The sequence below is a fragment of the Zeugodacus cucurbitae genome, chromosome 5 (assembly GCF_028554725.1).
Source record: "Zeugodacus cucurbitae isolate PBARC_wt_2022May chromosome 5, idZeuCucr1.2, whole genome shotgun sequence".
Lineage (NCBI taxonomy): Eukaryota > Metazoa > Arthropoda > Insecta > Diptera > Tephritidae > Zeugodacus > Zeugodacus cucurbitae.
In genome coordinates this window covers 10078350-10150438 of record NC_071670.1, presented here as the reverse complement: position 1 = coordinate 10150438, position 72089 = coordinate 10078350, and the positions used below count along the sequence as shown (strand labels likewise).

At 35.9% G+C, this 72089-nt stretch overlaps 2 protein-coding genes and 1 pseudogene across 3 annotated transcripts; 1 reads left to right on the top strand and 2 right to left on the bottom strand.

Moving 5' to 3' along the window:
• Positions 1-22519: 22519 nt before the first annotated feature.
• Positions 22520-24234, bottom strand: LOC128921930 (uncharacterized). The gene is made up of 2 exons (XM_054230969.1): positions 23531-24234; positions 22520-23475 (listed from the first exon to the last, which is right to left on the bottom strand). Exons 1-2 carry the CDS (start codon positions 24009-24011, stop codon positions 22733-22735), a joined length of 1224 nt encoding a protein of 407 aa, XP_054086944.1. The 5' UTR covers positions 24012-24234; the 3' UTR covers positions 22520-22732.
• A 760-nt stretch (positions 24235-24994) lies between these two features.
• On the top strand, positions 24995-33738 carry LOC128921929 (T-complex protein 1 subunit zeta-like; annotated as a pseudogene).
• Positions 33739-42651: 8913 nt separating this feature from the next.
• LOC128922218 (uncharacterized) lies at positions 42652-50617 on the bottom strand. 2 transcript variants are annotated; one of them, XM_054232016.1, is made up of 3 exons: positions 50257-50617; positions 43071-44073; positions 42652-42997 (listed from the first exon to the last, which is right to left on the bottom strand). In XM_054232016.1, exon 2 carries the CDS (start codon positions 44067-44069, stop codon positions 43077-43079), a length of 993 nt encoding a protein of 330 aa, XP_054087991.1. In that variant the 5' UTR covers positions 44070-44073; positions 50257-50617; the 3' UTR covers positions 42652-42997; positions 43071-43076. The 2 variants fall into 2 exon arrangements, with proteins under 2 accessions (XP_054087991.1, XP_054087990.1); XM_054232015.1 differs by having other exon boundaries at positions 42652-44073.
• Between the last annotated feature and the right edge of the window lie 21472 nt (positions 50618-72089).

Genomic DNA, 72089 nt, shown 5'->3' with positions numbered 1-72089 from the left:
CAGCCAGTTTCACCTCCACCACTTTGCCGTTGTTGTCTGTCTGTCATTGTCAACGCTAATATCGGTATTGTGTTGACGGCTTTTTGGTTTAACTTATTGTTATAGCTGTTTCTGTTGCTCTGACTGCGCTGCGAGTAGCATCAATTTTGCTTTTTTTTTTTGCTATTTTTGTTTTTGTTGTCATTATTTCCTGGATTTGTTATATGTTGTTATGGTGTATAAAATATTGAGATTTGTTGGGCCATTTATTGTCCGCTCTACCACGAGGAGAGTTGCATAACAATACGCCAAGCGTCAGCGATTTGTGTGCATGATGGGTTTGGTTTTTGGGTGGAGCGCTCAACGTTTGGCCCCATTGAAAATTGCATGCCATAAATTTTTGGTAAGTGTTTGTGGTCGATTTTTAATTAGAATGCCCAAAAAACTTAATTACTTTTGTATGAGTTTCCGGTTTTCTACCTTTTTCCTTAATTTATATAAAAAGAGGTAGCTGCACTTATTTCTGGCAGCTCTTTGAAATGTAAAAGGAGAAAAGTGGGAAAGGGATAAACAGGTAGCAAAGAGTTGGTCAATCCAGAGAAGGCAAAGAGAAATAAAACTCTTAAGACCTGTGGTGAATACGTAAGTGAGGAAGATCTTTATAGACTTTCCTTTAAGAAAAACATCCATGAAAGCTTAACAGTCCTATAAAAGCTTTGTGTGTTTCTGTAGAAACCGGTAATCTCTCGATAACTCTGACCCAATATCTGTATTCTGAGGAATTTAATTCCAACTTTAAACGGGTCACATCCAACTAGTTTCCACTATTGGGGTAGTTTTGATCAGTTCTTGAAGTAAATACTAAAAAGATGTTTGAATTTCGGAGCGCTTAACTCTGTCTAATCAAGTCTGATCTCTGCAAAAGTGAGAAAATGGCTGAACATTTTTCGAATAATTTATGGTTGGTTCCTTTTATCGATGGTATGAACTTTGCTATGCACTTTACGTCTTGGAAACTGCAAAATTTACAACAATATTTATACATTTACGAGGTATTATACATCTGTGGGATACATATAAGAACCTGATATTAATTTAACACCCATGTATATCTTTTAATCAATACTTATCTATCAAGAAAAAGGTATCAAACTCCTCGTGGGAGTAACCGTTAGTCAAATGTACGATGTTTTTATGAAGAAGACGTCTTACGCTCTCAGGAAAGCCTACTGAAGAACTTAGATTTTACAGATATCATTGTATACTTGACACATACTCCAGACATTGTTTACAAAACATGGCTAAGGGAAAGAACAGCGAGTTTACATATTCTTTTCAACAATATTATGCAGACCACAAATTTCACAAATAACATTCAGACCAGAGAAAAAAACAAAAACAACAACATAAGTAAAGTTAACACGCGGAGTCAACGAAGTGGTTTCGCTATATAAGTCAGCGGCGCGATTGTTTATCGCGTGGGGTTTGGTTGGTTGCTAAGTGTATGGGCAACTGTGAGTGAGAATGTTTGTAGGGGTCTGATACTGGATGAGGTTATGTCACTTACAGTTATATGCAGGCGTACGCATGAGAATTGGGATTGACGACGATATATTAGTAAATATATATCGTCACCCTGATCACTTTGGTATATATAACCCTATATCTAACTCGTTTAGTTTTAGGACTTACAAACAACCGTTATGTGGACAAAACTATAATACTCTCTTAGCAACTTTTGTTGCAAAAGTATAAAAATCAAAATATAATAGTAATGAAACAAGGTTTTGCCAAAAAAAAAAAACAAAATATGGTTCATAGATGTATTGTTGGTTAAATAGAGGTTGCGAAAAAAACGGAAGCATGTTTTGTATTTATATTTTATGTAATGAAATTTATTTAACATGATTTATTTGCTATGCACGAAAGGGATTTCCCATTTCAGAATTAAAGCGTCGCGCAAATGACATGGCAAATTTTAATTTTTTAAAATTAAATATGATAATTCGTCAGAGGAAACAACTGTACCCTCATTTCCATTAAGATTTCATTTCATATAAAAGGTAACAACAAAAACCAAAATACAAATTTTGTGTGCCCAAAATTTCGCTCACTTCGCTGATTATGCCATTGCTATTTTATGTGGCGTTCTAAGTAATTACTGTAATACTGATAACTCCGGTTTGGCGACTGAAATTATGTTAACTAATGCGTAAGCTATGTTTTGTATTAGCAAGCACAACAAAGCCGCGAAAAAGCTCAATTTTTTGTCATTATGCTTGCCCATAATTCTTCAGACACATTATACACATATTTGTGGAGCGTTGCAACGCGTTATTATTTCCTCTGATTTTTGTTTGCTTTGTCTTATTGTCATGAAAGTGGAGAGAGAAAAAAAATGTTGGGTCTGAACTTCAATGTTTTTCGACGCTTTGTATCGTTTTGGGCGTTTGTGTTGTTTGTTTTGTTTTTGTTTACTTTGTATTTTTGCCTGTTGTGCGTTATGTCAAGGCTCACGCCTGTTAGGAATTCGAAATTATCTGTAAAATGCGTAATGGAAATGAATACTTAGGTACATTAGACAGCTATATAAGTACGCATTAAAAAGTTTGGAAATCCTCCCATCCTCTAGCTCCGGTGGATGCTGTTTACTTGGTGGGTAGATAAATTTCATATTGTTAATAGCGCATTAAAAATTGAAAATTTATTTTGTAATTTGTAGGAACAAAGCAGAAAAAATGGACAGCATTATGACAGTGAGTAGCGCAACCCCCGAAAGTATGCTAAGAATAATTACAGCGGAATCAAAATTGGATAACAATGCGGTTCATACTTAGATTTCAGAAAGCAAACTAGGAGATCTGTAAAGGGCCTTTCATCAAAAGAGAATGTAACATCGAATTGTCTGTAATGTCGAGTCAAATGATGATAGAGGTTAAGGTCATGTTATGAATCTTGTGTTCAAGGATTTGCATTTTTCATACTTTCCTTGAAGCTTACCTTACCGGCAGCCTTAACTTTTCAATTCAATTTAAAAGCTCGCACACTCCAAGTAGCTCAAAGTATTTGTTTGCACAAAATTTAAAAGGTTCATTATGCTTTTATTTACCAACGTAGAGTAAACCGGCGAGACTACACCTGACAGCGCAGCCACGAATTTCCGCACAATAAATTCCACAAGGAAGTTGGCAAATACTACCGAAATGAATGTTAAATAAAAGAAAGAGAGCTGAAATGTAATTGACCTTGAAAGTGAGTGGGCAGCGGTTTTTTGTTGTCTGAAAATGTGTGCGGGTGTTTGTATATACATTTCTAACAACTCTGTGACAGCTACATGCCGAAACGTACTGGTCAAGGTCGCAGCAAAAATTAAGATGCGTCAAAAGTGAGAAAAAAAATCTACCTTTTTGGCATCTTCAGGTGTAAAAGGAAAGTTGGTAAGGTGAAGTGGCGGTCGGAAAAAAATGCACACTTCCTTTTACATCATTTATTTTTATTTGCCACATTTTACAGTATTTCCTGCAGAGCGTTGTCTACAGTTTCAATGAAAGCGTTCCAACAAAATCAAAAATAAAACACTTTAACCTATACATACATACATATGTACATATACACAACCATTCACCTTCCGTCCGAAACTCAACACGCCATTGAGCTTTTCACTCGAACTAGCTGAGGCGCCACGCCAGCTTTCATTTGTATTGAGTTCTGTCTTGCAAAGCTTTTCGCTGAGTAAATAGTGTACGCCACGGGCAATAAAATCTGGCGGAAAGTGTAACTATTTTCCGTTATAAATACTCGTCGACTTTGCGAACACGTTTCGCGCTACTTTAAAGAAATCAAGAGAGAAAAGTTGTTTGTTAGAATAGCCAGTGGGCCGCGACGATCGCTGGAAAACTGTTGAACTTTCACACGGTGTGTATTGACGTGTAGCTGGAAAAAGTTTTAAAGTAGCAAAGCACAAGCTCTTTAGAGGCTTAATGGCAGCTCATGAAAGTAGGTTAGTATGAAAAAAAAAAACTTTTATTTTACTTGGAGTAAATAAGTTTGGCTCATGTTTTGCTTTTAAGTTGTGTTTAATGGGGAAAATATTTTAGAAATGTGTAAATATTTGATAGAAATAACTGAAATGATATAAAGCTAAGGTACAAAACGCCAATAGTCCCCGAGAAGGTAGCACGTAGTACATTAAGCTCTATATACAACACAAAGAAATCAAATGTCGACTAAATAATTCAATATCTGCACGAAGCGTTCAATTATAAATATTTTTTCTTCAAAAAACCGCGCTCAATACCAAAGTACTCCCATCAGATCTCAATACTTCTTTAGTAAAGCGGTATAACACCCTGGAGGTAAATTTTGTTTTGCATCCCAGATCATAGTCTTCTGTTAGTGGATTGTCTAATATCAGATTTAATTTCTCCTTCTGTCTGGCTGCTTATACCAAGCCTTTCAGAGTACACACAACGATTCCTTGGCAATTAAAAAAAGGGATTTGTCTTGAAGGATCCAAGCTCTTTGCCTTAAGACCTGCTCTTTACTGTACTACAATTAGATCCTTCCCCAGTATATCAAAACGTAGGTACATGAGACGGATCCCATACATGGAACTGTGAAGTGTTAGAAGCAGCAGCATTTAAGATTTCATATGAGTTCTCTATTAAATTGTTTGTCCTGATGAACAGCAAATAGGAGCTCTTTCTCACTATCTCTCTCTCGAAATATTCGAGAACTTCGGACCCTAAGAATTAACAAATCCTCATGTTTTCTTGTTTAAGTCAACTTTTTAAAGGGTCTACAAAACTATCAAATCCATTACCATATGACATCCCCATAAAGGCAAACCATAAAAGTACATCACGTTGTTATAGTCGGGTAACTAAAACTGCTTGTCACTGCTTTAATCGCACTTATTATTTGAGATCTCATAAAATTAAATACAAATCAATCATAAGCTTTACACGCGTGCGCTAATAACAATAAACGGCGAAGCAACAACAACAAAAACCATATAAGAGTAAAGCACAAAGCTGTAAATGTCAAAAAGCGTATGTTGTTAAGCGAGGCTTCATGTATATGAAATACATACACTTACATAAATGTACGTAGAAGTGCAAATAAACTACTGTTACGAGCATTATTATATGTCCACTTTGCCATACACTTCATCAGCATGCGTCACGAGGCGGCTTAATGGTTAACGCGATGACGGTGCAACGACGCCGAGTGTGTTAATATCAATATGTGTAAGTGCATGATACGGAGATAAAAAACACACAACTCATCACATTTATACAGTTATATGTGAGAACCTTTATATCGATATGCTCGTAGAGGCTCAGCTTCAGCTAAACACTTCATTTTTTATTTCATTGCCTTGAAGTGGCAAGCATCATGCGTATAAAATAATGAAAGGAATTCGATGAAAGACAACAGAAATAAGAACGTGCTATAAATTAAAGTAAAATAAGCCACGCATGTCAAAAGCCTGACATTGCTGTACAGTAGTAATCCGGCACTCCAGCATTAATGCCACTGAACCGTCGAAAAAAGCGTAAAAAATCCTTTGGCAGCCTGAAAGTGGCAATAGAACACCCCTATATTTGTGAGCTACACACTAAATATCATACAGAGACATAATTGTTTTCATGTCACTCAGATAGAAGCATGTATGCGGGCGTTGGTGTCATGTATACGCCATGCCATACAATGAAGGGCGCAAAAAGAAACATGTGAAAGCTACAACAAAAAGTAGAAAATGAAAGATTTATTCATTGGACTACAGCCGTCGCTCACAAAATATGTTACATATTATATTTAATTGGTGCTTATTTCACCAACTAATCCAGCTTAATTTATTACTTTAGCTGCAAAAGACCGAAGCCTACGGCGGATAGCACTGACTAACATGTGGTTATTCTCGAAAATACGCATTTGACATGTTCACTGACGAAGCTTCGTACGCTGTCTATCGTCTAGAGGACGTAGAAAATCTCAAAAGCAATTATAAAGAACCACCGCCCAAATCCATGTTTGATTTTAGGTTTGTGTTTAAGTTTAAATCAAGTCGAGGTCCACATCTAAGTGCATGTTCAGGTGCAAGTTTCCAAAGCATATTGAGCGTGTATAACTAAAAATTGTACTAGGTAATTGCTTTGTTTCGAATGTGGAACTTATGTGGACCGTCAGTCAAATACAGAAATATTTCTTAATTTGAGTATAAATCGACATTACAATTAATTTTCTTAAATTTATTGCCCGATTTTTGTAACAGGCATGTGGAACTTAAATTTTTGGTATAACACATTAGTTACTTTATGGAACGATCTCAGTACTATCGATACATTCAACACTAAATTCTAGTGTGGAACATATATGTATCGCATGTGGAACGTATGATCAAGGTAGAATGAATGTCCAACGTCAAGTCCGAGTTCAAGCAAAACTACAAGTTCAAGTTCAAATACAAGTACAAGTCCAAGTTCAAGTTCAAGTTCAAGTTCAAGTCCAAGTTCAAGTTCAAGTTCAAGTTCAAGTTCAAGTCCAAGTCCAAGTCCAAATCTAAGTCCAATTTCAAGTTCAAGTTCAAGGCCAAGTCTAAGTCCAAGTTCAAGTTCAACTTCAAGTTCAAGTTCAAGTTCAAGTTCAAGTTCAAGTTCAAGTTCAAGTTCAAGTTCAAGTTCAAGTTCAAGTCCAAGTCCAAGTCCAAGTCCAAGTCTACGTACACGTCCAAACACAAGTCAGAGCATACCTACATCGTACTAGTAACCAAAGACCCAAAATATCTGTGATGAAATACCATTTTAGAACCATTTTCAATATCGTGCTACATGGCGTATGAGTAGCATTGATTTACACATATTAAATTTTTTTTTCATATGCGAAAGCCAATAATATTGAGTAATATTAAAAGCTACAAATGTAAATAATATATGTATATCATACAAATACATATCAGTTCTCATCCCGCTGCAGATAGCTCTAATCACGAATGGTCATGCAGTGCGTATGAGTAACATCATACCAAATTTGCTTGGGCTTAGCAAATAAAACTCTGTTACGCTAAAATATCTTGAATTGTCAGACCGAACAAGCTATTGAAGTCTGATAAGAAATTTAACTCCATTACCTTTGAATAACGCAACTTAAAGACTGTGTGGTACATTGCGTATGAGTAACATTTTGACACTAATTGACATGTTTTCTAAAATGTCTAATGAGGCTTGTAAGCTTTTCATATGTCAACAAAAGTTTGGTATTTACTTCCCACTATGCCGTATGCCAATCAACACTTGATTTCAATTGTGTCAAATCATACAAACGAACTTGCAACAATGCAAACATATGTATAAAGGGTGATTTTTTAAGAGCTTGATAACTTTTTTAAAAAAAAAAACGCATAAAATTTGCAAAATCTCATCGGTTCTTTATTTGAAACGTTAGATTGGTTCATGACATTTACTTTTTGAAGATAATTTCATTTAAATGTTGACCGCGGCTGCGTCTTAGGTGGTCCATTCGGAAAGTCCAATTTTGGGCAACTTTTTCGAGCATTTCGGCCGGAATAGCCCGAATTTCTTCGGAAATGTTGTCTTCCAAAGCTGGAATAGTTGCTGGCTTATTTCTGTAGACTTTAGACTTGACGTAGCCCCACAAAAAATAGTCTAAAGGCGTTAAATCGCATGATCTTGGTGGCCAACTTACGGGTCCATTTCTTGAGATGAATTGTTCTCCGAAGTTTTCCCTCAAAATGGCCATAGAATCGCGAGCTGTGTGGCATGTAGCGCCATCTTGTTGAAACCACATGTCAACCAAGTTCAGTTCTTCCATTTTTGGCAACAAAAAGTTTGTTAGCATCGAACGATAGCGATCGCCATTCACCGTAACGTTGCGTCCAACAGCATCTTTGAAAAAATACGGTCCAATGATTCCACCAGCGTACAAACCACACCAAACAGTGCATTTTTCGGGATGCATGGGCAGTTCTTGAACGGCTTCTGGTTGCTCTTCACCCCAAATGCGGCAATTTTGCTTATTTACGTAGCCATTCAACCAGAAATGAGCCTCATCGCTCAACAAAATTTGTCGATAAAAAAGCGGATTTTCTGCCAACTTTTCTAGGGCCCATTCACTGAAAATTCGACGTTGTGGCAGATCGTTCGGCTTCAGTTCTTGCACGAGCTGTATTTTATACGGTTTTACACCAAGATCTTTGCGTAAAATCTTCCATGTGGTCGAATAACACAAACCCAATTGCTGCGAACGGCGACGAATCGACATTTCACGGTCTTCAGCCACACTCTCAGAAACAGACGCAATATTCTCTTCTGTACGCACTGTACGCATTCGTGTGGTTGGTTTAATGTCCAATAAAGTAAACTGAGTGCGAAACTTGGTCACAATCGCATTAATTGTTTGCTCACTTGGTCGATTATGTAGACCATAAATCGGACGTAAAGCGCGAAACACATTTCGAACCGAACACTGATTTTGGTAATAAAATTCAATGATTTGCAAGCGTTGCTCGTTAGTAAGTCTATTCATGATGAAATGTCAAAGCATACTGAGCATCTTTCTCTTTGACACCATGTCTGAAATCCCACGTGATCTGTCAAATACTAATGCATGAAAATCCTAACCTCAAAAAAATCACCCGTTAGTAACAAACGAAATTAGGGCAATGCGTGCTTAAACAATTAGTGTGTTTTGTAAGTACCTGCATTATACACAGGTCATTAAAAATGGGAAGTTGAACTCAAGAGGTGTAAGAGGTTACGAATTTTGTGTTTCGAGTGTGAGTTCAAATTTGAAATGTAAATTGAGGTGATCTTGATTATGTTCACACAGTTTACGCTTGAAGTTGCATATGTCTAGCTAAAGGAGTTTACTTTATTTTATTGCAATTGAATTTACAAGCAAACGAATAAGAATACATATATACCATAAATAAAATCAAGCAACACTTGCACTCGTCCTCAGTGAAAACTTGTTTGATAATTAAAAGCGTAGATTTGCTTGGCTCAAAGTCATCATACCCTCGTACTTTGCCCACTCCAGCAGACACAATACGCATGAAAACTAAGATCCACAGAAGTTGTCAAGACAGCTGGCAAACAATTTGCTTTCTTTGCTCAAAAATGAACAAAGAGTTTGTGAAATTTCACTGCAGTTGGCATGGCAAAAATACAGACATACACCCATATATGCATTCCAAGAAATTTCACACGCATCGAATAAAAACAAATAAAGAAAACGTGCTCTAATGTTAGTGAAAATGATGAGATTGGGCGATGACTTGCAGCTTGGTACAGTGTGCATTAAAAGTTAGGAATGTCTCTAAAGAATATGGGTTCACAAGCGTACAAACGCTTCACTTTACTTCAGCTGCTTAACAGCTTAAACTAGTATTCGTAGATGGTGAGTGTGTGGGTGGCATTGTGTGCATCATGCTTAACAAATTTGGACGTGTTAACGAAAATAACTGCTTTTGAATTAGTTCACTTATAGTATGTGCTGGCAGTGAAGATGAGTGTTTACTTCGTATGTTGGAGGTGATAGGTAAATAGGTATATTCCTATACCAACATATGTACATATTTATACTACATTGTTACACTTTAAACTTTGAAAGTGAAAGTGTTGTAATTAGATTTCGTAAAAGTTTCTGAAAGCTAGGGGTCATAAAAAATAATTCGATAAAATGCGAAAATGGCATAATGCAGAAAAACACGTGCAAACATACCAATGTTCCGTGTTGTCATTATGCGTGCATTAAAAAAATTAATGTTTTTGAGCATGAAATCTTTAACTCTGCATAAAAAATAGGGTAATGTATGTGAAACACGTGTGGATCGCAAGCTTGATTGAAGATTTTAGTGAAGCATACGCAATTTTTGTAATTATTTCATATATTTTAAGTGCTAAGTTTGGTACTAGATGACATCGGCGTCTTTGAACTTATCTCTATTGTCCAGTTTCTTACTCAATGATTTATGGTAGAGATAACCAGTTTGCCTGCAAACCTATCAAATTTAGTTCAATGAACCCTCCTCGGCCGAAAAGACCTTATCCGTGGTGCATTACATATTAAACTGTGGATTTCGGATAAATTTCGCATAAACATGAATACTCTTGATATTCATAGATCCATCAAGTTGCAGTTAGAGCCACAGTATTTACCAATTCTCCAGATGACTAAGAAAGATTATCACTACAATCGGGAGGATAAGGAATATGGGATGAGCAAACCAGATAGTTCCGGTGGCGGCGAATGGTTGGATATTGAACGCAACGATAGAAGATCGAAAGATTATTTGAATAAAGAAGGTAATGAAGGATGTAATGGATAGGTTAGGTTAGGATTGAAGGCAGATCTCTGCAAAAAAAAAAAAACAGAAGATCTCACTTAGACAGCCTGGCGCTGTCCATTGTGGTACCAAAGACATTTAAGACTCTCTGTGGATCAAAGACATTTAAGATTTAGAAAAACGCTTGGAATCTGTTACGATTTTCTTAAGACGGCCTTCCGAAGTGTTTCAACTTCAGTCTGGCAAAATCTGGGCAATGAAGAAGGAAATGCTTAGATGATTCCATCTCGCCTTCCTCCATACAGCTTTGGCAACTTGCATCTGCCACGGTCCCAAGTCTCACCGCATGGGTACCCATTGAACAATGCCCAGTAAGTACACCAATGATCGCGCTGAGATGGACCTTGCCCAGAGAAAGCAGTTGAAAGTAATGGGTAAGTGTCAGAGAAAAAATATTCTGATAATGCAGCAGTTTTTCAAGACCGTTTTGAAATTATGGTTCCAAATATAGTTTGATCCGTGGAAGGAAGAACCATTCCTGGTTCTTACAACTTGGTTTATATTAGGAGGTAATAGCCCTGTCTTTTGTTTAAGTCATTATCTGAACCCTTTATATATATGCAACACTGGTAGTTGTTGCATAGTAAAGTTAAACGAATTATCCACCCACTCCATACACCCTTCGCATTGACCTAAATATTCACTATATGCCACCCAGTAGAACTGACGGTCGCTGGCTAATTGACTCCGTGGCGTCTAATACTTGTAATTGGCCGAGGAAGTTGAGCAAAGTAACCGTCGCACAACGCAATTGCTTCATATATGTATGCATGTCTAAGCCTTTCAATGCTCGTTACATTTTTATGGCAAATTGAAATCGAGATTTCATGACAATTTAATTAAAGACAAATGGTAAAGTAAAGCCATAATCCGTGTATGAGTGGCGGTTGCTTTATACCGGCTGTATAAACGGATGTATGCAATCGACTGTAGACAATTGTTGATAGGGTTTTTTGCGGATGCATTTTATGGGTATGTGATGATAGGGTTGCTTCATGGGGTTATGAGATATCGAAGGTGTAGATTTTTTTTTTATAATAATCTGGTTTAAAGGTACAGAGCGGTTTGAAGGTATAGTGCTTTCCAAAACTTCAAAGCCCTGCTTGAAAGTCAAATAAAGATTAATTCATATGTTATGTTAGTACTCTATATCATTAATAAAGGCTTTTAAAGGATATCTGTGTATACGTTCTCTTAAGTCCACGCGTGAAAGTTCAGATGATAGCAGAAAGCTGACAATCGCACAGATATTGATGTCAGTTTAGTTCGATGAAGAAGAAACTGTCTGTTTAATAAGGAAGATTCAAAGATTACCATCAATGAATATAGACCAAAGGGTCAAATCCTCTACAAACAAGGCCGGATTATGAGTTCAAGCTAAATCCGAAATACTAAACACTGCTTCGTCAAAGAGCTAATATTAGCGAATGTAAGCCACTTCTGTACAACTTCTTTGCATATGAAGGAAAAAAAAACGGTGATTTTTCAGGAAGAGTAGGCGTGGTGGTAATGAGATGTTTTGGGATATTATACTTGATTTACTCCTAACATAGACATTGGTGCCTCTAAGAATTTGGAAATAATTAAGAAACGTTAGCATACATTTGTGGGTTAAAAAATTGATTCTTCTTGCTTTGAGTGCTCATGTGATTCATAATATATTGCCCAAAACGAGCATCCTGATGCAAAATTTGATGAGGGTCTATGTCATCCATTAAATTAAAGTTTAAAGTAATGCCTATAACTATGCCTTATATTATAATATATAAAAGTAGGTTATTCACCTAAAAGTATGCAATGAATAAATATAATACTTCGAAAATTGAAATATATGTGCATATTTACGGACCATATGGACTAACGAGAAGTAATACAATGTAATTAGTTAAAAAGCTAGAGACAACGATGAAAAAATCCTAAAAATACACAGTAAAAATTACGTTCTACGTCAATTATTCATAGTATACTTTACGTGCCTCATGCCTTACATAGAAAATGAGATGACATGCATGTGAATTAATTAAAGAAGATATTATAATATTGTATATAGACATACATAGAAGCGGTGACTAGGCAAGAATAAGTGATTTTTCGACATTTTTCAATTCAGTTAGCATACCTTTCGACTGTGAAGCAAATATGCAACATGCTGCGTAAATATGTAAATATGTATGAAAATATATTTTAATAAATATCTAAAAATTTACCGATACCGGATACCGACGTGGAAAAATTGAAACGTGCTACCGACGCAACCACCATCATCGCACACACAAACCCACGCACCAAGTTATACACCACTGAAATGCTAATGTAATGATCTTAAGTAAAAGTCACGATTTGTAAGGTGAGCGTAACAATGGCGCAAGGACAACAGCAAGGAAGCACCAACGGAAACGGAAGTGTTGTCTTTTGTATTTTTTCTTTTTTATTTGGAGTTTTCTCCCCCTTGCTGTGCCGCTGGCAGATAGTACGTGCATGTCATATGTAATTTTTCACGCAATTCGTACACCGTGCCGCATTTGCTCACACATATGTTCATACTAGTATAGTATAATACATTTCTCTGCATTTGACGTGTATGCAAAATTAAAGGGACATCCCTTCAATAAGCACATATATTATGAATTGTATTAAAAAAATTCCGAGAAAGAGGGGCTGAACTAAGAATAGGTATGTCTTTCAAAAGTTGATTGAAATAAATGGGGGGATGTAGGCTGTATAATTATTAAAATACGACTTGTCTCTTGTCATATTTAAAGTTAAAGCTTAATAGTCAAAGCCTAAACGAATACCAAATATTATATTTTCTCATGTAATCACAGTCTGTTTTACAACTCCATCAATTACTCTCTCCTTCTAATCTTTACACACAATAAGTTATCAACAAATAGTCAAATTGCTTGACATAAATTATGTACTTAGATAATTGCCATGAATTTCTCAAAAAAAGAAAACAAGTGTATCTAACTATATTATAAAACACTAAGCTCAGAAGCTTTTCGCCAGTGGATTTTATTATGAATTTGCTGCAATAACAAAATAAATCCGAATTGATTTGTTGAATAATTTATTTTGATGCTGAAAGCATGTGTTTCGTATTTAAAGTATATAAAAGGGATGAGCTGATGACATAAAGATAAGACAAGTTGACTAAAATTACAAGTGAGCAAATGTTGAATAAAGTATGAAAAGAACTACAACACTAAATCTCTTTCAATTAATATGAATCTTTGATTGTCTAAAAGAAGTGAACAGTAAGGAAATAAAAATAAATTGTAAGGAAATTTGAAAAATATACATATCTTTAAAAGTATAACTGTGTAAGCAATACCTAAAATGTACTTTAGATAAAAGAAAAACTTCGAAATTTATTATAAATGCATGAAATCATTTGACTTTAAATGTGGAATCTATTTATAGCCTTAATTGAGAAACCAGTTTTTGTCCTTCGCACTGTCAGCTACTCGATAATCGATCGGCTGTTTTGTTTTGGTTTTACTTAAAAAGTTTGTAAGTTTCATCAGCTGATTGCTATTTTATTATTTATTTCCAGCAGCGACATCTATAGGGATAGGATAGGATAGGATATGGCCTTGGTACACGTAACGAGGAGAGCGGCGAGACAGTGACTCAGCCGAGTGCTCGTTTCGTTTAAACAGTAAGGCGAGTAATGACCGAGTCAGAGGGCGAGTATAGTGGCGAGAGAGTCACTAGAATCACATTTTGTTTACTAGGCCGAGTGCTTCTTTTTTCTTCACTCTTTTGCCCCTTCTGAGCTAATCACTGACTCGCCCGTTGCATGTGAACACGCGTTCGGTCTTCACTCGCCACTCGGTCGATATTTATGTTGTTTATTTAGTTTCAATTGCATTTTGCATTGTGAAAGAATTGAAATGGCAAGTAAGTGGAATTATGATACAACTGTGAAATTTATTCACAATTATAAATTGCACCAATGCTTTTGGAAATTTTCATCTGCGGATTATAAAAACAAACACAAACGTGAGGCTGCGCTTCTTGCCATAGTCCAATAAATGAATATAACATATTTTATATTCATGCGAAAGCGCCCTGAATTCTTTAGGATCTTCTGATTCCAATTCTCTAAAGAGGGTATTTGTTGCACCAATAGCGGATCGCCTCAATATCCACGGTCTTGTCCATACTCTATTATTTTCTGCTTCCAATATATCCCACAACTCTTTTATGAGATGCGGTAGAACTTCATTAAAAACTCTTTTAAAATGTCTTTTTCTACCAAACAATGTAAATAAAACTTTGAAAAACTTCACTGTCTAACTAGATGAACAAAATACGTGTAAACCTCTACTCGCCAACGCAACTCTCTCGGCCGAGTATCATACTCGGCCAGAATACTGCCTCACCACTGTACTCGTTACGTGTAACAAGGCCAATAGGATAGGATAGGATAGGATGTGGCTTCACTAACCATTTCTCTTCTTTCTTGTATTAACTTATTTTGAAATTTAGACAAAGTTCTAAACAAAAATTTATTTCATTTGGAAATGGGAGATTAATAAGTTCTTATTTCAAATCTTTTTCTTCTTTCTTTCATTCTTGTATAAAATATGTGTTTATACTTTTATATATTATGGCTCAACAAAACACCCCATCAAATCCGATTTAGTAACATCTCCTAAAATTAGACAATAAATCAGCGCTGCATCATTAGACAATTAGTAGGTAATAAAAATAAACTTATTTTCACAAACATTTTCGGTTACTAACGACAGAAAGTGAGCATATTTTAACTGCGTTGACATTATTAAGTCCGCCTTAAAGTATGTAACGACATCAAAGCAATTATGCGTGCCTTTATGGGGTGTATTTTACGACCTGGCACACAAAGCCTGCATTTTATATACACACAGATAGAGAGAATAAATGATTAAAAAGAGGTTATATACAAAAAAGGAAAGAGCATATGCTGATATCCACCTAAAACAATGTATTTCAAAAATTTAGGGTATACTAATGTGCATTTTATTTATGATTTCTAAAAAACTCGTATATTTTATTTATTATTGTAATTTTTTAAGAAGCTTCTTTCACTTTTATTTTTATCCACTCACTTTCTCCTATTTTCGTTTTTACATCCACTTACTGCGCAAGCAATTAATGTTGCTTGACTCACTTTACTCCACTTCACTGTGGCCCTTTCAGCCTGCCATATACACACAATTTAACCTTTTAGTAATAAGATACACGTATTATGCGCCTAAAAGTATGCACACAAGTAAATTAATGACACAATTTAAGACGTTAATGCAAAGATTTACCAAAGACTGAACAAAGCAAACGTAAAAGCATTGTAGGCAAGTTGTGCTGAGCCGCTCTACCTGCTGATTTAGCGCGCTTACATTAAGCAGTTGAGATAGCCCCAACACAAAAAACGTGCCGTGACGTTTTTTCTTTCTACTCAAAATCCTAATTTTTTTACTTCTCTCCACACTGTCGTCTTTCTCAGACACTTAACTGCGAAAGTGGGTGTTCATATTCTTTCACTTTTATGATTTTTTCACATTTCTTTCCGTTTTCAATTCTAAGGTTTTGTAACGGCAACCACTATGGTTGCTTCTTAAACCAGTCAACGAAGCATGCGCTGATTGATGTGTGGCTCCTGATGTGAATATGAATGTATTAGAGCGCTTAGGTGGGTATGTAGTATTGCCATGTGAGCTCAATCCACATTCAGTTAATATAGAAATGTTTGCTCGTGTGTTGTACATCGAGTGGTTGACTCTTGGGTACAAGTACCTATCTCAAAGGTTGGCAGGATCAAAAGCATGCCGAGCCACTTTAAAATATTCAACAGTATACCCCGTAAGAAACCACTAGGAAGGTCTAAGCTTTTTAATTGGCTTTAAACTAAGCGAATTTTCGGTAAAGGATACTCAAAATGTTTTCGTTTATATATCTGAATTTCGGATACCAAAATCTATAGTTTGAAGCATGCCGAATAACTTTTTTATTCAATGGTGATTATGAAGAGTTGTTCGACTCTCTTCGGGACAATATCTTGGTAATCTACCGCTGAGACAAATTTTTTAAGATTTAATTCGCTTTCATAAAAACCGACTTCTGTCTGTGGTGAGGTATATCAGGTTGTACACCAGAAGTTCATAAAAGAACAAAATTTAAGTTATTTGTATCAAGTTATGCGAATGTAGATTCTTAGATAAGAATCGTTTATTCTAAAGATCGTACTCTATATCTCTCTCTCATATTCTACCCCTCTTTCTCTCTTATTCTCTTAAGAGACAAGATCACCATCCTAATCAATCATTGAAACATTTGTACCGATATACAAAACCTAACTATAGATCGAGCTTTAGGATCTTAGGATTTCTTACCGTCTTAACCGTTGACAAGCATCTACAACAGAACTGTAGTAATTTCCAGCAAATATGTCTCTGCCTACAACGAGCTCTTAACGTCAACCCAGCCACATGTGAATAAGCAGTGAGCGCTCAGTTAACTTACAGTCTACAGATGGGCTAGCAAAGCAATATGTTGCCGACAAGAGGAAGCAAACATGCGTACAAAACTAAAAAGGTAAGTATATAATAAAATTTAAAATAACGCTGTCACTCAGCGGCTGCTTGTTGCACAAACCGCCTGAGTTGCTGCCATTGTGGCAAGTGCTGTAAGTCGTTTCCGACAAGCTATTCTTTTTCTATTAAGCGGAAGGAAAGCATCTAAACGTGGCGGGTCTCATGACAGGTGTCTAGCTGAGATGGGCGGCTTGATGTCAATGTCAAACTTTGACTTTTTATTCAAAGCGCCTGTATGTAGGCTACATTTTTTGAATTGCGCTGAGGCAAAGCTTGGATTTATGAAATTTGTTTGTGAGTGTGTATGAGCTTCGAGCGCGCTCTCAACGACCTAACATTCAATGGTTTTTTAAACATGTCAGACCACTTCCATGCCAACCTGCATGCTTTTTTCTTTTCAAGCTCTTCCTTTCTTTGCACACACATACTCCTTATCTGTTAGCAATCACATAAATTTTCAAACAGCTTAAGAGTTCATAAACTTTAAAAGCCTTCGCAGTTGACGCAGTCCATAAGTGTTGGTGTGTAGGTGGCGCTGCTGTGTCACTGTCGACAATATTGCTTTCCTTGTCACTTGTAAATATTAACCAAGTATGCGGTTGTGTGCCTTTTGCTTTAGTTCTCGCATATAAATACTCTCATTCCGAAAAGTTCCGACGCAATTTAAATATTGTTAAGTGTCTTCGCACATAATTTAGCATTCGTACAAGGAATTAATGAGATAATGACTACTGAAGAGAAGAAGATAGAAGAAGTTGCTTGGTGAAGTGCTGTTTAGTGAGGAATCCGTTTTTGTTGAGTGTTTAGAAAATTTATGACTCATATTCTTTCGATATGAATGAACAAGAGCACCAACGGATAGTGTCAAAGTACTCATCGTCGAGGAACTTGATGGTGTGAACTGAGAGTCGAGGTGGGCTACTATGAGATCACTACTTACTAAAACGTTACATTTGAAAACGACACCCAACTGTTTGGCCGAAAACGATCGATATATTTGGAGAATTTGATTGATTCTGCAAACTCTAAAAGCTCTAAATTTACATATTATTGCTTAGAAGTCTATAAAGAATATAATATAGAGTTGAAGAAAATACAAGTTTAAAGCTTTTAATGAGTGGTTACTAACTCCGACTTGTACATTTTGAATATTTAAAAAATATTTTGAAGTGTGAGCTTTTGGTGAACTGTCTAAATTATTATTTCAATTATAGAATACTAAATTTTGCTTTGCATATTTGAGAAGAAACTTTATTGCTTGCTTTCCAAAGTCAGTAAAAGCTTAGTAAACATAGCATAGAAAGAAGTATGGAAGTATAAATTGAAATATCAAGCACCTGTTAGCCAGTTGCCATTAATTTATGCGCTACTCTTAAGCTACAAGCTGCTTACGACTTGTTTATTTAGTTGTTAACCTACAATTTGAACACAGCAGCTTACGTATATATGTATATTTGGTCAGACTTACAAAAGGGTCAAGAATCTAGATGAGGGAAATATTTAAATATAGTTTAAACACTCCTTATTTCTTTAACATACATACTTCTACTCATGTAGTGTTTTAAAACATTCAAAAGTTTGCAAAGGTTCATAGAATGATACTAAAGCTAACTATACCTTAACAGCAAATGTTTATATTTACCCGTGGGCTATGGCATTATACATTGTAAATTGTTTGCTTTACTACTTTTTCTCAAGCGGTTGGCACGAACTTCGTACTCCACATACAACTCTGCGTTGATTGTATACATTCAAAATTCCATCAAGCAGACAAGTGGGGATCGAAAATTCAAATTTTTGTTATGTGCACGCCCACGCGCAATGTGCGAGTCAAGAAGCTAACCATACATGTCCATGATAGTAGTAGTTCGGAAGAGGATACAAATGGTGGTGGTGGCGTTGTTAGTGGTGATGTTGTGGACGGCGCCATTAGCGCTGCGAACGCATCTGCGCCATTGACAACAGCACGCACACCAAATAGCAATTCTTTCACGGCCGATGTGTCACCACCGACGGATAGTTTTCATCTGCGCACTTTCAGTTCCATATGTAGTTTGATGGCGTTGAGCGCAAACTTTCCAATTCATTCTTTGCCAATCGCCAGTCATCCCGAACCGAGAGTAATCAGCCCGATTATGATATCATAACAACGGCGTCGACTGTCACCTCGGTGAATAATATTACATTATTCCAGTATCGTGTTTTATTAATTTTTAGCTTTAATGAAAGGCTGTACTCATACCTTAATGAGTAAGGCATTTTGTGGAATAAACTCATAGTACAATTAACATGACGCTACAAATTTCTTGAAATTCATTTTTTTCCATCGAAAGGTGTTATAATTACAATAAACCTAAGTGCATAGGTATGTATGTATGTATGTACATACCGGATTCTTCGTATAACAGTTGCCGACTACTTTTTTATAATTTTAATACTAAGTAAATAAAACAAGTTTTTGCGGTTAGCGTGTGGAGTGTTTGCATGCTAATTCTATTGCATTAATTGTATCAATTCGTTTAACTTGATAAGTGCATTATACAACAAATTAGCAGATAACTATTAGGTCTACAACTTTGCTTCCGCCGTTTTTTTGTTAGTTTAAGATTTTTTTTTTTGTTATTCAAAATATTGGCCGTCGCTAGCTACTCAAAAGTAAACCTTCTTTCTGGCAGCATGCGTATTCCGTGCAAATGTCGAGAATTCGGCTCAAAAAGTGACATTTTCAGTTGAGAATCAGTTTGGGATGCAAACAGATCTCTACAAATATTTTGTTGGGTTAATGTTAACACAAATGTCCAAGATCGATATAAAACGATTTAATCGATTTAATCAACCAGTGCTTGACCCTAGAGACATCTATGGATTCATAATATTTTTTAACACGGAAGTATTTTTTTTATTATAAACACTTTTTAGTTAACATTTAAAATGGCTTTAAACCTTATGGCTTATGAAGGCAAAAACTATCTGATTTTTAGCTGCATTTCTAAAAAGACTGATTTGTTATAATATTACAAATTGTTCTGAGCGGCCAAACTGCGCAAACGCTCTTGCTGCTGTTTGGTTTAAAAATTCCCTAATTTAAATTGCAAAAGGCGCGAGTTTCGAGCTTGCATATCTGTTTCAACATTGAGAATCATATGATATATGGGGCAATCTCTGGAAAAAAAGCCACTTGAAAAAAAAGTTCTTTATTTTCTTTGGCAATGATATATCGTATAGTACATGTAAAACCTAAAATAAAACATATGGTTTTAGGTCTGTGTAACGCGGGGTTGCCATATTATAAGGGGCCAAAGTTTTTTGTAAAACAATTTTCGAACCGCCATAACTTTAAAACTAATAAACAGATTTTAAAACACCATGTGAATTTCTCAAACTTTAAAACTGTGTATCGTTTAAAATTAATATTTCATAGCAAAAAAAGATTTTTTTTTTTAATTTTTAACAATTTATGCCCCCTTTGATTTTTTTCGAAAATATCTTAAAATGTTCCTTATTTCATCACCTTTTTACCCCCCAAAGGGAATTTTGGGACAGCAATATTTGTATGAGCTACAAATAAAAAACCAACTCAGAACGTGATAAAAAATCATTGATTTACTATTATTATCAGAATTTAGCGTAACCCAGGATTAACGACGTGGACGTAGCAGACATTTAATCCCTTTTTGTTTTTTTTTATTTTTTAATATTTTTTTAAATTTTTTTGTATTTTTCAAATTTTTAATTTTTAATTTTTTGCTTTTGTTTTTTATTTAAAACTAGCAGACCCAGCCACACGTTTTTGCGGCTAAGGTAAACATTAAATTAGTAAATTTTTCAATACAGAGAAAAGATTCTTACGCATAGAGACGAAAAAGTTATATCCGGTAAATTTGAAAATTCTTAATATATATTATTGTAGATCTATATTAATCGTAAATCATAAAATTTGTTATAATTTGAATTGTAATCGTATGTTGAAGTATGTAACAAATGAGCATATTTCAAAGTTGGCTCAAATTTGGCTTCGATGACTATACTGATTACCCTCTTCACAGCCAGTCTTGTTATATTGAAAAGTCGAGAAATATTGAAGTCAACGCACACTTCTTTTAATTGCAAGTGAGTGGGGATAGTCCAGGCAATTTTAAATAGTCTGTGGGACATACTGGTTTGTAGCTGTGTCAACTCTCCTGGAAGGAAATTCTAAATTGTAGCATTAAGATCACCGAGCTCTTTGTTTTTTACCACAAATAGTCATTTATGGTTATCATATTGTGGTTTCATGTCAGAAAAAAGTCGATGAATAAGCTTCTCCTTCGAATCAATGAAGTGACAGAAATCTGTTTGAAATGATATTAATCCATCGAGGTGTCAATTGGGACGCTACCATTTCCAACTGCTTCCACAATCGCAATTTGATATTGTTTCGAAATCACTCGTATATTAGTTGTTAATTGGCGATTCTTTATGTGTCGCCACAAATTGGATTTAGGCATGCGATTAGTTCGTCAGCAACAGTTGATCCAGGAATAATTGGAAGGGTCTGGCGTAAATCACCTGCCAACAGAATCATGTCTCTAACAAAAACGTTTTAGTTGTCGCGTAAATCCTTTAAAGTCCTGTGCAGTGCTTCCAGCGACTTCTTGAATATCTGGAAAATCTTCGCAGACTGGTTTATCATTGATTTGCAATTAATGAGTAATTTCTAGGCCGAATATGCAATTTAACCTTGATGATTTTCTACTGGATGCCGAATATATAGGTCAGATTGTGTGTTATCTTAAGAAAAATATAGCAATAAATTGCAAGAGTATAAAATGTTCGATTGCACCCGAACTTAGCCATTCTTTATTAGTTACAAATTGTTTTGGGATATCGGCACAACCTTATACATTTGAGAAATGAAAAAAATATTTTAACAAAGCAACAATGACAACCTTCAAAATATTATTATTTTTTGTTTTCTTTTATTTTGTATTTTTGTTGTCAATTCAAATATAATTCTCTTATTATTATCTTCCTCGCAATTTTTCCATATTTTCATACTTTCTAAACCTTTCTTGGGCTTGCTAGAATTTTTCAAGACTAAAATTAGCCAGATCGGTGTGACCGTTCTCAACTTTTTGCGAGACTAACGAACAGCAATTCATTTTTATGTTTGTAGAGTAGTTTGTATGGGAGATTAGAAAAGCGTGGATTTTAGACTTTTTAAGGAAATTTTTAATTTTTCTCTCCGTAAGAACCATCCTTGTACTTTAAGAAGCATTGCAAAAAAGAATTAGCGAAATCGCTTCAGCTGTTCTCGAGTTATGCGCTTAGCAACACATTTTGCGATTCATTTTTATATTATAGATATCACGTACTTGAATCTAATCTACGTAATAATTTAAAAAAAAAAATCGAAAACAAAAAAAAAAACAAACAAAAAAAATTAAAAATTTGAAAAATACAAAAAAATTTAAAGAAATATTAAAAAATAATGGAAAACAAAAAGGGATTAAATATAAGATATATCATTGCCAAAGAAAATAAAGAACTTTTTTTTTCAAGTGGCTTTTTTTCCAGAGAATGACCCATATGTAAACGCGTAATGATGAAAAAAATCATTGTAAAATATGCTGAGATTCTACAGATTCGAAGCATTATGCAAAAGTAAGAGAATATATGTTACAAAAAGAGGTATGTGAATTCCATAACATTTATTCCAATTTGTTGTTGTCACAATTTACTAAGATTATCGATTTTTTTTTACTATTTTTAGCTGCTTACTTTACGGTCTTTTCACGTTTTATGCTTTTTCATGCCATTTATGGTTTCACGCACTTAATGCATTCCCAAAAAAAGCAACAAATAATGGCAACAACACCGTTGCTATCGAATTGAGCCATGCCACTGCTCCACTTTTTTTTGCTGAAGTATTGTCCGACAACAAAGGTATTTGCGTTGGAATTGCTTGCAATTGTTGTGAAGCTGCAGTGACTGGGCCAATTGGTGCCAATGGTGCACTGCCCTTTCCAGCTGGTGGCATAACCGGCGCTGTACCGTTCATTTCAGCACCAGCTGCAGATGCTGGTGGTGGTGGTTGCGGTGCTAGATAGCCGGCAGTTTTCTCGACTTCAACCATCTTGGTGTTATCGTTTGGATCGGTTTCATTTATGCGCACTGGCTGTTCGGGAGCGGGTTGTGGAGCGGCAGCAGCAGCATCTTCTGCGGGTGCAGCACCTGGTGCTGGTGTTGGTTGTGCTGCGATATTTTTACCCACGGGTGCAAGCGGTACATTGGATACCGCGGGGCCAGCTGGTGCAACGGCGGGTAATTGGCCAGGCATGGGTTTTGTGACGTTTTCGCCAACGACACCTGTTGTGATGACGGTGCCACGGTTAGCATTTGTTGTAGTCACTGAACCGGGTGGACCATTATTTATAATGATGATTTTGCCATCGTTGCTGCCAGATGGTTTAGCGGCGGCAGGTTGTGCTGATACGACACGCGTATGTATTGGCCTAAGCACGCGTTCAAGGATTGCTTCACCAATTGCGCCAGTAACCGAACCAGTATCTAATATTTAACTATTTAGAATTCAGGTTTTTTTTTTAATATTTAATAAACCTACCAAATCCTGATTTTGTCGAAGTTTGTTGTGGCGGTTGCGGATTGGGTACAGAACCTTGAGGAAGTGCAGCACTAGGTGGTACTACAGCCGAAGGAGAGTAACCACCTGGCATATGTGCAGGCGATGAATACACGTTGGTTGCGGGAGCTGGAGGTCCTTGCGATTTCGGCACATTCCATCCTATGTGTTGAGTATTGGTTGCGCAACCTCCTGGAGCCAAATCTGGGCGATTTGGTTGCGAATTATACCCTGGGCATCTCAATTTGGGTACATCTGTGTGCGAGTTACCTGCACTGCTGCCACTTTTTGTCGGATAGCTCGGTTTGGTCACATTTCCTGCACTACTAGGTGTGCGTCCACTACCAGATTTTCGATTGTTGTTCAAAGCGCTCTTTGTTTCGCTGCCGCCGAAATTTTGTGTAAGTAATAAAATTGCAAATATAGTGACCAATGCGCAAATCATTTTCACCCCCCTCGCCATTTTTGCACTGCAGTTGTTTTCCACAGTGATTTTTTTTTTTAACAGGTTGATTTTAGGCAAGTCAAGTTGCTTGCGTATCTTTTGCTTTGTTCCGTCGTTCGCTTCACTACAAAACAAATCAATTATACTTGCTAATGACAAAATACACCGAGCTATTTCCAGAATGAGCTTCCTAGCGTACAACTAAAAAATGTCTGTTTGATGTTGAATCGTTTCGTTTCGTTTGAACTGAATTACTGAAATACAACGAACAACAACAGCTAGTTCCAGTTATTGCAAAACTGGGGGAACGTGACTCAATGTTGCCACTATGCTAGTGTTGCGCTGAAATCCCTCAACTTAGCGAGTGACCGCACCGCAAAACTGACAGCTATCATTGCGAACACTGAACTAGTGATGAGCGATATTTCACTACCAGTGATTTTTTCACTGTGATTGAAAAATCTCATATAGCAACTGCGATCAATTTTTGTCAATATCAGTGACTTACAATCGCAATTGCAGTTCAGTAATCTGAGTTCGATCACAGTAGCTATAGAGAAGTTCTGTGCTTTTGTTCGATCACTGTACCAATATCAGTTCGAAGTTTGCAACCACTGTTCAGTGATTACAGTAGCAATTTTAGTTGCGCTTTCGATACTTTTGGGTACGGTGATTACAAAAGCAGTTAAATTTTGGATATTGTTAAAACTAATAAAAATGTATATGTAAAAAAATAATTAGAAAAAAGTGGAGTACAAATTTTCATAAATCCGTTTTTTTATTGCGATCGCAATAGCAATATAAAATCACAAATTAAAAATAGCAATATCGCTCATCACTACACTGAACATACTGCTTTGCACATCTGCCAGTAGATTTCCCTGCTGAAGATTTCAAGAAATTTGTTGCTTGTCGTTCACAACGTGTGTCACAAATAATTGAATTTATCAAGCATTAAATTGTTAAAATTAAATACAATTATTTAAAATCTTTTAATAAGCATGGCTTCGATCAGTTTATTGAACCCAAAGGCTGAATTTGCACGTGTTACTCAAGCTTTGGCCATTAATATCTCAGCTGCAAAAGGCTTACAAGATGTAATGCGTACTAACTTGGATCCGAAAAGAACCATGAAAATGTAAGTCGAAAATACTTTTTTTAACTTAATAAACTGCGTTTACTATCGAATCGAATCACTCGCAACCAGATCGATCATGTTGTGATAGATGGACGACATGTCTCCAGTGTTTTTGATGTGCGTACGCTTCGTGGTCCCAACATCGACTCGGACCACTATCTTGTAGCAGCTAAGATACGCACCCGCCTCTGTGTAGAAAAGCGCACACGTCAACAAACACAAGGAAGGTTCGACATCGAGAAGCTGCAATCACAACCGACAGCCGAACGATTTTCTACTCGACTTGCACTCCTGCTCTCTAAGAGCACTCATCAGCATCTTGGTATAAGGGAGCTGTGGGACGGCATATCAAACTCCTTACGTACAGCTGCAACCGAAACCATTGGCTTTCGGAAAAGCCAAAAAAACAGCTGGTATGATGAGGATTGTCGTCTCGCAGTGGAGAGAAAACAGACTGCCTACCTCGCAATGTTGCGATCGACCGCAACACGAGCGGGATGGGAAAGATACCGAGAGCTGAAGAGGGAAGCGAGACGCATTTGCAGAAAAAGAAAGAAAGAGGCAGAAATGCGTGAGTATGAAGAGCTTGACAAGCTGGCCGACAGGGGTAATGCTCGAAAATTTTACGAAAAGATCCGGCGACTAACTGAAGGTTTCAAGACCGGAGCACACTCCTGTAGGACCCCCAGCGGTGATCTAGTGGTTGATGACCAGAGTATACTGAGTTTGTGGAGGGAACACTTCTCCAGCCTGCTGAATGGCAGTGAAAGTACAACACCAGGAGATGGCGAACCCGATTCCCCAATCGACGACGATGGAACAGATGTTCCATTGCCCGACCGTGAAGAAATTAGAATAGCAATTACCCGCTTGAAGAACAACAAGGCGGCAGGGGCCGATGGATTGCCGGCCGAGCTATTCAAATACGGCGGCGAAGAGCTGATAAGGTGCATGCATCAGCTTCTTTGCGAAATATGGTCGGAAGAAAGCATGCCCGACGATTGGAATCTCAGTGTACTCTGCCCAATCCACAAAAAGGGAGACCCAACAATCTGCACCAACTATCGTGGGATAAGCCTCCTTAACATCGCTTATAAGGTTCTATCGAGCGTACTGTGTGAAAGACTAAAGCCCACCGTCAACAAATTGATTGGACCTTATCAGTGTGGCTTTAGACCTGGAAAATCAACAACTGACCAGATATTCACCATGCGCCAAATCTTTGAGAAGACCCGTGAAAAAAGGATCGATACACACCATCTATTTGTCGACTTTAAAGCTGCTTTCGACAGCACGAAAAGGAGCTGCCTTTATGCCGCGATGTCTGAATTTGGTATCCCCGCAAAACTAATACGGCTGTGTAAGTTGACGTTGAGCACCAAAAGCTCCGTCAGGATCGGGAAGGACCTCTCCGAGCCGTTCGATACCAAACGAGGTTTCAGACAAGGTGACTCGCTATCGTGCGACTTCTTTAACTTGATGCTGGAGAAAATTATAAGAGCTGCAGAGCTAAATAGAGAAGGTACAATCTTCTACAAGAGTGTGCAGCTACTGGCGTACGCCGATGATATCGATATCATTGGAAACAACACCCGCGCCGTTAGTTCTGCTTTTTCCCGCCTGGATAAGGAAGCGAAGCGAATGGGTCTGGTGGTGAACGAGGACAAGACGAAATATCTCCTGTCATCAAACAAACAGTCAGCGCATTCGCGTCTTGGCTCCCACGTCACTGTTGACAGTCATAACTTTGAAGTTGTAGATAATTTCGTATACCTAGGAACCAACATTAACACCGATAATAATGTCAGCCTTGAAATTCAACGCAGAATCACTCTTGCCAACAGGTGCTACTATGGACTGAGTAGGCAATTGAAAAGTAAAGTCCTCTCTCGACGAACAAAAACTAAACTCTACAAGTCCCTCATCATTGTTCCAAGTTTCATTAAGATATCTCAATGTTTACTCAAGTTACAGCTTACACTGACGGACAGACGAACAGACGGACACACAGACATCCGGATTTGAACTTAACTCGTCACCCTGATCACTTTGGTATATATAACCCTATATCTAACTCGTTTAGTTTTATGACTTACAAACAACCGTTATGTGGACAAAACTGTAATACTCTCTTTAGCAACTTTTGTTGCGAGAATATAAAAACAGAATTATCGCATGGATGTACATCGAATTTGTTACAAAGCTTATGCTAGAGAAAAATGTGTTTATATTTTCAGCATCTTTACAGTATAACGCTCAAGTGTTATGTCTGTGAAAATAATTAACTACATTATTTTTTATAATATCTATTATACAGTAATATTGAAGCTATAATATTTTATTTAGCCTGCGAATTTGAGTAACTTCATCAAATTTGTTATAAAGCATGCGCCAGAAAAAAAGTTTTATAAATTTTTAAAATGCGTTAGTACTCAAAAATAGTCTTCCATGCTTAAAATTTATAAAAAAATAATTAGCTTAGGATGATTCCACTGGTGATGGCACTACATCAACTGTCTTTGCTTATTGGCGAGCTGTTGAAGCAAGCCGATATTTACCTTAGCGAGGGAATGCATCCACGTATTGTAACAGAAGGCTTCGAAAAAGCACGTGGCAAAGCTTTAGAAGTAGTGGACGTTGTTAAAATTCCCATTGAAATCAACAAGAAATATTTAATCGGTATTGCTAATACCAGCTTGCGCACCAAAGTGCACCCAGCGCTAGCTGATATTCTAACTGAAGTGTGTGTAGATGCTGTTTTGGCTATACGTAAGGACGATAAACCAGTTGATTTGCACCTGGTTGAGCTGATGGAAATGCACCATAGACTGCAAACGACACCAGTCTTATTCGTGGTATTGTCTTGGATCACGGCACGCGTCAGCCGGATATACCAAAACGTTTGGGAAATGCTTATGTGCTCACTTGCAACGTTTCATTGGAATATGAAAAGTCGGAAATCAACTCAGGATTCTTCTATAAGACCGCCGATGAGCGTGAGAAGTTTGCACTTGCTGAACGTGAATTCATTGATCAGAATTCATTGTACAGAAAATCATTGCGTTGAAGCGTAAACTTTGCGATGGCACTGAGAAAACTTTGTTGTTATCAATCAGAAAGGTATTGATCCCATGTCCGAACACGTACTTGGTGAGAACAAATACACTTTTGTTGAGGAATGCAAAAATCCGTAATCAGTTACCACTTTGATTAAGGGACCCAATAAGCATACTATTCGCGATGGTTTACGTGCGATTAACAATGCGCGTGTGGATAAGTATGTTATACCAGGTGCTGGCGCTTTCGAAGTACGCGCATACAACGCGCTCAATAAATACAAGGACACCGTTAAGGGAAAAGTACGTTTAGGAATACAAGCATTCGCCGAGGCTTTATTGGTCATTCCAAAGAATCTCGCTATTAATATCGGTTACGATGCACAAGATACTATTGTTAAATTGACAGAGGAGGATCGACTAAATCCAGAACCAATTGGCTTGAATTTGTCAACTGGCGAACCAGTGAAACCTGTGGATATGCATGTGTATGATAACTAAAGGGTGATTTTTTAAGAGCTTGATAACTTTTTAAAAAAAAAAACGCATAAAATCTCATCGGTTCTTTATTTGAAACGTTAGATTGGTTCATGACATTTACTTTTTGAAGATAATTTCATTTAAATGTTGACCGCGGCTGCGTCTTAGGTGGTCCATTCGGAAAGTCCAATTTTGGGCAACTTTTTCGAGCATTTCGGCCGGAATAGCCCGAATTTCTTCGGAAATGTTGTCTTCCAAAGCTGGAATAGTTGCTGGCTTATTTCTGTAGACTTTAGACTTGACGTAGCCCCACAAAAAATAGTCTAAAGGCGTTAAATCGCATGATCTTGGTGGCCAACTTACGGGTCCATTTCTTGAGATGAATTGTTCTCCGAAGTTTTCCCTCAAAATGGCCATAGAATCGCGAGCTGTGTGGCATGTAGCGCCATCTTGTTGAAACCACATGTCAACCAAGTTCAGTTCTTCCATTTTTGGCAACAAAAAGTTTGTTAGCATCGAACGATAGCGATCGCCATTCACCGTAACGTTGCGTCCAACAGCATTTTTGAAAAAATACGGTCCAATGATTCCACCAGCGTACAAACCACACCAAACAGTGCATTTTTCGGGATGCATGGGCAGTTCTTGAACGGCTTCTGGTTGCTCTTCACCCCAAATGCGGCAATTTTGCTTATTTACGTAGCCATTCAACCAGAAATGAGCCTCATCGCTGAACAAAATTTGTCGATAAAAAAGCGGATTTCACATTTCGAACCGAACACTGATTTTGGTAATAAAATTCAATGATTTGCAAGCGTTGCTCGTTAGTAAGTCTATTCATGATGAAATGCAGAGATAAAGAGATGTTCAACTCTCATTTTATTGGAAGTGAGAGCATATTGACAAACGTCAAAACCTACCAATCTTTGACATTTGACTGGAATCAGTAGGTTTTGACGTTTCGCAATTGGGAAACTGGAACGGCCAGATTAAAATGTTGCTAAAAAAATTTGAAAACAGAGATATTTTCAATTTTTTCCATCCATTTGTAACTGCCACAAATAAGAAGAATAAGAATAGAAATAGAAAGAATAGCACGCAGCTTTAGTACATGTAAGTATATTTCAATATTTGTAAAATAAATAGGTATTTATTTAATAATTTTTATCTAGATTTTTCAGACAAAATGCCGAAAGCAAAAGAAAGCTGGAAAAAGTGTGTTGTTGGCTGCGGCGAGGGAGGAAGGGTGTTTAAATTTCCCAGCGTGGGAGCGGACCTCGAACGGTAAGTAATTAAAAAAACGTGCAAAAAATAGTGCAAAAAGTGTCATAAACCAATAAAGCAAATATAAATATAAAGTGTAAAGTAATTGCGGTGCGATAAATTTGAGACAAAAAAGTGTTAAAATTGCTTTTTTTTCAATAATGTGTTGGATAGTTTTCGATATATCGAATTTTTATTATTAAGTTTTTTTGAAATAACGACTGCGCGCGCTTATGATTTGAATATAGTGGATGTACCATCAATAGTCCAATTTAAATTGTCGTTCGGTATATATATTAAACGTGTGTAAATGTCTATAAAAACTGTTAAAAAAACTTTCGATATTTTTCGATATATCGAAATTTTAAAATTTTGTAAATTATAGAAAATATCTACAAACAATTTTTGTGTAAGGAAAATGATGTGTTTTGACTCTTTTTGCATTATTATTATTATTATAAATATTATTTCTTACGATAATTATATTTTTCCTTTTAATAGGCGTAAATGTTGGCTCAAGCGTTTAGGTGTTTTTGAAGAAGTTGGCGAAAAAACGCCTAAACACATTTTCGCGTGTGAACGTCATTTTTCCGAAAAAATGCGTCACGAACGAAAATTGCGTCCGAGGGCCGTTCCCGACGTAAATTTAGTAGAGCCTACATTTAATGCCTCTAATTCTCTATTAGAAAAACCCATAGAGTTGGGTACGGAAGATTTCGCTCCTATTGAAGAAGCTGTCTCAAATGCAACCGGTGCATCGAAGCAGCTTCTTCCACTTTTTGAAACGGGAAATCGCGATATAGTTCTAGAGCCTCTTCCATTCCTTGAGGAGGAACATTTAAATAGTTTTGAAAAGGCCGCGCAAACAGGTCGGGGTCTGACAGCAGGGACAGATAGAAAGAAGAAATTGAGGGAAGAGAATAGGATTTTACAAATAAAATTAGATGAAAAAGAACAGGAGAATAGGAGTTTAAAGGCTCAGTTGGTCCAAATGGCCACTGAATTAGAAAGATGTAGGGAAATAATAAGAAATAGTTCATTTAGGGAACAGTCAGACCCTCTTGAGTTAGTTTGTAGCAATGTTCCTCCTCAGTTAGGAGCTTGTATTAGGAGTAGTTTTTTTAATAGTAAACGTAAAAATCACGGTCAGCGGTATGATAATTTTTTTAAAACCATAGCTTTGGGTGTATTTTTCTTGTCGCCAGTTGCTTATCGATACCTAAAGCACCAGCTTAGTTTTCCTTCAGAAAACACTTTGCATAATTTTGTTACAGGTTGGCCTCGTTTCCCAGGTTGCACCCAAAGCAGCATAAAATCGTTAGAAATTAGGTGTAGGGGATTTTCTTTTGAACAAAAGTTCGTATCCGTTTCTTGTGATGAAATGTCACTGAAATGTCATTTGCAGTATGATAGGAAATTTGATAGGGTGATAGGTCTCGAAGATTATGGCGATGAAAATCGTACATCTAGATTAGCCACAACTGCAATGACCATAATGGTGCAAGGTATAGGTGGCGAACCTTGGTCCCACCCATTAGCGTATTTCTTTGTAAGAGGTTCTTGCAAAGGAGATGTCCTCAAAAAATATATTCTTGAAGCCATTACACAACTTCAAAATATAGGACTAGTTCCTTGCCATTTTGTTTGCGACCAGGGTACTAATTTTCAAAATTTTGCTAATTTGTTAGGTGTTTCAGCGTCACGGCCTTTTTTTAATGTTAATGGCAAGGAAATATGTTTTTTTTACGATAGCCCCCATTTGATAAAATGCAGCCGGAACTGCTTACAAAATAATAAAAATAAAGTTTTCTTTAAAAATCGTCGCGTTAGTTGGTCCGATATAATCCATTTTTACAAAATGGACTCTAAGTCGAGTTATCGGTGCGCGCATAAATTAACCGATGCTCATATTTACCCCAATACCTTCCAAAAAATGAAGGTTAAATTCGCGTCTCAAGTGTTAAGTAATACGGTCGCTTCTGGTATGTTATCCCTTTACAGCTCCGGAGCCTTAAGCTCAAATAGTGTAAGCTTTATTAATACCGCGGAATTCGTTTCTTTTTTTAATAAGTTATTCGACATTTTTAATAGCAGTTTTGTTGAGGCTATTGTACCCACTAAAAAAGTTTTTGAAGGTTCCGAAGAGCAAAAACAGTTTTTAGATGAGGCAGAACAGGTTTTAAAAACAATCCGGGTCGTAGATGAGTTAGGAAACAACACAACAAATAATTTCAATTTTATAAAGGGGTGGATAATTAACATAAATAGTTTAAGACGCTTGTGGCGATTGCTGCCACATTCAGGATTTCCCTACCTAAAGACAAGACGACTATGCCAGGACAGTTTAGAACATTTTTTTGGTCAGATTAGAAGTAGAGGAGGTACTAGAGTAACACCTTTCATGTTCTCTATTTAGAAAGTCGTGGGGCCTACGTTACGTAAATATCGTAACCAAAGGAAACTGTGAGCTGCCTTTAGAACCCGAAGCTACTGTAATTTCAGAACATAGCAACAATGTTCTTCTTAATGTGTGCAATGATTCCTTTTTGAACGACCTTTCTTGGCAGGATTTTCAAGGCTTACCACGGCCCGAACACTCCATTGTTAGATCCATCACTTTAGATACTAGTTTAGAAATCAATTTTTTAAAAGAAAACGCATTTAGTTACTTCTGCGGCTATCTATATTTGAAAATTTTCAAAATGCACACATGCCTCCTGCCCTTGCCTTATTTAGGAGATGAAATTCCTTCTGATGAATTCATCTTCCTGCACCAAAATCAAATCGATAAATGCAACTTAGTTAAGCCGCCTAATGAATTTGTTGCATTTATTAATAACATAGAAACTAAATTTGTTGAGGAATTCGACAGAAATTGTCACAAGATAGGTGTAGGAGAAATTCTTTTTTCTAAATTAAAAGATGTTAGGCCCTTCTTGTGTTGTGAAGACTGTGACCCAAATGTAGTAATTGCTCTTTTTATTAGAATTAGGATTTATTTTATAACTAAATTTTTAAATAGAGATCTTTCAGTCCCCAATTTTAAGAATAAAATTTTATGTGTTTCTAATTTGTAGTTTTCTTCTTTTTTAGGGGTTACAATAGCCAAAATGTAAACAATGTTTTTTTTTTAATACACAGAGGCTCTAAAGTCAGGACTTAATTTTTAGATTAGGTGAGAATTAGGGTATTAAATGTAGGCATTTGTATATATGTATATATTTATTTTATTATAAAAATTGTTATTGCATGCTGTGATATTGTTTTTGTCAATTTAATTTGTTATTTATGAATTTATTGTTATTGCATGCTATTGTTTTTTTGTGAATTTTATTTTTTTATTTATGAATTAATTGTTATTCTTTTGTTTTTTCGTTGATTTATGTAAATAAAATATTTTTATGGGTGATATAGGCCTACTGGGGAACCGAGCACCCAAAAATAACTTCGGTAACGCGCCCTTTTGCGTACCTCATAGGTGGTGTGGAAAATGCAAATTGGGTGTTTAATTTAGAATGCCCAAAAAGTTCTCTTTTTTCAGATCTGGCAACATTGCGAAATGTTATAAAAAACGCAAATTTTGAGGCGCTCTCACACTGGAATAAGTTGGACATCCCTTTATCCCTGATGAAATGTCAAAGCATACTGAGCATCTTTCTCTTTGACACCATGTCTGAAATCCCACGTGATCTGTCAAATACTAATGCATGAAAATCCTAACCTCAAAAAAATCACCCGTTACTTAGTAAAGAAACAAATATCGAATTCCTGCTCGGTGATTGAATACGAGTGTGTTATAAGGGAGTGAGTGGTTTGGGTATTAAGTATTTTCCAGTTCTAAGCATGTCAGCAAAGGATTATAGGTGTGTTATGCAATTCTATATATATGTGAATATAGCGTATAGAAGCAATGTGAGCTCAACATACTGTCATATAAACAAGTGAGAGCAGCACATAAATCAACCAGAATCAGTTTTACAAACACCACAATACCTTTATATTTGTATGAATAGAACTGTGAGACTCACACACACATGCAAACACACACACGTATACAGAAATATAAATATAGGCTAGAAGGCTTTCTAAGCGCTAAAATACATCTTAAAGCGTTGATTTCACACTCACGTCGACTATTAAAATAAGAAAAAAACTTAAGAAAAGTAAACTGTTTTACAGCTTACAACTACCGCTGCCGTCGGTGTTACTGTTACTGCGCACGTAAACTTTATAAGGTATTAAAGGATAAGCGTAGGGATACAACTTGTTTTCTCTGTTGAGCGCTTATGTAGGTATTTTTGCTGCGAGCAATTTTATGACTTACGTATTTAACGTTGATGACGTAAAACATATGCAGACAGAACGCTACATTCCTTTAAAATGTTATGTGAAAAATTATATGTGTTTGTGTGTGTGTGCCGTTTCTAAGGATTAAAGTGAAATTACAAATTTGCGCGTCCAAATAGAAAAAGCAGCGAAATAAAAGTGAAATTGCTGGGGTAAAATGGAGTAAAGTGTTGGGACGATGCTGAGTGGAAACACATTCCATATCAAAAATTAAAAATAAATATAGAGCGATTACTTTAAAGCAGAAAAAATATTTTTTATAGTTACCACCTAACTGAAAATTGAAAACATTTATAATTTTTTAACAAAAAACTCATGGAACCACATCAAATTAAGAGTTGTATGTGTTCAATTATAAGACAAATAAAATAAAAAAACAAGTAAGTAAGGGCTAAGTTCGCGTGTAACCGAACATTTTATACTCTCGCAATTTATTTATTTAATTTTATTAATATAACCCACAATCAACCCTAATATTAGGTATATGCGAGCTAGGTGAGGTTATGACCCGATTTCACTGATTTTTGGCATGAAGACATATTATTGAAAGAAAAAGATTCCCTTTGCATTTCTTCAAAATATCTGAGAGACTCACCTATATTTTCTTACTATTACAAAAATTAAAAAAAAATATTTCACATAATGGTGGCACTTATTATATTATATATCATTACATTTAAAAATGTATTTGAGGAATTCAATAGATTTATTAGAAAACTATTTTTGAAATAGGCTTGCCACATTATTTAAATTTAAAAAATTTTAAAGAAATATTCAAGCAAGTATACAGATTATACTACCATATACTCATATAAATGCATCTTCAATTTACTATCCTTTACCTTAACACATACACGTAGCTATACGCAACAGAGCTTAAAGCATGTAGTAATTCTCAACCAGACACACTCACGCAATTTCTTTCACTCGTTTTTTTCTGTCTATATAAATATTTATGTCGGCACCATTTCTCGGCTTGTTTTGGTGTACGCCCTAGTAATTTGCAGACATTAATTCAAAAAATACACAAGCCCACCGTGCTTGTGCGCCTACATGTCTGCGTAAATGTGTTTGAAAAATGAAATATACACTACTTGATTCAGATTTAAAAGCTGTTCATATCGAATACTACTTTTTAAATATTTTTCGTGGCGGGAAACCGTATTTTGTCGGAGGATTTGAGTAGGTTTTTTGTGCAAACTATGGATTTTTTGCTTCACTTTATGTGTTTAGTCCCAGTGGATTTTTTATATTACATATATTTTAGCGTATTATATTTGGTATCACTACCAACATAGGCTTCATAGAATCATCCTTGATTTGGGGCTTAGTAAACTGTTTCGTGGAAGGCTAATGGTAACATAATTGCTTCGAAGCAGTACTTATAATTCTATCGAATTTCATAAGCTGGGTGAGAAGTATGAAAGAACAAAATGTACATTGCCATAAGCTCAAAAAGATTGAAAATATATTTGATATATTTCTTAGCTTAGCATATACAGTACACTTATATACACAGTATTCTTAGCATAGCTTTGTACAGCTTTGTACAAATACTTGGAAATTAGTTTTTCGAAACTAGTATAATCAAAAAAGGATATCAGATAAATATAATTAGCGTTTGTATGACTTGTAGAAGCTTTATATGAAGCCTCAACGAAACAACTATATTTTTTACCTAAGTTGATTTTTTTGTGAAACTATAATAGGCTAATTGACTATGGGAGAGAACTCGCTTTTTTACCGTTATGATATTAATTAGAATTTAAATAGAAATACATTCCACGTCAATATTTGTAATTATTTGAAACTTCAAAAGGCAACAAGAATTTAGTAGAAGATATTTGGATCTTAGTTTTTTTCAGAACAGATACCTTTCGAAACTGTTGAAGCTTTTCGGAACAAGTTGAAAATGATATCGAAATGAAAAGGGAATAAATAAAGACGAGTATATTGCTAAGGCTCTTTTCTTTTCGTCTTTCTTATACAACCGAGAGAAGGAAGCAAGAACTTCGTATCAAGTAAAACTGGTTCTAAAATACCGAACAGCTTGAATTTTAGTTCGATAAAATTGGAGTTATTGGGATTTTCATCTTCATTCGAGTTCGGTTGGGGTCTTTCGAGAAGATAACAGACTCTTCTTATTAATCTTAAAACTAGAAAAATGTAACTAATGGTAACTACCATTTCTTTTTCAGCCAAAACTGTTAAGCCTTATATACTAGTTAAGCCATTAGTAGGTACTACGCTAATTGCGGATACGCGTTAAGTAGCAGCTTTTCTGTTGCTGGGTTGTTTTTTATTGTTTTTTGGAGACATTCACATTTACCACATGCCATAGTCAATGCTCATGACCTGTCAGCTGTAAATAATGCAAAACATTAAAGGTTAAAAGCTGTGCGTGACCTTGGTGTTTATGCGTTGGAACGTCGACCAGTCGCTTTCAATGACAAACAGACAAAGCAAGTGAACCAAATGAATTTCGACATAAGGATGTGACTTTACTTTGTATTAAACGAACGCCTACGGTAAGTTTTATATATATGTGGTCATTTCGGTTGTAACGGTCATGACCATTACCGCTATTTCCATGTCAGTTAGTCTGTGACTTCTGTCTTAACGCCTAAAAATATGCAAGTTAATGTACCTTATAAATCATCCATTTTAGATCTCAGCGCCGGGGAGTGGATGGTAGATGTGGGCGAGGCGTATATGAAGCGTCTGCAAGCTGTGTCTATATTGCTGGAGATGTTGTTGTTGTAATGTGTTTTGTAGCCATTACCACAAAAAAAAATATTTTCATTGTCACTTTATCGCAATTGCTGTCATTCGCTTCCTTCTGTCCTTCTGCATTTTATACGTTATTTTCTTCACAGTAATTCGTTATTCACTATAACCGCTGTGTTTTTGGCTATTTTTCTTTTTCGCACTTTTTTATTCAAGATATTTCTACTGCTTAGACGCGCACTTTGTCACTTTTCGTTTTAGATTTTTTTCTTGTTGTTGCTTATATACATAGTTACCGCTAGAATGGAGTGGAGTGGATTTGTGGGAGTTGTCAGGACACTAAGGGATGGCCCAGGGTCCTGCAAAAAGGTTACTTACAATATTTAGTTTGCTTTGTGTGGATTATAACAATTTGTTTTTGTTTTACTTTGCACTTGAAATTTTATAAATGATCAGGGTACACCCACGTACTCCCCTCAAAGATATTTATTTTTTTTTAGTTTTTTCTGTTATCCAAAATCTGTGTTATATTTATATTTGGGTTATGGCTGCTTTAATGCCATTTAGTCATGCAAACACTGGTCGGTGTGTAAATCTGTGTGTGCCAGTAACAACTTTGTCAACTTTATTTAGGGCGCACAGCTGTTTGTAAATTGCCGTTATGACATTAACCTCACTTTTTCTGTACTGATATTTTGTTAAGCATTTTAATTTTGTTTTTCTTTTTTGTTTGTGTGATTTACCTTATTTTAGTAGCTGCCGCAAAGAGTCATCAGCATTTGGGTATCTGTAAAAATATGAAAGAGGTAAGAAGGTTAGTTATGAGTATGGTCGCAGGTAAATTAATTAAATATAATAACGAAATTATTTTCATACATTATTAAATAAAAAAGGAGTTGCCAGATTAACATAATCTATTAAAGTAGCTGATAAGAAAATTTTTACTCTGAAGTTTTCTGGTTGTGTACTTAAGACCTGAAAAAGCTATCAGAAAATATCTATTTAACTTACTGGTGCCAAAAAAAGTCAACTATAGTTTTAAATACTAGAATAATCTATATTTATATTTAATAATTAATTTTAAAGATGAGCAGAAGACGTAATATTTTTATAAATAGTATTAAGAATATTTAATATTTTCAAATTTTTACTGTTTTTAATGATATTTCTGGAAATTATTATTTTTTTTTAATTTTTTAAATTTTTATTATTTAATAATTTGGTTGGATACTGTATTTTATTGATTTGTTATTAATTTCATTTCTTCCAAGTTTCCTCACTTTTACTATCCAAAATACTTTTATTCTCCCTCCCCTACCTCTTAGCTGTTCAATTTATACTAATACTCTCTCTTTCTCGCTCTCTCTTTCTCTCTCTTCCCCTCCATTTCATTGTCAATTGTCATTTCAAGCACGTTTTCCTATTTTCTTGCCGTTCCATTGACTAATTAATTATTTGTTTGTGTTTCTGCTACAGTTCCTGTTGTTATTGTTGTTGTTATTTTAAGAGTACGCTCTGCTGTTGCTTTAGTTTCTGTTGTTGTGTAAACAATATACTCCATGTCATAGTGTTTGTAATTAATTTGCTTTGTTGTTCGAACGTTTGTGGCCACAAAGCTGGCATATTCGGCAAGGAATGTACGTAAGTGTGTGTGAGTCTCTGTATGTCTGTACACTTGTATCGGTAGACGCGTACGTGAGAATGAAACATTCGCTTTTCACTGGCGGTGAAGAGATTAATGCGCTTAATTTAAACAGGCGAATTAATCATGAAAAATTAATTATGAAAAATTTAATTTAACTTCTGAGCTTTTTTTGTTTGGTTTCGAAGTATGCCGGGACAAATATATTTTGTTGAAAAATTAATATTGTGAGATTGATGAGATTTTTTTAATATTAATATATAATAAAGTATCATTTAAAAACGACACATCATTTTAGTTATAAATCCAGTAAATATAAATATAACTATTTCCAACGGTATTTTACATTCTCAAAAAATATTTAAAAATAGTTTAAAAAAAAATACTAATTTAAAATATGTAAAAACTTTACTCATTTTGATATTTGCAAATGTTTAAGCTCATTCTCTTTAGTTTGGAGGGCATATTTATTTGTTATAGAAAATATTACTGTATGCAAATATGGAAATATAGGTTAAAAAAATTATAACAAAAATTAAAAATAAGTGAAAAATGTAAAGCTGACCAGGAAGTAATTTTTATTAATTTTTAATTTTTTTTGCTCTGTTTCTCAACTTTAAAGATATTCCTATTAAGAATTTTATATAAACTCTTTTAAAAAGTAAGAAATATACTTTGGTTATGGATTATTTATTCATTTATTTTTTTCAATAAAACTCTTCAGTATATCATTATTATTTTAACTTTATATTGAATATTCAAAAATGGTTAGAAAGCTTTGAAAATTTTTTAAAAATGGTATATTCATTAAAGTAATGAAAATTTTTATTGCTTAAGGGGGGTAAGGTTTGTTTCGTCGAAAAAATAACTTTTTTCATAAATTTTTTTAGAAAAAATTATTGCTGTAGGTTTATTTGACTTATTATTATATGAAAGTACAACATTTAAAGGATACATAAAAAAAAATTTATCGAAAAATAGCGAGGAATAATAGGATTTATCGTCGATCTCTGCGGGCACCTCGAAAAGAAGTTTTTGTGCGGTGACCAGCCTACAGCATCTCTGTATCATCGGAAACCAAAAAATCAAAATGCTTTCTTTAGTTTATCACTTTATCTTTCAATTGACGTCGAGTTTTTTTTTTATTTTTTAAATTTTTGCTACCAATTTTAAGCCAAATGACGATTTTAGACGAAAAAATCGACCTATGTGTTATTGTAATATTGTTAATAATTAAATTTTTTGGAAAAACTCCACGTCATTCGAGAGCTATATATATGTAGAATATTTGTTCAAAATTTCAAAACGATCGATGCAGTAGTTTTTTCTGTAGGCTGGTCACCGACTTTAAAAATGACATATTTGGGAAAATCGATTCAAAGTCTTGTACACTCAGCGCAGGTTTGTAGCTGGAAGGCGTGCAAACCTAAGTTACCTAACTTCGTTAGTTTTTCTCCGATTGATCTAAACCTTTAACACAATATTCTTGAGATGTTGATGGTTCGGAAAAAAACAATAAAAACAAAAATGAAAAAAAAGTTGTCAAACCTTAAATATGTTTATTTAAATAAAAACTATATTGTAAATTACAGAATATTTTCGAAATAAATAAAAAAATACGTTTCTATATTTATAAATAAGGACTTAAATCTTATACAGATCACTAAAGTCATTTATTGAAAAAAATAATGATTTCTTGTTATAAGACTTATTCTTAAACCTATATTTTCGAAATAAATCGTAGAAAAATCTTTTAGGAAAACAAAAGTCTTATAGCGTTTTCCTTTCTCGATGAAAATGCTGCCTCTTTATATTTCAACATTATACCTCTTTAAATATGTTCCATTTTTTATATGATAAAATAACAAAAAAATATCTTCCTATTCTTCCTATTATGCTGGTCAACGCTCATCCACAATTTGAAAATCCAAGTAAATGATAATGCTAATGATGATCTTGAGGAAAGAAAACGCTATTACCTTTAGTTTATACCCATCTTTTATCTAAAATATAATTAGCGGCAATAAGCACCTTTTTCTTTACTATTATATTTAGCATACATTTAGGAGCATAAGAAGACCGAAGGTATTTTAATGGTTTAATTTCTATTATATTTAATAATTAATATATGAAATATTTTGTACAATAAATGAGTATTTCTCCAAAAAAAAAAATTATACAAATTATTATCTATGAGATTTCTTGCTTTTTTATAAAAATTAAAGATTTTTGGTTATTGAAAAGCTAAACTAACCCATATTTAACACTTTAACTCCATTTGATTCTTAGTTTTGTATTTTTGTGGATTATAATTATAATTAAACTTGTTATTTATTATTATAAAACAATTTCCATATTTTTATATCACTTTTTTATTACATGAAAACTAGATATTTTGCACTAGTTTACACTTTAGTAAATATTTCCAATTGCTTGACAAAAGGATTTCTCAAAATTTTACTTCTTGGACTTCTTTATTTTAATTATCTATAAACACAAAAGCATTTACTACATTTAAAATTCACAAATAATCTTCTTTAGCTTTCCAAACAACACCAATTTGCTTGCCAAGAAGCCGTCTTCTTTTGGGCCGCAGGTGAGCAAAACAAAAAAAAATGATTTTGACAAACAAACAACAAAAAATATTGCTATATATGTCAATACACGCACTGATAGCGCATCAGCACAGAATTCGCCCGTCAACGTCAATTTTGCACCGCCCGAAAGTGAACCGTCACTGACGTTCATTGCACGACTAACACGCTCGTCGGCTCTACTTGGCAGGCGGCCGCGCAACCCCAAAGCCATTCGCAGGTGTGACGGTGTGTGTTTGTGTGCATGCATTAATAATTAATTAAGCTCTAGTTTGGTGAAAAACGCACTCGTGCAAGTTGTCGCTCTTCGTCGCTCGTTGTGTGCTCACATTGTACGGATAAATGAACACCTGGTGAGTTGGAGAGAGCAGCACTGACTTTGTGAACGAAGTCGTGTGCTTGTGTGCGAGATTTGCTCTTGTCAGGTAGCAATGAATTTCTGATTGTGGTGAAATGTTGTAAAAAATGGATGCATTTTCCTAGAATTTTTGGTGAAATATTTGACAGATCCAAAGACACCTAATATTTAGAGCAAGTACAATTTATAGCAAGGAAAAATTAACATTGTGGTGAGGCCACGACACTTAAGAATTTATACTAATTTTCACCACAACTGTGTGTTGAAATGTTGTTTAAACTTTTTAAGCAAGAAGAAATATTTATGGTGACATTTCTATGGAATAATAATTTCTTTTGGGGAAAGTTCACTGTTTTCAATTTCCCCTTTAGATCCAGATGAATTCTGAACAGAAAATAAGTGTGGAGTGTGATGTTGTTTCAACCTTTCGTGGTAAAAAATTTAATTTTCAACATATAGTCTGTTCATCGACAACAGTATTGAGGGACGTCCCTTAAATGAATAAATTTTGGTGAAATGGCAATTACAAAATATATTAAGGTTCAAAATTTGAATTCAATTCAAACTTTAATAGTTTCAAAAGTTCTTGAAAATATAATTCAACTATTCGAAGTCTTATATGATAGTTGAATTACTGCAATTATAAATTTGAGAGAAACTTAGGGGAAACAACAAACCTCCGAAATGTGTATTGCTGTTACTTAACACGAGGGGTTTTATGCTAAGCTTAAGTTAGTTTCCCAACGAAGTATGTTAAAGAAACATACTATGTTAAGGAATTCAAATTTCAAATTACATTTAGTTGGTGTAGAGATTTATTCCCCTCATAACAGTTTTCTTCTGCTACTTGTTTCTTTCTTCCTCTTGCAGATTTCTCCTTTTCTCCTATTACCATTATGCAAGGTGTTGAGGTATTCAACTTCGAAATAGTCGGTTGCCAAATAAAAGAGATGATTTCGTTTTCAATATCAAAATTCACAATTTATATTATATGGGGTATATACAATATGTTTGGGTTAATTTATATAAGAGTGTGTGTGTATGTTTGTTATAAATGAGAGGGTGGGTTAGGTAAAATAGCACCGTATATAATACCTTAAGTGTTAATTACAATTGAAATTATATCTTATAATCTTGTATATGACCTGTGGTGGGTATTCCCGCGTTGGTTGGATGGTTACTTCCTGATCCTGATTATTGTGGTGATCGAGTGGTTGGTTGTCCGTCCGCTTATTTTGCACTTCCTTTGCTTGTTGTATTCTTATAAGAATGATTCTCATTAGATATGTTGGTGCGGTTGGTGTTTCTGCATTGTCCTCTAATTCGTCTTTCGACCAGTTTAGAGGACAATGCAGGGATGTGTTCATTTGGTATGAACATCCCGGCCGCCTTGAAGGGTCTGCGAAAAAAAGCTATTAATTGATTGTTTCAAGATTGAGTTGATGTAATATTGTAATTGGGTTTTTGTGTACTTAGTGTTACATCGCACAAGCACCGGTGAGGGTCCAACCGAGTGCAGTGTTTTGTGCGATCACAGTGCCGTTGTCGGGATTGAATAATCCGGGTTTCATAATTTTAGGATACGTATCTGCCCCGAGTTCCAATAAGATTTTGTCATCTTTAAAAAACATCGGGTCGGCTAGGACTAAGTGGTCGAACTTCTTCATGATTTCGCCACTTATGTCACGATTATAGGGTCGGGTCGGTAACTCGTTTGTTACAAGGCAGTTGATTTCCACCTGCCAGTCCGGATCAGTGAGTGATCCTATAACAACCTTGCACACACGGTGTGAGTCAAGATACGTTTTTGGTAGCCTCAACTTTTGTACCAGTTCTGATGCGATTATTGATAATTTACGGGTCGGGTTGATTATTGTTCGGATTTTGTTCCATTTTCCGTTGTGTTTCATTTTTATCATCGCCGTGGGTATGAGAGTCGGCTTGGCCAGTAATGTTGGAACATCATTGGGTCTTTTGTATCTCTTATCGATGTTTGTTGATTTGGTTGGTTCTTTGCAGAACAACCTGGGGTGACCGTGAAGACTCGAATGGTGTTTCCCATTGCATGTGTTGCATCGTTTTTCGCTTGTACATTTTTGGGTCTGATGTGATCTGGCCAAGCAGTTGACACAGTACCTGTACTTGGTAACTGCGTCAAACTTTTCGTTTAAGTTCATTTTTGTAAAATTGGAACATGTCACCAATCTGTGATCTTTCTTGCATATTCCGCAAGCTACGTGTTTGTAAGTGCGTTTTGCTGGGTGAGTTATAGTACGCCGTGCCGTGCGGTGTGTACTTCCTCTTTCTTCACGAATTGGGGAAAGGGTCGATTTAAAACGTTGTAGACGTCGCGCCAGGGTCCCTTCTTCAGGGAGTGGGGTGATGCTTCGGGTCACGCTGAGTGATCGCACGGTAGTGGCTGGGCTGCTGCGTCGGTTGTGGGATGCTCTGCTGTTGTTTAGAGGAGCCATGTCACTATAAAGAAATTTTATTAATTATTGGGTAGACATACTACTTTGGTTATTGGGCGGGTAATTATGCCTTGAGAAGTACGTATATCTACTACTCTTGTTCTATCGTCTGAACCGAAATAAGTTTTTTCGATTCGACCTAGTCTCCATTCATTTGGGGGTAATGTTTCATGTCGAATGACTACCAAATCATTAACTTCTATGTTGCGTTGAGGGTATTTCCATTTGTATCTTTTGTGTAGTTCTTTTAAGTATTCTTCTTTCCATCGTTTGCAGAAATGTTGTTGGAGTATTTTTAGTTTTTGCCATCTATTTGCAGTGCTTAGATTTACATCTTCTAAGTTGGGTTCTGCTGGGGCTAGTAAAAGGGTACCTATTAAGAAATGGCCTGGTGTTAAAGGTTCCAAATTCGTGGGGTCTTCACTTATTGGGCTTAAAGGGCGAGAATTCAAACAGCTTTCAATTCGGGTAAGAAGGGTTGCTAATTCTTCAAAGGTGAATTTTTGGGTCTGCGACACCTTTTTTAAGTGGCTCTTTAAGCTTTTCACTCCTGCTTCCCAGAGTCCACCCATGTGTGGAGCTCCTGGAGGATTAAAGTGCCAGTTGATGTTTTGGTGCGCTTCACTCGTTTCTAGTTGACTTTTGAGTGATTTCATGAATTCTCGCCGATCGTTGATTAACAGCTGAGACGCTCCAACGAAATTAGTTCCGTTGTCCGAGTAGAGATCGGCGGGACATCCGCGCCTGGAAAAGAAGCGTGCGAATGCGGCCATGAATGCTCGTGTAGTGAGATCGCTGACTGGTTCTAGGTGTATTGCTTTGGTTGCAAAACACACAAATACGCATACATAACCTTTTGTTATTAAGCATGCTCTTCCAGTGTAGTTTTTTATGTCGTAGGGACCGGCGAAATCTATTCCTGTGGCTGCAAATGGGCGAGTTAGGGTTGTGCGTTCCGTTGGGAGTGCTGCCATGATTTGGGTGGTTGCATTCTTTTTGTGTAAAATGCAAGTTTTGCATTGATGGATGGTGGACTTAATTAGGGTTTTGAGCTTCGGTATCCAAAATTCTGTACGCATGAGTCGTAAAACTAGTTGATTGCCACCATGTAGTGTAATTGAGTGGGTGAATTGGGTGAGTAGTTTTGTAAATCGACTGCTATAGGGTAATATAATCGGGTGACGCTCGTTATATGATAGTGCGGTTGAATTACTCAACCGACCATTAACTCGCATGATTCCTTTGGGGTCGATGAAAGGGTTTAGGGTCAAAATTGAACTTTTTCTGGGTATATTTGTTTTTTGGGTCAAAGCTTCGTATTCCTCCTGGAAGTGTTTTCTTTGGGTTAAAATAATGAGTTTTGTGCGGGTAGTTTTGAACTCGTTAGGGGCTATATCCAACGTAGTGCTGGGGTCTTGTGATCTGTTGGATGAGGCATTTGAGCTGAATCTAAATAAATACGCTATGACTCGAATGGCTTTGGGTAATGATGAAAATCTCTCCAGTATATCCTCTTGTGTTGTGTTGGCGAAAGTCTTGATTGGCTTGAGTTCCAGTGTTGTGTCGACTGTATTTCGGGTAACTGGCCAATGGTTTGGGTCGAGTTTTAGCCATTGGGGTCCGTGCCACCAGAGGTTATTATTCACCATTTCCAGCGGTGTACATCCACGGCTAGCCAGATCTGCCGGGTTGTCCTGACTTTCAACGTGACTCCAATCGTCTGTTCCTACCTTTTCTGCTATTGTGGCAACTCGATGGGATACAAAGGTTGTCCATGAGCAAGGGGGTTTGCTTAGCCAAGAAAGAACAATAGTAGAGTCCGTCCAAAGGTGAGTACGATGCTGTGTAATATTTAACTGGGGTAGGGTCGCATCCACTAGATTTGCCAGAAGTACAGCTCCGCAAAGTTCTAGTCTCGGTAAGGATATACTTTTTATTGGGGCCACACGAGTCTTGGACACTAGAAGAGTTGTCCAGGTGTTTGCGTTTATAGAAACTCTGATGTATAGGGTTGCTGCGTAAGCTTTTTCAGATGCATCAGAAAATCCGTGGAAGGTGACTGTCGCTGATGTTGAGAAGTGGGTCCACCGAGGAATTTCGATGAGATTAAGGGCTTCATAGTCCTTAATGAAGGTTTTCCATCGATGTAGAGTTAAGGGTTTTAAGCTCTCATCCCAATCGGATTTATCGAGCCATATCTGTTGCATTACTATTTTGGCTGTGACTACAACGGGGCTGAGCCAACCAGCTGGGTCGAACAATTTAGCTATTGTCGATAGTACTTCTCTCTTAGTGAATGTTGTCTTATCTGGAATAGGGTTGATGAGAAACATAAATACGTCTTTTTTGGCATTCCATCTTATTCCCAGGGTCTTTGTGCTATTGGTTTCGGGTAAACTGAGTAAGTTGGTGTCCAATAGATGCTCTTTTGGGATTTCAGATAAGACTTTTGGGTCGTTAGAGGTCCATTTGCGTAGAGCAAATCCTGCGGACTCTAAAGATGAGGTGAGTTCATCTCGTGCCTTTAATGCTGTTGGTAGGTCGTGTGCTCCTGCAAGTACATCATCGACATACATTCCATTTCGGATGATCTCTGCTGCAAGTGGGTGGGTCTCTTGTACGTCATCCGCTAATTTGAGGAGAGTACGTATAGCTAAATATGGGGCGCAGTTGACACCAAAGGTAACTGTTTGTAGCTCAAAATCTTCTACTGGGTCATTCATCGATTTCCTAAATAAAATTCTTTGGAACGGGGTGTGTTGGCTTTCAACGAGTATTTGACGATACATTTTTTGAATATCTGCATTCAATACGATACGAAACATACGCCATTTTACCACTAGGATTACCAAGTCTGCCTGCAGAATAGGTCCAGTGTGTAATACATCGTTGAGGCTGTTTCTGTTTGATGTGGGGCATGATGCGTTAAATACCACTCGCAGTTGAGTCGTTAAGCGATCGGGTTTGATGACTGCGTGATGTGGTAGATAGTATGCCTTCGTATTCTCCGCTGGGTTATATTCTATTTTGGTCATATGACCGAGTTCCAGATACTCGTTGATGGCTTTGTCGTATTCCGTTTTTATTTCGGGTTTCCTTGAGAGTGATTTCTCATTTCGAAGAAATTGAGCTAGTGCTATATGTCTTGAGTTACCCAATTCGATGTTTTCGGGGTTTTTAAAGGGTAGAGTCACTACATATCGCCCTGTTGAGTGTTTGCGGGTGGTTTTTTCATAATTCTGCTCACACAAGATGTCCGAATTTGAGGGTAAGGGTTTTCTCGGAACTTCTTCTATTTCCCAAAATTGTGTCAGCAGCTTATCTGGGGTCATTTTATTGAAAAACGACATTATAGAGGGTGAAATAGGTTTCTCGGGTGTGGGTCCTGACAGAATCCAACCGAATTCTGTTTCTTGGGCTAGTAGTGTCCCGAAAACATTTCTTTGAACCCCACTGAGTAGTATTTGTGGGTACAAGTCACTTCCAATAAGGATGTCAACTGGTCTGGGTTTATAAAAGTATGGGTCCGCTAAACTGAAACCGAGTTTCTTATTAACAATTGTTGGGTCGATTGGGTGGTTGGGTAAATTATCCGTTAGAGTTTTTAAGATAAAGGCGTGGATTGTTATCTTAAACTCTTTGTTTGTTGGAGATTGAAGGGTGAGTTCGCAAGTTTTGGTAACTTTTGCGGAGACTGTATTATTTAATCCTGTCACTTGCGCATTTCCTAAGATTGTTGGTATTTCCAATCTTCTTTGGAATTTTTCCGAAATGAATGTGGCCTCTGACCCTGAGTCTATAAGTGCTCTGGCTGAATATAATTGCCCTTTGTTGTAAACATGCACTATAGCAGTACCTAACAAAATCTGCTTCCTACATGAGTTGAGTGGGTCTTGGGTTCTATCTTCAGTGGACTGTAATAGGGTTGTGTAGGCTTGCGGATTTGTATTGGGAGTTTGGGTTTGGGAGGTACTACATGGGTTTGAATCAAGAGCCGGGTTTGAGGCTCTTGGTCCTTGCGGGGGGGATTGAGATCTGGGTGTGACCTCTTTATGCAGAAGGGTGTGATGCTTTCTTCTGCATATTCTGCACGAGTATTTGCTCTTGCAGTCCTTGGAATTGTGGGATAATGCAAGGCAATTATAACAGTAACCATTATTTTTTATAGTGGTTATGCGGGTCTCGACATTCATTTTTAAAAATGTTGGGAATTCCCGAATGGAATGTTGTGTTCTACACAATTTACAACTCTCGATATCGACCGATCTTTTCGAGATGTTGTTGTTTCTTATAGGGTTTTCGGATTGTGAAACATTTAAAGTTGACGTTTTTGAAATGTTCGCATGAAAGGTTTTATATTTCCTGTCCTTTCCTTTTCTAGAGGGTCCACTTTCGGAATGGGTAGCTGGAGCGGGTTCAGTCAGATTTCCTACGGCTTCCAGAGATTTGTATCGATGGGTAAGGAACGCGTCGAAAGCTTTCCAGGTTGGTATTTCGGAGTTGTCTTCCAGGGTGTCTTCAAACTGATGCAGCAGGCTTTTGGGTAGCTTTAATCCACATAAGAATATAAGAATAGGGTCCCAACTGCTGGTGTCTATATCTAAATTATGTAGATTTGTCAAACAATTGTTTACGGTCCTCTGGAGGTGTTTGATTGCGCTTGCGCTTTCCTGGGTTGCTTGGGGTAGATTAAACAAAACTTTCAATTGCGCGTTGACCTGCACTCGTTTATTTTCATATTGTGAAACGAGGTCCCTCCATGCCATCACGAATCCATCATTAGTTAGGGGGGCGTTTTTAACAATCCCTCGTGCATCTCCTTTGGTTTTTTGGATTAGGTGGAACAGTCTCTCCACGTTGCTTATTTTTTGATTGTTGATGTATATAGCCGTAAACATGTCTCTGAATGAGGGCCATGTTACAAAATCGCCATGGAATATATCCGTGTCACATGGGGGTAGGTGTAATGAGGGTCCAGAGTCCATCGATGATTTTTCTTCTGACGCTCGTTCCTTGATGACTGGATTTGGGGTCTTGAGATCATCAATCGTTCTGTTGATTGATCCCAAACATTTGAGATATGACTGGTGTCCCTTTTTGAACTTTTCCTTGACTTTAGTGAAGTCAATATTCTCGGGTTTGTGTGGGTCTCTGTGAAAGGCGTCGTACGATTTACTTGCCTTTTCGTAAATCGCGGTCAGTTCAACTCTTTTTATTTCCAGAGTATAAACTGACTCATCCTCGGGTGGGGTGTCGTAATGTTCCTCAATGTATTCGAACAAATCGGACATACAAAATTTGAAATCTTCCATTTTAAGTAAACTATTTGTTTAAAGAGTTGTGTCGCAAGATTTTAGAAACTTTAAATAAAACAATTATAATAATTTGTAATTATATTTTCTTTATTGAAAAATAAAAATAAAAACCGAATTCCGAAAACTGGCGAAAAAATCAAAAAAATTTTTTTTTTTTTTTTTTTTTTTGAATTGTCCTCTGGGTGTATAGAGGGTTGATGATTAAGATGTTTTTTTTTTTGTCTGTACCTTATAAGTACACAAAATCTTGGGGTTTGGGTCGCAAAAATTGTTTAAGTTCCGATGAACGAAAAATTTCCTAATGGGTCGTTTGAATTTTTTCCTACCGGGTATCGTGGCTTACGCGCAGTTTGTTTTGCGTACGCTAGCAGTGCTCTGAGCAGAGCGGGTAATGCAAATATATATGTTCGTGTATGTGTGCGCTAAGAGTAAAGCTAGTTGGCGCTCAAAGATACGTTAGTATATTGTACGTATGGGTAGCTGCAAAGAGTGAGGCTACTTGGCGCTCAAACAATATGCGAATATATTGTACGTATGGGTAGCCGCCAAGAGTAAGGCTACTTGGCTCTCAAAAAATATGCGAGTATATTGTAGTACGTATGTACGTATATATGTATAATGTACAATGTGTAGCTGCCAAGAGTAAGGCTACTTGGCGCTCAAAAAATATGTATATTGTATGTACGTATATAAGTATATGTATAATGTGCAAAGCGGAAAATGGCAATAACAATTCGCAAATGCTTTGTATTTAATACCTGTTAAGTACAATATTTGCTTGTGGTTTTTTTTTTTTTTTTTTTTTTTTTTTTTTTTTTTTTTCGATTTGCACTAATGAAATAGTTTTTCCGAAATTGTATTTAAGTACTTACAATACTTTCCACGTATGTTGCCTTTGGTGAATTTGTTGAGTTGGGTGGGTAAGTGTTTAACCTGTTTGTTCCCTTCTGCTGCGGTAATAATTGCCGGCGGGTTTTAATCCAACGATGATGTTTGTTGGTGGCTTGATGAAATCCTGTTGCTGCGGTAAAAATTGCCGGCGGGTTTTAATCCAACGATGATGTTTGTTGGTGGCTTGATTAAAATCCTGTTGATCCAAACGGTTGTTATTTTTTGGGTGTGTTCGCCTTCTATCTGGCACCGATCCGGCTCGATTGGACCAAAATGTTGAGGTATTCAACTTCGAAATAGTCGGTTGCCAAATAAAAGAGATGATTTCGTTTTCAATATCAAAATTCACAATTTATATTATATGGGGTATATACAATATGTTTGGGTTAATTTATATAAGAGTGTGTGTGTATGTTTGTTATAAATGAGAGGGTGGGTTAGGTAAAATAGCACCGTATATAATACCTTAAGTGTTAATTACAATTGAAATTATATCTTATAATCTTGTATATGACCTGTGGTGGGTATTCCCGCGTTGGTTGGATGGTTACTTCCTGATCCTGATTATTGTGGTGATCGAGTGGTTGGTTGTCCGTCCGCTTATTTTGCACTTCCTTTGCTTGTTGTATTCTTATAAGAATGATTCTCATTAGATATGTTGGTGCGGTTGGTGTTTCTGCATTGTCCTCTAATTCGTCTTTCGACCAGTTTAGAGGACAATGCAGGGATGTGTTCATTTGGTATGAACACAAGGGAACAGTGTTATCTCTGTTAAAAAGTAATCTGTAAACTTACAGTGACTGTAAAATGTTAACATGACTAATGTATTATTTAAAACTATTAATATTTATTATATTTCAAATTTATGTAGTATCTAAAAACCATATCCCATATAGAGGTCCAAATATTTCAAATAACGGGTGATTTTTTTGAGGTTAGGATTTTCATGCATTAGTATTTGACAGATCACGTGGGATTTCAGACATGGTGTCAAAGAGAAAGATGCTCAGTATGCTTTGACATTTCATCATGAATAGACTTACTAACGAGCAACGCTTGCAAATCATTGAATTTTATTACCAAAATCAGTGTTCGGTTTCGAAATGTGTTATCGACAAATTTTGTTCAGCGATGAGGCTCATTTCTGGTTGAATGGCTACGTAAATAAGCAAAATTGCCGCATTTGGGGTGAAGAGCAACCAGAAGCCGTTCAAGAACTGCCCATGCATCCCGAAAAATGCACTGTTTGGTGTGGTTTGTACGCTGGTGGAATCATTGGACCGTATTTTTTCAAAGATGCTGTTGGACGCAACGTTACGGTGAATGGCGATCGCTATCGTTCGATGCTAACAAACTTTTTGTTGCCAAAAATGGAAGAACTGAACTTGGTTGACATGTGGTTTCAACAAGATGGCGCTACATGCCACACAGCTCGCGATTCTATGGCCATTTTGAGGGAAAACTTCGGAGAACAATTCATCTCAAGAAATGGACCCGTAAGTTGGCCACCAAGATCATGCGATTTAACGCCTTTAGACTATTTTTTGTGGGGCTACGTCAAGTCTAAAGTCTACAGAAATAAGCCAGCAACTATTCCAGCTTTGGAAGACAACATTTCCGAAGAAATTCGGGCTATTCCGGCCGAAATGCTCGAAAAAGTTGCCCAAAATTGGACTTTCCGAATGGACCACCTAAGACGCAGCCGCGGTCAACATTAAATGAACGTTTCAAATAAAGAACCGATGAGATTTTGCAAATTTTATGCGTTTTTTTTTTAAAAAAAGTTATCAAGCTCTTAAAAAATCACCCTTTATATTGAATTTGAATCGTTTTTTCAAACCGACCAAAGAATAGTAGACGACTTAGTTTCAATGGTTCCTTCATTTTTCTGCAAACTAGTTTATTTTATTTAAGTGATCGCTCCACTGGATTCGGAACTGTTCATCCATCTCCTCAGCTATCTCTTTATAATATAAATTAATAGATTTCTTAACTTCTGCAGAAAACTCGTTAAAGTCGTTCGTAAGTTGCCAGCATGTCCCTCAAATCGAAAATCGGCTCGAAAACTTATAAACTCATTCTTATCTGGAAGTAAATTTCGTTTTAATGTACATGGAACTGTCAGCTTTTTTCTTTCCTACCGGACCTCACATTTTTTGCAATGTGCAAGTTTTGAAGAAAATTAAACAGGAGTTCAAAATGTTTTAATACCGGTTTGGTAGACTGTATAATCGTAAAATTGTCTTCACTAACTTACGAATGGATGCATCAATCATGGGTGTAGCTATTTGCATATGCCTTTACATTTATTCGAAGAAGACTGGACGTCAGCTAATGTTGCCTAAATACCACATTTACCTAAAATGAATATATTATATATATAATCATATTCTGCAAGAATATGATTATAAATCCTTACAGTTAGAGAGTTAGAGGTTGTAGACGAAAATTAAAGATAGGCGTACATTTGTAGAGTGTTTCTTAAAAAAATATTGCTAATGGTCGTCTGTAAACAAAAATGAAGGTTTTGGTATTCGTCACAGTTCAAATTTCTGTTGAAACTTGGTTAAAAATTGTATAAGACCCAGCTTATTTTAGATCTCGAAGCAAATATGCATTAATAATAAGCTGACACGGATTTGAGAGATTCGATCTCAGTTTAAGCTATAAAACATTATGTTTATGCTGCCTTATATAAAGTCAACCTCTAAAAATTAATTTGAAATGTTGAATCTATTTCCTTTGGGCCGCGTATTTTCGAACACTACAGTCTATATATCAAGCGCAGAAACCCCAACTAACGAATCAATCACTAAAAGTAATGGCTTCGATAATTATAATCTTATAATCTTCTCACTGATAAGTAATACCGAAAAGATAAATATAAATCGGGATCACACTAAACCTGTAACATCAGATTTCAGTGCATTTTACAACACTACTCAGAATAATTAAATTATTTCCATGGATTGTTATAATTAAAACCATTCAAGGCCCTCGATGTGTATGCGAAAAAATCATGAGTTCATTGTAGGCAAGAAAACGTAAATTAACACAGGAAAAAAGTGAAAACCACTGAAATCTATAATTAAAAAAAGCCAAATGAGGAGAATAAACAGAAAAGCCTCAGCATTGATGCAAGCGAAGCATATCACGAAGATGTGTGCGCGACAAACCATGCGAGCGGAAAGCACACAATTGCACAAACGAATTGCCGAAGAAGTCATGAGTTTGGTATAAAAATGAATGAAAAAGCAAAGGCTTGGGAAAAATTCGCGCGAATAAATTTCTCAAAGCTTTGTATAGGCAAAGGCAAGGCGAAAGCAAAAGTTATAGTGTAAACGGATGTCTCTATGTGTGTGTTAGATTGTTAAATTTCAAATATGTTGCCGCCTTCAACACTGTAGCTGTGCAAGAAAAAATATCAAACAAGATAAAGTATTTAAAGCGAAATAAACAGCAGAGCCGAAGAAGAAGACGAAGATGAATCTGTGATGGTGGAAGAAGTACAGCACATGACAAGCTGAATCCGAAAGGATAATGAAAAAGGATATATAATGCCTTGGTGTGCATATGTGTGTTTGTGTGGTTTAGAGAAAGTGTTAAAGGTGCCGGCATATGGTGAATGTGGAGCGTTAAGACGCTGGGTGATATGGCAAGGCAGCTTGACATGCGTGCTATCAAGGACACAGGCTTGCACAGCCAACAAATAAAACCAATGATTTCGTCATTGGTCGCATGAAACGAGAAAAAAAGCTTGCTTAATACCCTTTTAGTTCTCGTTTCGCAACCGCATTTTAATTAAAAGCAATCAAAATTGCGAGAGAAAATGAAAATAAAGCGCACAACATTATCCTTACACACCATATCCTTATTTAGCGCTGGAAAGTAAAGAGAAGTATATATAGTTTATTTGGCTGATAATTTAGTCAGTTAATACTGCGATATTTCCAACTAAAACATTTCCCGTAGCCTACAGTGACGGTTTACAAAATTTTAGCATGACAAGTGACACATAGTACCAGTACCAGTATGAACAAAAATTATTTTAGTTTTTAGTTTTTTTATAGAAAATTGTTAACCATCATGTTCGGTTGTTTACTTTTACAAAAAAGTCACACTTTGTAAAATATGACTAATGACAGGTAACAAATGACAGCTAATATATGATATTAATGTCATATTGTCTTAATTAGTATTAGACTTCACTAAATTAAATTGATTAATTATCAATTATTTCTATACATAATCTATCGAGATAAAAGCTATACACTTCTCTAATAAAAAATACGGCCGGTGACAGTTGACAAATTACAGCTCACTGATTCGTGCAGTAGTTTTATAGGTAGTATTTCTTTAGATTTATTATATGCATATCTGTTTTAAAAGTAATACATATGCCAGCTTTTTTTAGATTTTAGCTATGTTTAACTATTTTTTCGTGATTTATGACGGATGACAGATAAGAGGAATAAACAAAACAGAACATGTTTATAATACAATGTGTTTAGCAAAACAATGACGCACACCTAGACATTTTAAGATTAATGTTCTTCAATTAGAAATTTTCGACGCTGATTTTCAAGAAATCAACTAAAAGCTGGTCTGGTTAAGAAAAGTCAGAACGTGATGTGTATGCCATCCAAATTAATCGAGGAATCTGATATAATTGCAAATATTAATAGAAGGTTTAATACTGATTTGACATTTGGAAGAACATAACCTCTGAAACTCGTTATTATGATTGCTTTTGCAAAGTTGAAATTCTATAAGCTGATGCCTTCGAGACTGAGTAAAAGTCATATCGGGTATGTATTTTTGATAATTTTTTCGAAATTTTGAATTGGGTTTTCACACACCGTCTTACACACCTTTCCTTGTGTCTCCGCTTCATTCCTTTGGTGGCTTCAGAAAGAACCAGAGACTTTCTAGAGAGTACATTACTATAACCTAACCTAATCTCAAACTCAAATGATAGGTCTCTGCTCTTGTAAATAGTCGCTCCTGTTTAGCATCCCAACCACAAAACCTTTGAGACAAGTGAGTGTAAGACCTATGAAGAGGGCTTCGTTAACTTTAGTATGGTTTTGTACCTTATTCGGTAGTGTATAAACTTTTTCCGGCCCCTGAGCTCAAAGATGCGTGCGTCTGTTTGCTTAACTTACGAGAAAAAGATAAAAATACGCAATGCGACGAATAAAAATTCTTATTTTCATATTAAATAGAGAACACAGGCAATTCAATGCATGAAAAATACGAAGGGCAAAGCAGAGAGTAAGAAGCAGTAGTGGACTGTGCCTCGTATGAACCTCAGTGCAATTGTGTATGTCAAAGACACGCATGAGGTAAGCAGCTGAGAAGGGAAAACAAAAATGGACAGTCGGAGTTCAGGGCAGGTGTAGTTAGGAAAGAGGCAGATCTGCTCATATAAGAATCCAAGTCAGTCTTAAACTTAATTCACCGGTTCTCTGATAATCTAGACCCTTTTATTAGCTCATTGAGCTTTGAGTTCACATAGAGATCTGCCCGCGCTTGTTTATTTCACATCTATTTTTGCTTTCTATTTTCTACTTATTTATAAACTCATCACCTTGCTGGTAATTTCACATGCCCTACTGCTGCACTTCGGTTCCCGACATTCGTATCTTTTCACGTTTTAACCTTCTGGACATTGCAAAATGTTTACTCGCACTTGTTAGCGTAAATATTTGCATATGCATTCGACTGAAGAATGCTTCAAAAAAACTATACACATGCATAAAAACGAGACCTATGTACATGTAGCTGTACTGTGTGGGGTCCTGCGCATTTTCAAGTAGCGAGCACGTATACCACTCGTCCAAGCACTTCTCCGCTATGGTGTTTGTAGCTATGCCAGCTGCAGTCGCTTCAAGTGCGAAAAAATAAATGCCACGGAACAGAGTTTGAGTGTTTTTGGCTGAATATTCTTTAAACTACAGAATTACAAAGAATTTTTTCGAGGAACTCCTTAAATTGGGCTCTTGTTTGGGGCAGCGGGAGTCGAGGTTTGACTTTTGAACTTTGATATATTGATTGATATAGAGTGAGGGTTCTGGTCGGGGGATTAATTGAAAATTAAAGAAAATTTGCTTCCTACCGCACGTCTTTGCAGAATTCACCTCAAGTTGGATTTGGAGAAATATGGGTTAGAGGAATTGTGAGTCTCGGGGCTGGGGATCTCTGTCATAATTAGTGATGATTTTGGAAAAACGTTTAAGTAAAATATTTCGAGGTCACGTGGTTTTGATATTTTTGAGAACTTCCTTCTCACATCTTCACCTCAGTTACAAAATCTCAACCTTATCTAACCATCTTAGTTCATCTTCCAATCTACTCTCTTTCAATTGAAAATTCTTAAACTTCTCAATTCTCATCCTCCAAACTGGTAAGAGGATGCACTCTACAATAGCGTCTGCTTCTAATTTAACTAACTTCACTTGGCTGCATTCATTATTAAAAAATTCTTTCAAATACTTTCGCGGCCAATTAGTGGGCCAACAAGAAAAAAATATGCTTCACTGCAAACACGACAATGAATGAAAAATTGAGCTGCCAAGCAGGCGAAGAACTCAAAGCGAGAGAAGACTGAAGAGTTAATAAAAATGGCTCAACAAAACATTAAAAAGGATTAAACTTTAACTAGCAGCTGAAAGGAAATATAAAGGCCACGAGTGGGCTTGTGACACCGAAAATGGGAAAAAATGGAATCGTTGAAAAAAGAAAATCAAATTAGAACGAATGCGATTGTGAACGATTCACAAGTTAACATGAAAAATTAAACCTTTTTTGGAAGGAAATGGAGCCGACATCAGATATTGATACATATATAGATGGAATCGGTTAACTCCAGAGAACATACTTTGACACTGAGTGCTGGAAAAGAGAGGAAGAGGGAGAGAGAATCTGATCCGAATTACTATGAAGAGCCAATCAAATTGCTTATGTCCAGAAAGAAAGAGCAGAAAAAGAAAAATGGAAAGGGATAGAGAAATAGAGTATACGTCAAACTAATCAGAATTAGCATGAGGGTTCTATCAGCTGCGATCCGTTCCGTTACATTCTGTAAAACTACAAGATAAAAGACGAGTAATAATCATTACTCCCCTAATAGTCTTTCTGAAGACAGTCAGTCTTTGAAAATACATATATTGTCGTTATTCATTAGAAAATTTTTAGGAAAAATCAGGGGGAGTAGAAGTATACTTTAGAAAATCTATTCCTGGACGATGATGTTTTCATAGTTTCATCGATTTCGACTTATTAAACTGGAATGTAAACCTCACTTTTTGAAGCCTTTTTTAAGCTTTCGCTTTAAATATCAAAATTAAGCTAAAAGTAAAGCAAAGAATGCGTCCAAATGCAATGCAAAAGTCATTGGCAAAGCGATAAGCGGATGAAATAAAAAACATTAAAAATACAAAAGGGGAATGAAATAAAATATTTAAAAAATGAAAAATAAAAGAAATTCTGAGAATACTAGCTAGGGGGGATAATCATATGCAGACACAGTGGCAATTATATGGAAGAATATATTTGCACATTTATATATTTATGCCAAGGTGAGCAGGGGCACTTCAATAATGTGTTAATTGTATCTGTAATTTCGTTGAAGGAGAAAGAAGGGTGGAGCTTAAGATTGATGGAGAAGGATTTTAAGTTTAATAAAATACTAGCCGGTTTTGCCTATATAGCCAAGTCCTTCTTTTCTGCAGTCAACATCAACGTCGTATACTACTAAGGAAAGATCCCAGAAAAAGCTCCTGAACTGGACCACTGTTCTCCATTCACTCAGAGTTTAGGACATGAGAGGTACTACATTAGAAATCCTTGGAGATAGAGTCCAGTCCAGTCTAACCGAAAGATCATATTCGAGTGGGTTAAGGATTAGACCGATATTTATTGATTTGTACTCCGAACTTCGAGTTCGAAAGACATTGCATTCATAAAGTATGAAATATCCTATAGGTTAGAAATCATCCTGAGATGCGGAGGTCTCCTTTCAAAGTATATGGAATTTTTGGTGTAATGAGAATCATTTTATGCGTTGGTATGAACCGACCTTTTACCGGATTCATTATTATCTGCGGGTTCAGTTTAGTTCGGCTTTATCAATAAGAATTATCTCCGCCATGGGGGTCAAGAGAATAAAATAACTAAGTCGAATCGATTTGGATCCACATTGTATCCATGTGTAAAATTGAGGTTGTAAAGACACGGATATTATTAAATACAAATTCGTGTATATCTCTTATCCACATATTGAAAACTCTCACTAGAGATTCCGAATATGTATGTATAACCCACACATTTATAAATTTTCATTTAACGAAACGACGACAAAAAGTGTCTGCACTTCATGCATACGAGCAGTCACATTCTACAAAGTGAGGAGGACAGACGAGATAAAACAACAGAGGTGATAAGGGCAAATGCAGCACATTAAAAGTAAAATTAAGTAGCAGAAATGTGTAATGAGGTGCAGCAAAAGAGCATGCGAGAAGGCAGTATCAGCAATGCAGTAAAGCGTAGGTATTGGATAAGATTCTGATGTGGTCAGCAAAAGTAGAGCGATGCATAAATGCAAGAATATGTACACATACATTTATGTAAATGACTCCAAAGCTAAAACTGGAAGGCCCAGCTGGTTGGATAACCGGCGTACAGCTATCACTATTTTCGTGGTAAGAGAAAATACATACATACAAGATTACCTGTAGGACCCACCGCATAATAACTATAAATTTATTAGAAGGTCATGCATTAGCATGAGTTAGAATTTATTAAAAAATATTTGTAATATCTGAGCGACTAGGTCAACTCGAGCTGGGTTAAAACAATTTGCATATGTAAAATTTTATAGTTATGCACAGTGATAAAGGTAGCCTACTTTGCGGCGCTTATGCATTAATATAAATGTGCTGCTGCATGTGTATTGGCAGAGTGGCTGCCTTACGTAATTTTTCTTTCACACGTGAATCACATTAAGCATAAAAACATTACCCAATTAGAAGACTCATACTTCCGCTTTAGTTTTTAGTCATTGCTCGTTAAATTGCTTGCTTTTAAAATGATGACAGACAAAAAAACAAAAAAAGTTTGGCTAAGTGTGCCCTTAGAGAAAAATAGTCTGAGTTTTCATTCCTCTGGCACTTGGCATGATTCGAAATGGTATCACTACTATGAGTCTTAATTTCCTTAACCGAGGTTAATCTCGACTAAGTTAGTATGACAACGACCACAGTATGTAATGAACTGAAATTAGCTCCAATATCTCTATTGCGACCCCGTATCCCTCTCTCCGCACTAATGCAAATGCCTTGAGGGCTTCAAATCTACTCGTTTTTGCTTGTCAACCCTTTTGCCTTTTCATTTCCTTTTCTACTTTTCACTTTGCTCTTGATTTAGCTTTGGACACCACTTATCGGCAGGCATCGTCGATAATTTCACATTTTTTGAATCAAACAAGTCTATTTGCTTTTGCTATTTGTTTACATTGTAGCTAATTTTTATATAATTGTATAACTACGTTAAACTGTGTGTGTTCTTTTCAATCTTCTCCACTTTTTATGGAAAGAATTTTAGTAATTTCTGCTTTCATTTCTTGACTTATCTTGCCACGGGCAATACAACTTTTTACTTCGAAAGGGGTTACGCCGAAGTGACGACTAATTTAGCCAGACGCTGTTAGACTTATAGTGGCGGAAATGAGTGTAAGAGGAGATGGCGCAACCCGAAGAATACGGAAAAGCAACAGTATGCCATAGAATGAGGAGCAAATTGCGTAATTAAATATTAAGCACGTGTCAGATTAGAGTGCATTATCTCAGCCAGATGCAAACACAGCAACTACAAAATAAAAACACATTTGAGATGCGTTAAAAGAAGAAGAGCTGGAAATATTTAGCAGCTAAATAAAACAGTAAAAACAAAATTTTCTGCTTGTTTCACCTGCAGCTTCCGACCCATAGCGGTCTGCTCTTCATTTTATGGCTTTTTAATTTTTATTACCTTTTTATTCATGCATTGACAGTTTAGATGGCAAAAGTTTTCAAATAAAAATGTCATAAATACCCAAGAAGCATGTGAAAATTGCGACACAAATGATAAAATATTAGAAAACACCTAAACACTTTGAGAGTAGAGAAAATATTAGATGTAGCAACTTGGTCAGTGGTATTAGGTGGGTGACACATATGTATTAGGAAATGGTCGAAGTTGATGGTATAGAATTAATGTAGTATAGGGTTCGGTGATCCCTGGAGAATAAAGAACAAACTATTTTCAAAGTCGGTCTTCAGACAATTAACGGCAACAGAAGTACCATATATAATTGTAAATTTAGGAAATACTGGTATAAGGAATTTTTTATAGACTTAGATTATACGTGTAGCTCAATTGCTACTATACATAGTGAAACGAAGAACAAAACGATGATGAGAGCAAAAGTCAAATATATCAAAGCAAGTACAGAAGATGCCAAAAGAGTGTAAATACTGACTCTATTATAATTTATATCGACTCTCTCTTTACTTTAAGTAGAGATTTTGTTCTTTGGTTTATTATATGCCGAACCTAAATTTAGATTTGAGCGGAATTAATATCAATTACCGAGTTACCGTGTATAGATAAAATATTGAAGATGTAATTTAATTAAATATATTTTAAGACTCCTTTAAATCAATATATAGTCAGCACATAACAACCTCAACCATTAAACTGAAACGACTTTGGGTAAACTAACTACTAATAATTTGCGTTGCCAGTTAATTTGAAATTATTTCACCAATTGGTTACGCTCATTGAAGCATAAATTTCTGGTCTATCAGGTACGATAGTGAGCAACGAGCAAGTAGCAAAGAGAGAAGTATCAATGTTTAAGACAGCAAACTACATCAATATAACTTTCAGGCGGACGGTGAGGTTATAGTGAAGAATTTGTTAAGGTTAAAGGCAGGCAAACAAGTCAAGTTGGATGTATATATAGATGTAAATATATATGCATATTTCAACGCTCCTATCAGCATGTTAATAAAAGCATAAAATTGTTATTGATTAACGTTTTCAATACTTTACCCATAATTAAACAAATACGCAATAAAAACCAGAAGCCGAATATAGCACCGCAGCAGCGACTATAAATAAATATAGTGTGCTTTTAGGCGCTAGACAGAGAGAAGTGCGAAACGAAAAACCCTGTAGTATTAATAAATCAACGAAGAAAGTTCATTTTCCGCATTTTTATATGCAACTTTACTGAAGTGCTGAATGAAAAGCAGTAAGCAGCAAGTTATACTATACAAGTTATAATCAAGTTACATGCCAAGCATATATTTAGGCTCAACAAGCCGTGACTGTAAGCTCTTACAATACTGATGCTAGTTTTTGTATACAAAGCATTGCAACTTAACGAGCCACAATAATGGTAAATGTGAAAACTTTCATCGTTTACACATTAAACAAAAACAACAATAACCCACATGTGAGGGACTGTGCAAGGGAGCGTTAAACGTCTATATACTTAACACTATTCAAATTATTTGAGTCGTAAATTTTGGTTTCACTTTCACTGGTGACGCGTAAATTGAGAATTCGAAGAAGTTGCTGATGGATACTCGTGCAGCGAAAATGCGTATGTAATGGTCACTAGAGATAGTGTGTGTTATATAGAATATACAAATATATACATATAAAAATATATATACATATAAAAACAAATATATATTCATATAAATACACAAACATCTAATTTAACGCCGGCATGTATGCTTCTTTGTGTTTACGGTTCAAAAAGAAAGTATGCTATATTTTCATATATTCACATTAAATCTGACCTCATATATGATAACTCTGACGCTAAAGTGGCTTAGCTTCATGGATTTATAATCTGGTTAGTAGTAATGCAATTTTGCTATGAATAAGCTGCTTAAATAGTACCTATTCAATATGTGCATGTATTATACTTTTAGGCGCATATACTTGTAGGTGCCTTTTTTGCAGCCTGCTTGCCACATTTGGCATTCCATATACTTTGATTTCTCTAAATAGGCTATTTAATGGAGGCTAAAGTATATACCAAGCCAATATGATGAATAATTCATGCGTTGGACATCAAGAAAATATAGCCACTTTGGTTAGTAATTTAATTTAATAACCTTTGTTAATATTGCGAGCGTTTAGGGCATATATTAAACGAAATATGTTATCTGTCATATGGGATGGGATTTTAGCTGACAGCTAAGCTAAGACAGTTAAAGTGTAATCTTATACATATTTGTACATAATATTAGCCATGAACCTTTTTCTGTTGCTCTCGCTCATACATAAAAACGCGGAAAAGCTCGGCATAAATCCCCACACTACATTAGTGTTAGAAAGAGTCTCAAAAGCAACCGGATTCCAATAACGCTTACTGTAATCTAGTCAGCCGTCACTGCAAAGGCGGTGACCGTTAGAAACTGGCACTTGTAAGACAAAAATGGTTGAATGGATACTTCTTTAACATAGTTAGAATTTCATAACCTATATAATATTTTAGGTAGATATTTTTTTAAATCTTCATATGATTGACTACTAGTCTCTGAAAGAGCAATTATTATTTGGCATACAAAAATAAATTATTGCCTAATTATCTGTACCGATCGAGGAATACAATTCGGCTAAAGAGCTTTTTCTACAATATCGGAAAATTTTGTATTCGATTTTCAAACCACGACGAAAGTTGTGGTAAATACATACTTTAAAAACAATTACTTCTAATATCAAAAATATATGGGCAATTGAAGCAGGATAGATAAAAAATTATACAAGTGAAAGTCGATGACTTTTGATAAATAATAGAAGAAAGTTTTAATAGAGAATAACATTTCAGAGAGAGAGACAAAAACAAAAGTGGCATTTAATGAGAAAAGATCAATAGAAATTAACCATAAAGAGAGAGATTTAAACTAAGGCAATGAGAGATATACTAAATTAATTAAGGTATATTTATTCAAAAATGGAGACAAAAACAAAAAGAGAGAGTTATAAAATAGAGAAAGAACGAGAGCGAAATAACAAAAGTATTTATCAAAACAGAAAATGAATGAAACGAGTAAGACGCCAATAATTTAAGAAGCAGACACTACGAAACAAATTTAGCTGAAAAGTGAATAAAATTCAAAGTAATTTGATACGAGATAGAATTTCTCAACCAAATAACACACATTTTGTACAACAATTTGGGACAATGAACGGCTAAGAAAAAGTGCACATTTGATTACTTCATCACCTCAACGCCAATGGCGGCTTAGCTGTCATACAAAAATCAAAATCGAATTGACAAACAACAACTGAGGCAGCAATTGCAGAGCGAAGAAGAATGAGCCGGAAAGGAAGAATGTGAAACCTAATTCCTTAAAGTGACATAAAATCTTTTTTTTTGTTTCCGAGCTGCTGCATACAAACGCAAATAAAAGATTGGACAAGAAAAAGGCGCACAAATACTAGTAGCAGAAGCTTGTAGAGGAAGAGAAAGGGAGAGGGGAGACTGAACTGAAGAGGGGAACGGCATGCCAAAGAATTGGACAAGTGATACGTGTGCGCTGAAATGAAAGGAGGCAGTTTGCTGAGTCAACACACTTGACCAGTTAGCTAGTTGACCAGTTGACCACTTAGTTGGTCCTAACCTAAGTAACAACTACAACAACAAAAATGTAAAAGAGAGAAATTGTAAGGCCATTAAAGTCAGCCTACACGATTTTCTGGCTGAGGGCGAGAGAGTGCAAGAAGATGAAGAATGACTTTTTAAATGGATAACAAAAACAAGCAAGAGAAAAGGAAATAGTTTGCATGTATGCTTAAGATTTTGAGCAAACAAAAATTCAAATATGTACTAGAAAGAGTATAAAGAGAGAGAAAGAGAGTACAAAAACCGTACCATTAGGCAGCTATGTCCAAGACAGAAGACCATAGAAAGATTCATGTTTACAATGCGGTAACTTAAAATGGCCGTCGCAAGTGTCCACACACACACAAGTGCATCCAAGTGTGTGCTTACTTTGCACGTTTGCAGGCTGCATACAGAGACAACTGAAGTGATCAAGTGAATGAGGGGACTGATTGGGGGGACCGGTGGCTTTTAGGCTGTTTATTGCATGGACGTAGTTGATTAGGACCCAAGTGAATTGGCTGAGGTTGACAAGTGTGCATATAAAAACATCATAACAACAACAACAAGTCCGAGGGAATGATAGTAAAACACAAGAAAATCCAAAATCCAAAAAAGAAAAATCCAACAACAATTAAAATAAAAAGTAATACAATAATGAGAAAATAAAAATAAAGCAACAATAATCAGAAAAATCTAACAACAAACATGCAACAACCACAGTAAGGAAATATTCAATTGCTTTTCTACAGATTAGTTCGAATTCTTTGACACATTCACTTTTATTTTCATAGACGCATTCTTGATTATTCTATATACAGACTGACTGCCCTCCGAACGGACTGCGCACATGCAGTGCAGTTTTTTCTTGGTTGACCACAGAGACAATTGACCGAGTAGGTTTTAATCAGTTTAACAAAGAGGGTGGAGCACGAAAAATGTAGAATTTTATTTTAATGCTTCCAAAATATAGGGAAATGCTTCAGCCGATGCTAAACCGACGACTCTACAAGGTTCCATGGTGCTTAGTTTCACATACTTTATTTTTGCTCCTCATCAAACATTGTCACAACAGAAGTAGGAAAATGTATAATCTATACAACTCACACAAACAGATGGTTTTTGTCAAGGAGATTCAATGTATGCAGTATGAGCAATAACTCAATAATGTACTGTATCTCAGCTTCAAGGTTTCTTGAAATAAAGTAAAAAGTCTGCGGTACAGCAAACCCGCAATTGTTTATTTTTTCCTTTTCTTGATTCCTTCGTTCTTAACCCTCCATTACTAACCTAATTTCGTATCGACCCAGACACGCAAACTTTTTAAATTAACAAAAAATAAAGAATATTTTTTAACGCAAGATATATGTGTAATCTAAATTTGTACATATTTAAACGTTTATAAACAATAAGAATAAGAAACATGTAAAATATTATGCATAAAAAATTGTTTTAAAAAATAGCCTGGGTCGATTAGACAGATATAATTGAAAATTTTTTGCATTAGTCATTCTAATTTTAACATTTTACTTTTATATTTCAAGTTTCAAATGCACTTTATTTGAAGTCAATATCTTTAAAAATTATCATTTTATGCGGAATCTGGCTGGATAACTTTTTTTTAACTTTTTTAGCAATGTTGTAATGAATACAAACTTAATTTCAATTTAAGTATATAAATTAATTTTTTAATACATCATTTTATAAATTTAACAATAAAATACTACAATATACTAAAAGAAGTATACGTTTTAGCAATTCATAAGATTAAACGATTTTAATAGATAATACAAATGAGGGTCGATAAGACCCATGGTTAGTAACCATGCGACATGATTTGAGGTTAGTAATACAGGGTTAACGACTTACCACACATTTCCTTTGCGGTACTCTGAACTAGACTTCTTATCTGATGTGTACATTTTTGCACCTTCGAGGTTAGCAAGCAAATACAAAAGTATACCTCATATATGACAAGCTCTATAGTTTGCTAGTCTCACCCACCAGCTACATATTTGCATTGATGGTTAATGTGCATTTTTCCTTCGTTTTATTTCATACTCTTTTCCGTTAACCACTTTTATTTTATTTTTTTTTTTTAAATTTACTTCCTCTCTGCTACACAATTTCTTCTTCTCGCACTCATTTTCCTTGTTTTTTTTTAAGAAAAGCCTACTGTTGGTGACATCTTTTTCTGCTATTTCATCGTTCTTTTATTCTTTTATCTTCCTTGGTGCTTCTGTCTATGGATGCTTGTTTGCTTGCCGCATGTGTTAACCTGACTCGTTTATTGGCGGGAAGCACTAGCTATGCTCTTAGTCATACACTTTCATTTGAATTTCTCGAGTGTATGTGCACATATACATATATATGTATATTACATTAAAGGATTTAAGCATGACTTTGTGCTATCTTTTTGTTCAGCTCATATGCGTGCGCATCTCGCATAATTGAAGGAGTATAATAATTGAGATAAGCTTGTTAAGCGACCTTTCGTTTTTAATTTTCAGACATACTCTTTTGTGTGCTCAGTTTTTTATGATCATTTAACTTTAAGTACCCTAAATGGGTTTTTGATTTTGGTAGAGGTAATTGATGTACAAAGTCAGTTGTACTTATGAGTACATTCCAACTTAATTGTCAGCTGCATGTTACTAGCATAGCAGATGAAGTAATAAAATTTGTGTTTGAAAATTATAAGCAATTTTTTTGAGTATGACAGACTATAAACCATGGCAGAGATGAGAAAGCAAATATGATTCTGACACTGTGGACCAACCTATAAGCTGGAGTCTTTTGGAAATGATCCTAATACGTAACGTATGAAAACTAACAGAAAATGGTTCAATTAACAGTAGAATAGTCTTCTAATGCCGACCAACCAGTCGTATGGGATGCTAAAGAAGTGCGTTTTTATTTACTAAAAGACCATTTTGGTTCTCTGAAGAGACCTTAATCCATATCGACCAATAAAAAATTCTGGAATTTGATTAAATTTTTCAATTTTGAAGACGATTTAATATTAAAAGTGCCCCTTAAGAACAGCTAATCGTCCAATTGCAGCCGTGAAGACTTTCTAGTACCGAACTTAAGAATCCACCACGCATCATCCTTTGTAAAAAATCAGAACCTATACTGTAGTTAACTTTATGACAATTATTTGGATTCGACTTTTCAAAGAAGAGTCGATTGATATTCCCTCGAAGGCTAGTTCGAGATCTCATAGTCGATTATAATGCACTTAGCGTAAATATAACTTCATAATTCGAGGAAGTTCCTCGTATGTTCACAAAGGCTAGATCTTTGTAGAAGGAACATCGAAGAAGGGAGAAAAATCTACTTATTACTGAAATTGCATTCTTAGTGATGTCCTAGAAAGTTATACCCCTTCTAGAGCCCTTCACAATATCGGAGGCACTGGAGATTTACAACTCGTATCCGCTTAGTTCAATAATCCAACTACAAGTTGATATTTGGGTTGCTTACACTTGGCCTTTAAAAGTTATCTACCAAACAAGTCAATTTGTCGGAAACTTAAGCCTTAGACAAATTCAAATCGATCCGTTTATAAAACAATACAGGCACAGAAGCTCATCATTGATGGTTGATGTATCCGAGATCCTTGGGAACTCAAATTCTTAAAGTCGCATTTCAAATTAAATTTGTACGGGCACTATAGGCTTGACTGCTTTGTTGCTAAACTCTAAAAATCTTTACTTTGCACTGTGATCTAATGGCTTAAAGATCTCCTTTGCTGTGAAATTTGTCGATATTTAATGATTTGTGGCTTGAAGCTCCATCTTGAAAGAAAAAGAAGATGTATTCTCGAACTTGTTAGACTGAAGATCTTACAGAAGTGGCTTCTTTCGTATTCTTTTCTAACGTAGTTTAAATTTTAATTAAAAAGAAACTCATTTCAAAATCAAACACGCCAAAGTACTTAACATTTCGCGTCGGCGTGAGACAAGCAAAGCGACTATCTCCATTTAATACCGACTTCTAACTAGTTTTGCATTTATTTTCTACTTTCATTTAGCAATATTGTTGTAAATTTGATTTTTTCTATGGAGGAAAAAGTTTCACAAATTATCGCACTTTATTTGTACATTTGTTATTCAAGCATACAAAAACAACGACAACAATGGCAATAAAAAGTGTGCCAGAACGCCACATTTCACCCAAAGCATCTGTATATCAAGCGCACGCGAGCTGGCAGGCAGGCAGCAGACAGGCAGCAAGAAGGCAACGCTTGTTTAGTCCTTCAATTCGAAAGTGTTTTGTAAACAGCATGCAACGCCATGAAGCGCTGAAAAGAATAAGAAACAACTGGAGAGAAACAAACAACAAATAACAAACAAATAGGTGCACCGTCACATTCATTTGTCGACAGAGGGCGCCAGGCCGCGTAATTTATAGCTGTTGCATGATTCTTCCTTCTTTTTATTTATTTCTGATATTTGGTGTTGTTGTTTATTGCGCTATCTATACTTTGCTCTTTTTCTCACGGTATGGCATGCTGTGGATTTTATTGTAGGTTTCTTCCCACTTTTGTGATCTGCTCAGTAAACATATTTCTAAGGGTTGTTAAGGTTGCAATTTGGGTTTAAATTTCGAGGACCATTTCCCTTCCATTTTTTCTACAGAAAACTGATTGCGCAAAAGAAAATTCACCCATCACGCATTGGTGGAAGTTCATGAGTACAGAAAAAGTCCCTTATGACATCAAAAAACTGCTAAGAAGAGCTCGATGAATCTGGAGTATTTCTAAAAGCATTTGAACTTGAAATGGAATGTGGTTGAACTTATAAATCATGATTTTGGGCAAAGAAAAAGAATTATTTATATGAAAGTGCCAGAGAGTAGGATAGATCTATGGTAATGATCTTGTGGATATGTGTATGAAATCTTTGAAGTCCGTGACGTTCTGAGATCATAGAGAGCCAAACTGGCCGAATACTGCTCGAACCCCCACTCCGCATAGACAAGTTGAGAAAAGCTCAGTCTGAGCTTCGATCTCGTGAGCTCTGCTGCATTTCATTTTTTGTGCTTAGTCCTATGGAATTACTAGTTTCTCTTACTGCCGATAATGTTTTTTGGGAAACCATATTCATTTTGTATTTACAAGTGAAAAACAATACACTTTTTATTAGATTGAATTCCTGAAATGATCTCAACAACGAGATACTTAATGATTAATTAACTGTATGCAATACAGAAAGTACTAACGTCATTGTTATAATTTGCAGTGTTTGTAGTATTAATTTTCTTCACAAGAAATGATGAGCATAGTCAAATTCACAGTTTTCCATTTTGTTTTAATATATGAACACTAACGATGTATAATATAATGAAGTTGGATTTTAATGTAGAAGCAGCCATGAGAGTTTAAAGAACGCCATTGGTTGGCTAGTTTATAAACTTGGCATGATTTTGGTTGAAAGTTTCTAGTCTAGTGTTTAAACATTGAAAAGTGGTTTAGACAACCGTAAGATCGTTTCAGAGTTCGAAGTAATCTTGGAATATGAACCAATACCACAAGTAACAAGAGTAAGAGTAAGATAAAAAGGATAGAAGAATTAGATATAGCATTAACCTCGTGGTAGAGATGGAAGACAGATTGTACAGCGCTTTCACAAAAGACGTTGAATTGAGAGACCTACGAAAGACGAGGGCCATCACCTCCTACAGAGATTGAAATGTTTCTGAACTCACATCGATTCTACAGAACACTGACTACTTCAGAATACTCTTAAAAGATAAGGCAGTTAAGGTATTGAAGCTTACTCTGATAAACAGAGCCGAACCTTACCGGAGTGGGTTAAAGCTATGGGGTCGAAGTTCATTTGAATATTCACAGATACTTTGGAATACAAACTCACTAGTACTGGTTCTTCCAAGAGACTAAGCTGGTTGGATAAGCTTTACAGACCCGGATCAAATCTCGAAATAGACTCGAAGGAGTCACAAAGACTATCAGCTGCTTAATATGCTGTAAAAGTCTACTAAAAAACAAATTTCTAGATCCTCATTCATGTCCTTGATAATGAATTATGAAAGTATAAGCACACATTCAAACTTGTTTTTCTCCACACGTGTTAAAAATATGTGGAGCATTCACATTTCCGTAGACATAAATATAAATACATATGTATTGAGTATTTCTATGTGCCATTCTCAGGGCTTTTGTCGTATTTGTCTAGACAAGATGAAAAAGATTTTTCACAATTTCACTTACAATCAAAGTAGAAAATATACTGTTATGCCATGTTATTGCCTTAAGTATTCATATGTACATCCCCCTCCATATACACTTCTGTTTATAAGCTAGCACAAATTGGTGCTTATTAACTGACACTGAAATATATTCAGATCAAATGTCCCATGAGCGTTTGTGAATGTGTGTAGGCCTGTTTGTTTTTGTCGATATCGAAACGTGTCTGGCATGCGAGTTGGCTGTTTATTATGTGGATAAATAGATTAATACATTTTGACAAGGTCGAGTTCATTTACTTGTGGATTAAAGCGAAAATTAGGCAAAATAATGTAATAGTGAAACAATTTTAGAATAACGGTTTTAATTATATAATTCCCCCGATGTCTCTACAGCTCGCACTAATGGTTCCTTTTTAATTTTCATGCTGAGAAGTTTCTCAGTTCACAGTCACAAAACCATAATAATTGGGTTCTCCCTGTCGTTTCGAGCTTCCTCCAAATCTGATAAAAACTTATTGTCTTCAAACTTTATGACTTTTCGCGCATGAAGGTGAAACATGAAAATTCAATAGTAATAATTCCCTCCGAGATACCTATAGATTCCATTGCAACAACGGTATTGGATGCGATACGTCCTGTCTTTCAAAGGAATTTCCAGGAATATACAATCGGAGGCGTAAATAAACTTGTGGAACATATAATATCTCGTTGCAGCTTCAAAACATTTTTAAATTGGCAAATAGAGCCGAGACGTATTCCTATAATCAATGATCGGGATTCTACTGTATAATCATAACCCCATCGCCAGATGGCTCAAACAAGTGTGTTGCCTTGAGCAGGGAACATCGAATGTGGTGTGAGCTGTGCCTCATACCTTGCTATTCCGCTGAATCCAATGTTCTTCCAAACTTAATCTGCGGACTTTACTTAAGCAATTTGATGTTTCCAGGATATGTTCTAAGGAACAAAGGAGTCAATGTTGCCAGAGTCTCAATTTCCGACCAAATTTTTACTGAACTATTTATCTTCTACGAAAATTTGATGACTTTAAGTATTAAAAGTATTGTTATTCTCAGAATATTTACTGACGACAATTTACTACTTGACATGAAGTTATAAACCAAGATATCGATTTCGCTCTAAAAGACTCAAATTACAAAGGCTCCGAAGTTTCCTCGGCGACTGATTCTAAGAAGTACTCAACCTTATCAACGACGATTTCTATTTTTTCCTTTAACGAATCATTACTTCATAGATAAAATATTATAGAAATACCTCTACTTTCCCCTCCATTACCACACCATACTGGTAACAACGAATTGAAAGTTAATATCACAAAATCAACAAAGCACCACAATATGCTGCCGCAAGTGGTACTATCAGCACTGAATTTACGTATATGTATGTATGTTGGTTCCACAGCGCTTGCAGCAGAAGAATATCTCGAAAAGCGTAGTCTATACAGTCTTCAAAGCAAGTATGAGTACATATGGGAATAAGCGGAGTGTCCTTTATATAATTGAGGCGTCCAAAAACAGGAATGCCACAAGTAAACTAGGAGGACTACAGTATACTACATGTACTGTGTATTCCACAGCTGAGTGTAGACTACAACAAGGCATATGACAGCAACACATAAGTCTTCATACATAACACACACCTGCGCTCGGCATACGTTTCAATTTCTGTGCAGTCTATTTAAAAAAAAAATGTGTATTCCTATTTTTTGTTATTTTTGTTTTTGCTTTCGTTGTGTCCCCAACTCGCTTACTATGTATGCCGCTTACCCTCATATTGTAGTTTTCTGCAATCTTTCCCCTACATTGCTTCAGGAGTTAAGACAATAAGCTCACTTCGAGTTAAACGTACGGACTAAAGTAGTTGGAAATATTTTTACGTTCAACTCGCTCAACTTGATACCACTAAATAAATATG

Coding starts and splice junctions, on each gene's coding strand:
- LOC128921930 (XM_054230969.1), bottom strand. CDS start 24,011: ATGGCGAGGGGGGTGAAAATGATTTGCGCATTGGTCACTATATTTGCA. Junction 23,476..23,530: donor TTCGACAAAATCAGGATTTG/GTAGGTTTATTA, acceptor GTTAAATATTAG/ATACTGGTTCGGTTACTGGC.
- LOC128922218 (XM_054232015.1), bottom strand. CDS start 44,069: ATGGCTCCTCTAAACAACAGCAGAGCATCCCACAACCGACGCAGCAGC.